The following is a 72089-nucleotide window of genomic DNA, read 5'->3' as shown; positions in this document are numbered from 1 at the left end:
TTACATATCAACATTTAAGGATTTAGTTGTGCTCATGTTTTTATTTAAATCACTGTACATACACTAGTTATGTGCTTTTTAAAAAAAGAAAAATTCATGCTAGGCTAAGCTAAATACTTTCTGGTTGTAGCTCTATATTTAACAAACAAATATTAAAATTTAATTATGTCAGAAAAACTAATAAATGTTTCCAAGTGCAGTAAGGTGCAAACATCTTAAGCTGCCCCTCATTTCTGTATGTTTTGCTAGGAAAATAGATACAGGCAAGGTGATTTACTAAAACGTGCTAGCATAAAGGTAAAACATACTTTTTTTTAAGTGTACATTTCTAACAAGCTTAAAGGCAAATATTTTCCAAGGCAGTGTTTAATTTTCAAGGTTGCCATTCACAACCTGAACTGTTAGGCAAGCTTTCTTTCTTTAAGTAGTCTTCAGGAATAGTTCTCCAGACTTCTTCAAGGACATTCAAAGCTCTTCTTTGTGTGTTGGCTGCCTTTTTTTTCTAGTCTCTATTGTGATGATTTCACACTGCTTCAATATTGTTGCGGTATGGGCTCTGGAGAAACCAATCCAATCTATGACTGATAGAGTTGCACTGAGTTTTTATATCCAGGTATTATTTTAATGCATTGGCAGTGTGTTTGGGATCATTGTCAGACTTTGAAATGCTTTCCAGTTGGTATTGCATGGTGGTTCAGCCAACTGCATTCATAATTCATCAATTTTGACAAGATCTGCAACAGTACTGGCTAAAATGTAGCACCAAAGTACGAAAGATGCTCCACTGTATTTTACGCATGACTGTAAACACTCACCTCTCCACCTTTATCATGATCTCTGCCATATATATATATATATATATATATATATATATACACACACACACACACACACACACACACACACACACACATCAGTTTTTTTTTTCTCCCTGGTTCCCTCCTTAAGAATGACTTCTCATCAGCCACCCTTCCATTGTACACAAACCCAAGATATACCAGGTTTTCAGTTAATACCTCTTTTGGAATTACCTTGTTGGTGTAAAAATACTGTTTTATGCCTTCAAACTGTTTTAATTTTTCATAGATCGTTATATTTAGACACCACACTGGTTGATCGCTCGAGTTTGGTGCTTTGTTTAACCTTGACTGATTCATAAATCTGTTCCTCTGACAATGGTCAGGTACAAGGACTGGACTGAAAAGTGAAAACGCAGCCATGGTCCAAAGAACAACTTTAAGAGTCTGGACAACTACTGCCCAAGACCTATTTAAAACACTACAACAACACCTGGCTCTTTGGAAGCAAATTATGAAGAAATGAAATATTGAATGCTCTATTTGTCTAGATCATTTAAAAATATATATTTTTAAAACAAAAACAAAAAATATTCTAAACAGTCATGTAGAGTGTAGTGTTAAGATGTTTAGAAACAAGGGTGAATACCACAGTCACTCACCTGACCAGGCATGGCAGGAGGGGGAGGCCAAAAATAAGGGTTGTTAAAGCGGGGTTCAGCCATCCTGAAATAAATACATAGGGGTTATAAAAAAGGTGAACGGTGCTCTAAATGCTCAGGACTGAGGAAACATCTGTAGTCAAGCTTACAAGACAGGGATATCCACATTTACGTGTGATACCTTATCCCTGGTTCCACAGGTGAGTGATTGTTTTTAAGTTTTAAATAACAATGCAGGAAGTTATTTTGAGCACCCTTCACTGATTACCAGTTTGCGGCTCCTCAGATTGATCTTGTTTGAACCCACTGTTGTGAGAATCCTGGTAAAACGATGTCCTATATATATTTATGTGTGGATCTGTTGTTCATGTAGCACACAGCGGTTAAAACATGTGTCAGTAGCTCTCCACCCGTGCAGCAGCTGACTGTTAGATGTGATAATTTGAGATAATCTTTTCCAGTCTTGTGACAGCATTTTCAAAGAAACCCTGTATGAGTCCTCCTGCTTCCCGAAAAGTGTGTGAGAAAATGCTGTTTTCTCACACTTCATCTTCATCACTGATAGCAGGGAGGATGCTTCCAAGTTGCATTCGGTGAGTTTTTTCTTTTTTTTTTGGGGGGGGGGGAGTGATGTCAGGCTTTTCCTTAAGATCTCCAACCACAAGTCAGCATGATGGGCATGCTGCCCGAGAGAGAGGCTCACGCAAGATTACGACAGCCAGCTAGAGGAACAGTTATCAGAGAAAACAGAAATGTTAGAAGCAAAGTGGCTCAGATCGTAATCACCCGCTTTTTCTGTCTCCACCTTGACACATGGGGCCCCGACTGGTTAAGAGTCTGATGGGCAACAGAGCAAAGTTTGCACAGAGTACAGCAAGACCCAAAAGACAGCCAGTGCCTAAACCAGAAGGTCAGTAATCCAATTATAAACACAGACTACAAGTATTGCTTCACAGACACAACATGCTACACTCATTTGTAAATGACTCAGCTGTTAACCTTAATTGTTTTCTTCCCTGGTTGACTACGATGGCACAATGCGAGCACAAACCTAGCAGTGCTTTATCGAGAAGCTGGTTTGACCAGGTGGGCAGAAACGCTCCTATTTTTCAGGCAGAGAACGTTACTAACTGCTCAAGTCCTGACCCGAAGGCCTTTCTTTCCATAACTTCTCTTTTCAACCCTGTATGAAGTTCTTTTTAAAACATTTCGCATTGCATGCTTTGGCACACATCCCCATTCCTAAGTCTGTTTGGCTTAGCAGAGGCAGAACAGAGTCCACATGAGTGAGCCAAGAGAAACAAAACTGATATGTTCAGGGGTACGAGCGTACAGTGCACCCCACAAAATATTTCTCTAATGATGCCAGCGGGGATACGTTTCAGTTCCCGGACCATTTCTGTCTTAAGGCAGCAGGCACAGTTTAGCAGTCCGTCTGGCAGCGGACAGCTTTGTGTCACTTTCAGACGCGACATCCTGACACACTGAAAACGCATGCAACAGCAGCGAAATGCTCAAGTCGTCAGCAGTCAATCCGCAGGTTAATTTTTACGTCCTATACAGTCAGGACTGCATTGCTTTGCTCATTTAAGGACTGATTGTGCCAATTTTGGCCAGATTAGTTTCATTTTTTGTAGTACTGCATCTGACCTTGAGTATGGCAAGTTAAAGGTGTAATTATTTCCAGTCTGTGGTTACTCTTGCTACAAAAGAAAAGTTAATCCAGGTGTTCAAGTTTAAAATAAAAAAATAAAAAAAATCACACGATGCAACAGCATGAAACGTCACTTAATAATGCTGTTTAAAACTCTGAGGTTACTGTGACACTTTTAAAATGTTACTGGTTTTATTCAGAAGAAATAAACTCCTGCAGGTGATGAATTAATTAAATCATATGATGCACTTGGACACATCACACTTCTAGGCTAATGTGGCAGCTTTAGGCTTTTACCGTGACAAGGTCTGACCTGTCACCTTCTGAAATGTAGGTTTTAAACATGTTCATGTTTACAGCTGCAGACATGGCAGATTAAAGTTCCCTATTTTGGGTTCGTTAATATTTATACCGTGATACTTTGTGGTTATTATGACTATTTATTAATAGATTAGCAATGTTAATAAGAGAAAGGGGTGTGAATATACACCCAGAAAATAGAAATCATGAAGCGGTCTTTTGTAGCTTAAATAATTGGGTTAAATAACATTTTCCTTCGACTTTTAAAGCTTTAATAAGGCTTCAAAAACAATCACGGTAAACATGCTTCATGCTGTTAATTTTGCATGAACTGTTATTGAATAAGTAGACTAATATATCTGCACATTTTTAGAGTCTAACGATCACACAGTTGGTTAGTCAGTCTCGGTCTGCTGGCAGCACATTTTAAATCCAGAACATCCTCTTTAAACCTCAATATTTCAGCTTTAAAAATAGATCAGACTTCGAGATTGCCTCTAAAAATTGAAATCCAACTTTCCCTGAAACAAAAGTTGGCGTTAACTTTCCCCATTTCTGTACCCGCTCTGCTTTTTTAACTCTCCGTTAAAAACAAAAAAGGGATCCGCTGTGCAAATCTTAACCCGAGCAGCTTTAAACACGAGCCGTTCCCTCCGGAGAGACACGATCCTCCGCTCTCCCCGGCCTGTCCGCCGCCTCTCCCACATTCTCAGACAGTTTATTAAAAAATTTCAGACAAAAGGAAAACAAAAATGGCAGCCCAGTCTTATTTTTATAAGCACTGGACGCCATATTCTGCAGATCCGAATATTATAAGCAGATAATTCTCCGGATGTGATTAAACGCTGCTGCGACGCATCTGCTAGCGGCATGTTTGCATTAAGCGTACGAATGATTGTTTACTTTGATTTGCAGGTTTGAATAGCCCGGCTCGGGGAGGAGGAAAAAAAAAAAGCCCTGACACTTCCTACAACAATCATCATGCCTTTGCTGAATGCTCTGCAGCTGCTGAGCCATAAATCCAAACGTCGATGATAATCCTGACGCGCCGTGGAAGCTTTAAGTGGCACTGCGGCCGAAAAACGAAGTGATTATTCGCCATTAATGCGCTGCAAATGCGCTTTTTTGTAATTCCAACTTTTGCATGACTTAAATAAAAACGGTGACGAAGCGACACGGAGCAGCTGCGTGTGTGTGTGTGAGCGAGAGAGAGAGGGGGTAAGGAGGGTAAAAAAAGCAAAAAGAGGCAGAGAAATTGCATCGAGTGGCCAACGTACCTGAACCAGCGAGCAAGGAAACAATTTTTAAAAAAGGATTAGAGTCTTCTTTCTGCTCGCTCTCAGTCGGACTTCAAATCTTCCGGGTCGCCTGCTGTTCACTTCTGGGTGCTGCAGGCGAGGAATTGTTCAATGTAAAAACACTGCGCTCAAACAGATTTTTTAACCCATTTTCTGGCTTCTGGTTTCCTCGCAGATGTTGTGCGCATTTGCGCTGTAGCGTTAGATACACAATGGAAAAGTTCACATTTATCTGTGCACTGATTGTTTTGGCAGTAAGACATTTTATCTTATTTTATTTTATTTAATGTTATATTATATATTTGCATATGAAAGGGTGTCTCTTTCTTGTGTCATCGCTGAGAACAAGTGTGCACACAAATAATAAAACACAAGTCCAGCTGAGGTTTTTTTTATATTTGCTTTTGGTTTTGTTCGGTTTTTTTCCTCCATCAGAGAGAGAGAGAGAGAGAGAGAGAGGTGGGGTAACAAGTGCGCAGCCTAACAGTGGGATTTGCCCTATGCAGGTGTAATCTGTTACACGGTCTGTAAAAAGCTGGCGCCCGTGTGTAGGAGATCACGATGGTCATGCACACATATGAAGTGTAATCCTCTCAGCAGCAGCAGCATGACAGGCTGCTAATATGCTCTGTGCTTAGCTCAGCAGGAGATGGCACTGCTGCCACAGAGAGGGCTTCAGCTGATGGTGAAGGTTTTGCCTCAATGATGAAAACAGGAGATATTTAGCATAGTCCCTTTACATTAGGGAATGGGACATCTCTAAACTACCACTGGTCATTTATTACTGGAGGTAATGCCTGTGGTGGTTTATTGTACAATCCATTATTTAAGGGGACGATTGAGGCAGTATAAAACTGTCAGTGTGGTTCTCCAAAAGTTGATTCTGTCCATCTGGAACTACATCCAGATGAACAGAATCAACTTTTGGAGATTTATTTACCTGGATGATTGAGCGTGCATCAAGATGTCAGTGTGGTTCTTTAGTGATTGAAGAAAGGGGCTCATTAGTACGAAGTGAATCTTCTAAAAATTGTAATTTAATTATTTAATGTTTTTAGGTTTTTACATGCCCTCTCACTCTTCTTTGAGGTAATACATGTATTGAAGTAATCTCAGACTTTTATGTTTTTAGCAGCAGACATGCTGAACTGAAAATGGGGCTGTCGGTTTTTACAAACAAAGGTTTTGTTTAAATAAGAATAGGATTTGTGTTTTTTTTCATAGCGTTCATGGTCCATCCTGTGAAGTGCAAAAACACTGTACTGTTTCTTTGTCACTGGGCAGAAATGAGTTTGAAGGAGACAAGTTCAAAGGTGGTGAGTTTGGATTTTGCTTCAAAACAATTAATGTGTTAATGTGATGTTTTAGTAAGGTGGGTCATTTTTAATCCATTTGGTTGCTAGGATACTCGAGGAAGTAATAATATAGGATGTAGATAAGAACCTTCAATGGTCTATGATGTACCTGTGAGACAGGTTTTGTGTCCTGAGTGACTAGGAGGATGTATGTGGACAGATGGAGGTTTGGAAGAGTCTAATGAAGAATTACTGCTGGTCTGTTTTTTATTTTGTTTTGTTTTGTTTTTCCCTTGGTGATGACATACTGCATGGCTACATTTGCACCACATATAGTAGTAATTAGCACTTTTTCTTGGATTTTGTTCCTTGTGTGAAACGTCTGTTTGATCAGATGTGAGAGCCACGGAGTGCTTTCTTTCTTTCTTTTTTGTAAAATTAAATTTTTGAACTGTATTTGCACATGAATGTGAATATTTTCTTTAGTGATTTATCTTTTACCGCATACAGAAATTTGTCCGTGTTGCTTTAACTTTTTTTCCAGCCCGTCACACTGCACAATGTCACAGCCATCAGTGTTAGCTTTAGTCCTGTGGCAGGGTGGAGCAAACCAACTTGCTTATAACAGTTAAAGCGCTTAGATTGATGCCTGTTCTTCAGTGTGATGTTTTACTGCAGGTGTAACATATACTTTATGCTATAAAATGCTGAATTGTAAGCTTGGCTTTGACACAAAAATCTCTCTAAAAAAAGAATTTCAAGGGACAATCCCAACATTTTTAAACAGCATGGCACATTTATGGATTATATTTGACAAACATTGTTTGAAAGCACACATGCTCGTGATTTAATTGCTGTAAACTGTTTTATGCCAATATCACACCGGCGGTCGTTCTTTACTTTCTGATAAGACTGTTTACACAGCTGAGTGTGCTTCTTACCTTTTCTGTTGACTGTAGGGGTCCATTTTTGTTTGACGCGCTGAGCTGCACTTGATGCTTCAAGCTTTTTGTCTTTGCTTGTACAAGTAGGCTGAATATTTGGTGTTAATCTAATAATATCCAGCAACATACAACGGAGCCTTAATAAGATCAGATGATTTAGTCCAGGACTGCTGCATTCTTGGGGTTTTTAACCTGCCAACAAGCAGCCTTAATGAATGATTTTCTTTAATGTGTCATTTACTAACATGCTGCAGCTCTCTTTACTCTCTGCATCCTCTTAACTATATTTGCTGTTAGCATAAGCGTAAGCGCTCACACACACAAACATTCAAATCTATGTAAAATGCATATCTCAGTGGGACTTCACCTCTTCCATCTTTGAAATGAGTCAGACAGAGAAAACAAAATGCATTCAAATGCCACTAAATACAAAGCAGGTGCACATAGAGAGCAGTGGGCTCTGATTTAATTGGCAGATCTCTGACTCCACATTTGTGGCTCTTACTTGGGCTGAAAGTAAATGTGGTCAGCTCATATTTGCCAAGGAATAACACTATAACATAGGTAATGGCTGCATTTTTCCTTTTTTGTTTGTTGCCTCAAAGTTTAATTCCAACATACATACAAATTTATCTTAACTAACACATCCAGCTGTTTTTCATGGTGGCTGCAGCCAAAGCAGAGGTGCCCATGCCACCGCTTTCCCCCTTCCACCTCCTCCTGGTCTTCTGGGAGGCACCAAGGATTCTCTCACCTAGTCAGATGCAAACTAAAGTGTTCCTTTCACCCTGTTTTGATTTAAACTAAGCAAAATGTTTGGAAATGAGTTGCTGATTTATTATGGGAAATAATTCAATTTGCAAATGTCATCATTATTGTTACATAAGATGTTGAAAATGCATTTGTATTTCATCATCTATTTAAAATCACATTTAACACCCCAGTCTAACAGCTAGCTAATTGTGACGCCAGCGTTCTTTTCTCCTGTATGATCAAAGTTTTTGGGAGTACTCTATTACAAATAAATGATAAACAAACACACACACACACACACACACACACACACACACACACACACACACACACACACACACACACACACACTTCACTGTGTATTTATCACATTTCACTTTCTGCTTTAGCTTCTCTATAGTTATCTGTCCTGTCTGTCTTGTGTTCACTTTTACTTCCTCTTGTTTCCCTGATTGTTTGCACCTGTGTTGTTCCCCAGCTATATTCACTTCCCGTGGGGAGCCACATGTATTTAAGTAGCCAGTTTTCTACTTATCGTTTGTCAGTGTATTTGTTATTCCACCCCGAGATGTTTCTAACATGTTTTGTATTTGTTTCCTGGATTAATTTTTTCTTTGGACCATTTCCTACTATGCTTGAAGTTTTAGTTCTGTCTGCCTGAGTTTAAGTCTGCATTTGGGGTCCTCTGACACACACACATCATGACACTATTATGCCATAGAAATCGGTGTTGGGGTCTCTCATGAATAGGCTCAGTTTTTAGGAACGCTTTTGTAAGTTTAGATGGTTCCTTCACTGTATTTTTCAGGATATCTGGGCTCTCACTTAGAGATAGAAGGAAAAGCTCAATCTTTCAGAGGGACTCTGAATAAAGCCATTGCTCCTCCGGATCAAAAGCAGCCAGTTCAGGTGGTAACCAGGCATCCTAGTCAGGTGACTGCTGGACGCCTCATAGGTGAGGTGTTACAGGTATTTCCTATTAGCAGAATGGCCACGGGGGAAACCCAGGACTCGCTAAAGATATTACATCTTTCAGCTGACTTGTAAATGACTTAGGTTCCCACCTGATGAGCTGATAGAGATAGTCATAGTGAGGGAACTTGGGGCTTCTCTGCTCAGACTGCTGCCCCCCAAAACACAAACCCGGATAAGTGGTAGAAAATACATGATTGGCTTTTCAGGCAGCCACTAAAATGGATGTCAAAATTTCAAGCCTAGACTGCCCTTGGAGGACATCACAAGATTATTTTCCTTTTGTTCCATTATATATATATATGTATATATATATATGTATGTATGTATGTATGTATGTATGTATGTATGTGTATATATATATATATATATATATATATATACATATATACACACACACACACCGATATATATATATATGCCTCCAAACGCAGCTGGATAGCGTAGTGGTTAGACTACACGCCTTGGGAACAGAGGATCGCAAGTTCGATTCCTGCCTGGGGCGTCTGTATCCAGTAGGGGTCCTAAGGCTAGACCCCCTATGCTAAGCGAGCCTACCGCAGACATGAGCGAGACAAATAAATATGAAGGCATGCCGGCTCGGACGTCGCCCGGATCAACAAGGTCCGCGTCAGGTGTTGAGGAACCAGGGCACCCTGACGAAAAGTGGGCTACTGGAACAAGAAGGCATCGGTGGGCAAGAGACGAAAACAGGGCGTTGTTGGAATGCTACTACGCAAGTAACCCCGGCGGAAGGGGCTACATGAATAGGATGAGGGACCTATGGATTCTTCGATACCCAACATCCACAATGACGGCGAAACAACTAGTAGCTCAGTGTTCCAACATTCGAAAGAAGGGACTGCTCTCACCGCTAGAGATTGACGAGGTACAACACAAATGCTACGGCAAGGAGGAGTCAGGACGCCAGGTCAGGGGGGCGATATCATCACCCCCACCCGAGATTGGGTACATAGCCCCAAGTGCGATAGGAGAAGGATCGTTGAGTGCGAGAGGAACTGACCTGAAAAATAGGATCATGGCCAAGCTTGAAACCTGGATCCCCCGTAGCCGGTTACCAAGATTACGTGAAGTACCCTCAGAAGGTCTGCTAGATGATGTTAATGCAGCACTACGGGCAATACCTACAACCACGATTACCGACACTAACAAGCTGATCTACAATACGGCAGCAGTGATCAGTGAGATGCTTGGCTACAAGTTGAACAGCGACAAGGGGCAGTACCCTCCATGGAGAAGGAGGCTAGAGGGCAAGATCAAAGTAGCACGGAGGGAGGTTAGCCAACTAACGGAGTTGCAGCAAGGTGTGACAAATAAGGTGCCTAAGAAATACAGCAAGCTGTCCATACCTGAGGCCTTGGAAACTGCCAAGCAAAGACTCACAGCCTTGGCCAGCCGCTTGAGGAGGTACACCAGAGAGATAGAAGGCAGGAGAATAAACCAGCTGTTCTCCACAGAACCAGCAAAGGTGTACTCTCAGTGGCAGGGGAACAATAAGAGAACAGCACCACCAAGGCTGGAGACGGAGCAATACTGGAAGAGCATATGGGAGAAGGATGCAACCCATAACGGCAATGCTCAGTGGCTAGAGGATCTGAGGGCAGAGTAGTAATACGATGGCACCTGTCCAAGATGGTGGCCAACCAAACCGGTTTGACAACCGGTTTGACCGGTTTCGTGCGTGTGCGCATGCGCGTTCAGTAATACGATGGCACTAGTCCAAGATGGCGGCCAACCAAACCGATTTGACCAGTTTCGTGTGTGTGCGCATGCGCGTTCAGGTGTGGAAATACCACAGGGGATCAGAGGGGTTATATGAGTTTGTGTTTTTAACGGGGTTTTAATTTAATCAAACCATAGGGTTTTTAATTAAACTATTTTTATCACTTAGGTGTATCGCAACATTCAGTTATGCATGTGTTCTTAAAAGCAATTCTTTGTTTCTTGTTTCATTCTTGGCGGAGTGGAAGCTGTTTTGGTTCACAGTGCGCCTTAACAAAGAGGGTGTGCTCTAGTCAAAAGTGTTGGTAATAGTGTTTTAATCACACTAATTTTCTAAATCTGACAATGTCTCAGCTTGCAGTGAGGCATGCATTTTATTTTATAAATGGCACAAATGGGAATTTCTTCTGAATGGGTGATGTCAGCATGTTCACAAGCGTTTCATTTAATCAAACCCCTAGTTTTAATTTAACTAGTTTTTACACATCTACTGGGGTTTCTTTCCAGGGTTGATGCGATCATTTTATTTAAAAATCGGGATTTCGGAATGTTGAACTAAGAGTGAGACAAAGCCAGCCAGCTAGTTTTTAACACAGTAAATGTTACAAATAGCATTCAGTCCTTTAGAAAATAAATGCTATAAGCAGCCAGTATCGCTCTTTTCAAACTAATCTTCTTTTAAATACACTCATTTTGTGATTCCGGTGTCACACCTTGCACCGATGCAAGCATTTTATTTATTTAAAAACGGATCAAACGGGCCATTTCTTCTGTAAGGGGTTTCATGGTTTCAGAGTAGTTTTTAACACAACAGATAGTCACAAATAACATTCAGCCCTTTAGAAAATAAACGCTACAGTGATACTTCTAAAACCAGTCGCCCAGACCCGCTCCAACTTTTCAACAGCTGGCTAATTGTTTGAATTTGTTCAGGATTGTAAAAGCCCACCGTGGGTATCACTAGTTGAGAGTACCATGCGAACAAGGGCCCAGCCTATTGTTTAAAGTGGCCGGTATTGGCTCTTTTTGTAATTCCTCGACAAGGTAAATGGGGCAGGTGTACCAGTCGGGTGGCGACCCCGCCTATTGTCTGAAGTATCGGCTCCTTTGTAATTCCTTGAGAAGACAAAAGCCTTGAAGGGTCTCATTTAAATTGATTGGAGACATACCTTTTCTTTTTGGAAACACCCACCCTATATAAAAAAAACACGCTCAGAGCCCGAAACCCTGAGCCATTTACGCCTCAAGATTCGCTGCAGAGCACACCATTTTCTTTGCGATCATCAACACTAACATCGTTCTTTATAACATGGCCATCGTAAACGGTAAGTAAAACAAAACCTATTATTGGATTTTTAAAAAGTGTTATGTTAACATATTATAGGATATTCAAACTATTTTTTTTCCCTAAAACAAAAGCTTAATTTTTAGGAGTTCGGGAGAACGGCCCAGGGCCCTTTTCTTTAGAAACGGGCGCTTTTACAGCTGGAACTAGTCCTCTAACAGGCACAAGGTGTGTACAGCATTACTGGATTTTAAAACGTATGTATGTTTTAAACTAGCGATTGTTTTAAATTATGTAATAACGTTTTTGTTTGTTCCAGGGTTAACAAACTGAGCAGGAAAACATTCAGACACCGCGACCACAGAGCCCAACCTTACATCAGGTGTGTATACAACGGGATGTATAGTTGTGTATTATTTTTTCAAAAGAAAAAAAAATTAAAAAGAGGTTTAAACAATTACAAATGTTCTAAACTGACCGTTTTACACCTACAGAGCCACGCCAGAGAACCGGGTGTGTGGAGAAGCAGGACCATCCCGAATAACGCACACTACAAGGTAAGCATAGGCATATATAAATTAGATAAAAAGAGATAGAGAGGGAGACACGCTTATTCAGTTTGAAATGGGTACATGTATAAAATGTTTTAACACATGTCTATCTATCTTCACAGACTGCAGAACAGCACCCCTCCTCATAATGATCAGGACACCGTACGATTCCAGACGTTTTTGGAATGTTTAAGCAGTATCGACCTCCCAGAACAACAAAAACCTGGAGCTTTGTGCAACAGTGGAGAGTCAGAACAGATCTTCATCAGCGAACCTGCAACACCCCCGAGTGAGTGGCTACCTCGCGATTTCTCTGATGTTTTTGAGTACAGTATATCAGATTTTGATCTAGTTCATATACCCACCACCCCAGAATGTGACAGAAATAGCATTGATTCACACATAGATTTCGAAGAAGGCGGCATAACAGACTCTCAAATATCACCGGCGTATGATGCTTACATGAAGCTTCCAGACGCTCAGCCTGCTGAACAGAGTCATATAGCTTCAATAGCTGATAAATTATGTTTGATTGAAGCTAGACTCAATCAATACCACCAAGAAGCACAGGTACAAAGGCAACAGTTTACCAAATTCATAAACAAAGTGTGTAGTACATTAGACAACATCTGCTATGTTCTATTTAAACCCAGATTCCTTTTACAGTTTGCAGTGAAATTTCTTAAACCATTGTTTAATGGGACAGAAGTACAAGTCACTCTTTACTAACACACTGTAGATAAGTTTATTGCTGAACGACACAGCTAGCAGTCCCACACACTCTTTAGATTTTTGAAGTTTTGTGTGTGATGGTTTTGCCTCTCACACCTTACCCCTTTCTCCCAGTATCACAACAGTATGACTCCCAAAGTACGACTCAGTAAACAAACAAGGACTCTAAACTCAGAACAGAAAGATACAGTTGAAAGATTAGTGATATCTTTTATGATGCGTAATAAACTACACCCTCTTCTTCTCTGTATTTATGTTGTTTGTGTGCGTGCGTGCGTGCGTGCGTGCGTGTGTGTGAATGCCTTAGAAGTCAAAGTATACATTAGCCATACTTACAAAAACATTTTTAATTTCATTTAGAACTGAGATTCTAAGTTGTAAGCAGAAATCGTATGCTCAACCAGGAGTATGTTTACTAGGTTGACTAGGTGATACACAGCTGTTTTCACGGTATCGATAAATAAAGAAGATGCCCGACCGTCAAGCTCGACGGCTTGCTGCTGCTGCTTCTCCAAGGGGCTATAGTAACCGGGCGTGTCAGGTACTAATGAGCCCTCGTCCGAGGAACTGTCCTCCTCCTCAGTGTGACGCAGGGGTGCAGAGTCCATCCTTCTCGCTGTTTTGAGATTAAAAAAAAAAAGGTTTTGGAGGAATGAGACGGCGGTCTTGTTTTAAAATAACAGAAGGTGGGGCGTGATCCTGAAGTGGGATGATCTTAAAGGGCGGGTAGGATATGTAGCGTTTGAAATGCAAAACGTCTCCTTATCAGCTGGAAATATTAAAGCCAGAACTTGCAACATGATACTTTTTACTTCATGTACGGGGTTTCAAAAATAAATTTTATTTCAAGTAAACAAACTAATACATTTGATTCAGGTAAAACAGATCATCACATTTATTCTTGTAAAGGGTTTTCTAAAAAGTTTTATTTCATGTAAAGCGTTTCCAAGGCTGTTAGCCGCGTTGCCCTGTATTGAACTTATTTACAGTTTGTCAGTAAAGGGTGACATGCACTTCTGGCCCCTGTGTTGTATGAGCCCATGTTGGGTTTGTGAATTTGACACCTTAAGGTTTTGAAGTTGGGGATACATGCTCCTGGTGAGCACAAGATGTCTGATATCAGCTTGACATCACAGTTATAAATGGAATTCAAAATGTTTTTGGAAGTATGACTAACGTATAATCTGACTTCTAAGGTACGCACGCCAAGGCCTAGAAGACAAGGGGACAGTTTACTTTGTGCTATAAAAACACAAACCTTAATCTTTGATCTTCCAATTTTATCTTTCTGTTCTGGTTTTAGCACGCACGCACGCACACAAACAACATAAATACAGAGAAGAAGAGGGTGTAGTTTATTACGCACCATAAAAGATATCACTAATCTTTCAACTGTATCTTTCTGTTCTGAGTTTAGAGTCCTTGTTTGTTTACTGAGTCGTACTTTGGGAGTCATACTGTTGTGATACTGGGAGAAAGGGGTAAGGTGTGAGAGGCAAAACCATCACACACAAAACTTCAAAAATCTAAAGAGTGTGTGGGACTGCTAGCTGTGTCGTTCAGCAATAAACTTATCTACAGTGTGTTAGTAAAGAGTGACTTGTACTTCTGTCCCATTAAACAATGGTTTAAGAAATTTCACTGCAAACTATAAAAGGAATCTGGGTTTAAATAGAACATAGCAGATGTTGTCTAATGTACTACACACTTTGTTTATGAATTTGGTAAACTGTTGCCTTTGTACCTGTGCTTCTTGGTGGTATTGATTGAGTCTAGCTTCAATCAAACATAATTTATCAGCTATTGAAGCTATATGACTCTGTTCAGCAGGCTGAGCGTCTGGAAGCTTCATGTAAGCATCATACGCCGGTGATATTTGAGAGTCTGTTATGCCGCCTTCTTCGAAATCTATGTGTGAATCAATGCTATTTCTGTCACATTCTGGGGTGGTGGGTATATGAACTAGATCAAAATCTGATATACTGTACTCAAAAACATCAGAGAAATCGCGAGGTAGCCACTCACTCGGGGGTGTTGCAGGTTCGCTGATGAAGATCTGTTCTGACTCTCCACTGTTGCACAAAGCTCCAGGTTTTTGTTGTTCTGGGAGGTCGATACTGCTTAAACATTCCAAAAACGTCTGGAATCGTACGGTGTCCTGATCATTATGAGGAGGGGTGCTGTTCTGCAGTCTGTGAAGATAGATAGACATGTGTTAAAACATTTTATACATGTACCCATTTCAAACTGAATAAGCGTGTCTCCCTCTCTATCTCTTTTTATCTAATTTATATATGCCTATGCTTACCTTGTAGTGTGCGTTATTCGGGATGGTCCTGCTTCTCCACACACCCGGTTCTCTGGCGTGGCTCTGTAGGTGTAAAACGGTCAGTTTAGAACATTTGTAATTGTTTAAACCTCTTTTTAATTTTTTTTTCTTTTGAAAAAATAATACACAACTATACATCCCGTTGTATACACACCTGATGTAAGGTTGGGCTCTGTGGTCGCGGTGTCTGAATGTTTTCCTGCTCAGTTTGTTAACCCTGGAACAAACAAAAACGTTATTACATAATTTAAAACAATCGCTAGTTTAAAACATACATACGTTTTAAAATCCAGTAATGCTGTACACACCTTGTGCCTGTTAGAGGACTAGTTCCAGCTGTAAAAGCGCCCGTTTCTAAAGAAAAGGGCCCTGGGCCGTTCTCCCGAACTCCTAAAAATTAAGCTTTTGTTTTAGGGAAAAAAAATAGTTTGAATATCCTATAATATGTTAACATAACACTTTTTAAAAATCCAATAATAGGTTTTGTTTTACTTACCGTTTACGATGGCCATGTTATAAAGAACGATGTTAGTGTTGATGATCGCAAAGAAAATGGTGTGCTCTGCAGCGAATCTTGAGGCGTAAATGGCTCAGGGTTTCGGGCTCTGAGCGTGTTTTTTTTATATAGGGTGGGTGTTTCCAAAAAGAAAAGGTATGTCTCCAATCAATTTAAATGAGACCCTTCAGGGCTTTTGTCTTCTCAAGGAATTACAAAGGAGCCGATACTTCAGACAATAGGCGGGGTCGCCACCCGACTGGTACACCTGCCCCATTTACCTTGTCAAGGAATTACAAAAAGAGCCAATACCGGCCACTTTAAACAATAGGCTGGGCCCTTGTTCGCATGGTACTCTCAACTAGTGATACCCACGGTGGGCTTTTACAATCCTGAACAAATTCAAACAATTAGCCAGCTGTTGAAAAGTTGGAGCGGGTCTGGGCGACTGGTTTTAGAAGTATCACTGTAGCGTTTATTTTCTAAAGGGCTGAATGTTATTTGTGACTATCTGTTGTGTTAAAAACTACTCTGAAACCATGAAACCCCTTACAGAAGAAATGGCCCGTTTGATCCGTTTTTAAATAAATAAAATGCTTGCATCGGTGCAAGGTGTGACACCGGAATCACAAAATGAGTGTATTTAAAAGAAGATTAGTTTGAAAAGAGTGATACTGGTTGCTTATAGCATTTATTTTCTAAAGGACTGAATGCTATTTGTAACATTTACTGTGTTAAAAACTAGCTGGCTGGCTTTGTCAACAAAATGAGTGTATTTAAAGACGATTAGTTTGAAAAGAGCTATACTGGCTGCTTTGGGTGAAAAGACGACATTGTGTGCAGCGTTTTAGAAGTATCACTGTAGCGTTTGCTGAATGTTATTTGCGACTATCTGTTGTGTTAAAAACTACTCTGAAACCATGAAACCCCTTACAGAAGAAATGGCCCGTTTGATCCGTTTTTAATTAAATAAAATACTTGCATGGTGCAAGGTGTGACACCAGAATCACAAAATGAGTGTATTTAAAAGACGATTAGTTTGAAAAGAGCGATACTGGCTGCTTATAGCATTTATTTTCTAAAGGACTGAATGCTATTTGTAACATTTACTGTGTTAAAAACTAGCTGTCTACCAGCTACTGGTAGACAGAACAATCAGCCGAGACTGCAAGACCAGACTGACCAACCTGTGCACTGCCTGGATTGATTACAAGAAGGCCTATGACTCAATGCCCCACAGCTGGATACTGGAATGCCTAGAATTGTACAAGATCAATGGGACCCTAAGAGCCTTCATCAGGAACTCAATGGGGATGTGGCGTACAACACTAGAGGCCAACTCCAAGCCCATAGCACAAGTCACCATCAAGTGCGGGATCTACCAAGGAGATGCTCTGTCCCCACTGCTGTTCTGCATAGGCCTGAACCCCCTCAGTGAGATCATTAACAAGACTGGCTACGGATACCGACTACGGAACGGAGCAGTTGTCAGCCACCTCCTGTACATGGATGACATCAAGCTGTATGCCAAGAGTGAACGAGACATCGATTCACTGATCCACACTACCAGGCTATACAGCAATGACATTGGAATGTCGTTCGGACTGGAGAAGTGTAGTCGGATGGTATCAAAGAGAGAGAAGGTAGTCAGAACTGAGGGGATTGAACTACCAGAAGGCAACATTGCAGACATAGAGGACAGTTACAAGTACCTGGGGATCCAGCAGGCAAATGGGAACCATGAAGAGGCCGCTAGAAAGGCTGCAACCACCAAGTACCTGCAGAGGTACTTCAGCTGACTCCTCAGGCAAGTCCTGAGGAGTCAGCTGAATGGTAAGAACAAGATCTGGGCCATCAACACGTACGCCCTGCCCGTGATCAGGTACCCTGCTGGGGTAATAGGCTGGCCAAAGGAGGAGATAGAAGCCACTGACATAAAGACAAGAAAGCTCCTTACCATGCATGGAGGGTTTCACCCCAAGTCCAGCACCCTGAGGCTGTACGCTAAGCGGAAGGAAGGGGGCCGGGGACTGGTGAGTGTCAGCACCACAGTCCAGGATGAGACAAGGAACATCCAAGAATACATTGGGAAGATGGCCCCAACTGACCGAGTGCTCAGTGAATACCTCAGGCAGCAGAAACCCAAGAAAGAGGAGGGAAACGAGGAACCATCATGGAAGGACAGGCCCCTGCACGGTATGTACCACCGGCAGATAGAGGAGGTGGCTGATATCCAGAAATCCTACCAGTGGCTGGACAAAGCTGGACTGAAAGACAGCACAGAGGCACTAATCATGGCAGCACAAGAACAAGCTCTGAGTACAAGATCCATAGAGGCTGGGGTCTATCACACCAGGCAAGACCCCAGGTGCAGGCTGTGTAAAGATGCCCCAGAGACAATCCAGCACATAACAGCAGGGTGCAAGATGCTAGCAGGCAAGGCATACATGGAACGCCATAACCAAGTGGCCGGCATAGTGTACAGGAACATCTGTGCCGAGTATAACCTGGAAGTCCCGAGGTCAAAATGGGAGATGCCCCCAAGGGTGGTGGAGAATGACCGAGCTAAGATCCTGTGGGACTTCCAGATACAGACGGACAAAATGGTGGTGGCTAACCAACCGGACATAGTGGTGGTAGACAAACAGAAGAAGACGGCCGTAGTGATCGATGTAGCGGTTCCGAATGACAGCAATATCAGGAAGAAGGAACACGAGAAGCTGGAGAAATACCAAGGGCTCAGAGAAGAGCTCGAGAGGATGTGGAGGGTGAAGGTAACGGTGGTCCCCGTGGTAATCGGAGCACTAGGTGCGGTGACTCCCAAGCTAGGCGAGTGGCTCCAGCAGATCCCGGGAATAACATCGGAGATCTCTGTCCAGAAGAGAGCAGTCCTGGGAACAGCTAAGATACTGCGCAGGACCCTCAAGCTCCCAGGCCTCTGGTAGAGGACCCGAGCTTGAAGGATAAACCGCCCGCAGGGGCGTGCTGGGTGTTTATATATTTATATATATATATATATATATGAATGAGTCCTCATCTGATTAAGGGTTAAATTCAAACCCAGCACGTTCAAAGTTAACCTGATCTTTCATCCCCATTCTTCAGTCGGTTTAAATGCATAGAGTTGCTGCCATTTGACTGATTGACTGGGGGGGAAAAAATTAGTCTGCACATGCTTTCAACTGTCTGGGAGCTTGCTCTGTTCCTTAAGGGGCTGAAATGCAGGAGGATCATGCAAAAGCACAGCTTCTGTGGGGAAAAATCCACTCTCAACCTGAGCATTTGAAGCTTATCTGCTCAGAACAAAGTTGCACAAATCTTTTTGGTGGTGCAGCATTTTTAAAGACAAGATGAACATCTGAGCACAAGATGACCTTCTGAAAAGTAAATGTTCTTTTTTTGCTAAGGATATCACAGTGACGTTGCTGTGTTAGGGATTCCTGTCAAGAACATTTGCTTGTTTATAAAATGACCTCATTGGTTTTAAAGATAAAGATGCAGTAGCTGATGAGAAATTATCAACACACTGCCTGCTTCAGTGAGTTGCTTTCTATATAATTAAAGATAACTGTGCTGTGTTTTAATTTATTACTCTTGATGTGCTTTAAAAGCTAAGCGTAGGGCATAAAATCCTATGAAGATGCACTTTATTTACACTTCATTTCTCAATATAAAAGAGCAGAAGTAATCAGGCAGTTTTCACCACAAGTATTTTATAGACCCTGCATACCACATTATTTATCTATCTATTGGATACAGAGGACCAATATATCTCTACAAACAGAGCATTACTGGAAACCAGTATAATAACTAATCACTTGTGATGCCTAAATAGGATCAAGTGATTAAAATATAGCATTGAGAAGGTAATAAATAACAAATTGTATTTCTATTTTCAGTGACCTATAGTTTAATCCAGCTTTATAAGACTGCATGCATCATGTATGCATTTAAAGTACCCTTTGAACTACCAAAAGTGCAGTATGTACAGGCTCAAGACACAGAAATGTTTTCTTTACAAGCAAACATACACCCACTTTGCATCACACCCTGCTGGTTCCGTACTCGTTCGACAGGTTTTCTCGTCAGCACAAACAACGCCACACCCTCGCAGTTCTCTCACCTCCACTGTCCAGGTGCAGGGATCACAGAGAGGGGTGGGGGAGGCAAAGGGGAGGAAGGAGGAGGGTCATTATCCCCTTTGAGGGTGGAGCAAAAGGGGAGGCGAAGAAAGCGGATGAAGCATTTGAAGCTCATATTGACATGTGGCTCTGTAGGCTCCTGTGTGCACAGGTAAGAACGAATGAACTTTGTGGTAGATTGATACTATCTGGTGCTTGTAGATTTCCACCTGTAGCCGTGTGGTAGAGGTGGCGGGAGTGTTTACACAGGTTAAACCAGTTTCATTGCCAGGAAGTGGACATGCTGGCAGTCAGGTCACAGCAAAGTTTACTGTACATTTGCACCTGTTCACATTACTGAATGTGAACTGCATTTATTACTATTTATTTCTTATCTTGCCTTTGAAAGACATAATTTTGGAAAAAATGTAAATAGAATTGATATTTACCCGACATGACATGAACCTATTCCTAGAATTTTCTTTTCAGTCATTTGCAAACAGCCTTCAGTTCCAGGGTTCAGTGTTAATGTAAACAACTAAATATTGACTGTGAAGCATGTTGGCAGTTGAATGACCATGTAAAACATAGATTTGACTTTGCAAGATGTTCCAGAAATGTTTGTATTTGTCATCCCTGAATTCTTCCACCCTGAGACAAGAAGCCATTTTAATATGTCAACCCTGTTTTTTTCAGCCATGGATGGTGTGTTGGAAGGCGCGGCTGTGTTGTGTGCATGTAAACTGGCCTGCAGTCTACTCTTCCTGCCCTCATTGGCCGACTCCTACAGTGCTGTCAGTTTCTGCTGCTGCTGCCTCCTCGTCTTCACAGACTTCCTGGTCACAGGTGAGGGCTTGATTAGGACACTGCAGGATTCTAACCAGTTTCCAGTTCCCCCACAGCCCTCTTATACAAACTGAATCACTTGAATTAGTTTAAAATATCAGAAGGTGTTTCCAACAACCTGTATGTTCAAGTTTCCAAATAATTTTTATTTTTTAAGATTAACCTTACCTCACAGCAGAATCTTGGTTTTACTGACCTCCAGTGGCTTAAGCACTCACCATGCAATGGTGATTTGCAGGCGTTACCCAAGGCCTGTGACATCATTGCTGGGCGTGGCTATAGGTGCAGCAAATAATGAATCAAATAGAATAATGATGCCTCGATGGCCTTACAGAAATAGTGAATTTGTTGATCCAGTTCACTCTCTGTAATAAATGCACTGCAGACACAACAGAAAGGAGATGCTGTGAAACGTCACACGTTTTATTTATTGCCAGTGGCTGAGATGTGGCAGTATGTAGCCACAGGCTTTGATCACAGCTGCAGCTGCTCTGCCTGGGATCTGCTGGCTGAGGATGGGATTAATGCTCAGGCTTCAGCAGCATTTGCTGTTGAATCTGCGGACTGTGGATGGGTGCCTCTGTCGATGGAGGAAAACATTTCTGTGAGGTTTCTGATTAAACTGTTAGAGTGTGAGGACTGAAGGAGCATTTTGAAGCAAAGCATGTTTTGCCCTCCCTACGCTTCAAAATGCTGGAGTCAGCAGGAGCCATGAGAAGTTACTGTTTTTCTACATCACAAAAAATTAAACAAAAGTTGGAAAGGTTTGCTTTAAACTTACTTTCAATACATTTGTTTACTGTTGAACTTTTTAAATCTTAAAGTCATGTAACACTTGACAAAGTCAATGAGTATATATCCTCCTAAATGTTTCAGCGGGGTCTCAATTCATAGATTAACAGCACTTCATAAATACTGTGTTTTCCCATATTTCAAAAATATTTCAAAATCCATGGTCCAATCAAATCTGAAAACCTGCCTTATATCCTTCTGCAAGAGGTCTAAACTCTGACAGGTGATGACTTTTGTACTTTTATTGTCTATAATTTGCTTTTATTGAACATGGAAAAAAGAAACTCTGTATCTATTAAGAAATGCAGCTGGTGTTTCTTAACAGAGACATGTTACAACTCATTCTTTTTAATACAAAGAGATCTCGGGTAAATACGAGCAGTGGTTTCACAACTCCGACCTGAGTCAGTCTAATCAGCTTTAAGAACCAAAATGCCTGGTAAATTAATTGGGAGCCTGTTTAATCTAATTTATAATAACCTCATCTATAATAAATGTTTATATTAATAAGGTGAATAGACATCAAAGCAGCAATATCCACCAAACAAACTTGAGAAGAATAAAGAAGTATGAATTTAAAAAAGATATAAAAGTGTTTTTCATGTTCACTGTAAGTAAAATGGAAAAGGAAATGAACTTGTATCTTCATCTGAGAGCTACAGATTAAATAATTATTGTAATCTTTGAGTTTGGGTTGTTGTTGTTACTTTACTTTTGGAACTTCGGATGAACATTTTCACAATTTTCTGATAGAACAAGAAAACAAATGACAGATTCTAGAATAATAAATATGTACAAGTTGCTGTTATGTGAGATGTAGTGATCCTGGAACTAGTTCCACTCGCTGCCAGACGCCTTTTTATTTACATGATAAGAGATGCAAATGCTATTGTTTGCTAAAATAAAGATAAATAAAACAGACCTTATGTAAATTTCACCAGTCCTTTTGGTTTTGGCTGGGGCAGTGGTTTAGGAGGCAAGACACATGAACTCCTACACAGTTACCCGAGTTATTCATACTTCAATCGGTCAAACTGTGTTTGTATGGAGGGGTGTGTTCGGATAAAAAATGATTTGCGGGCTGAGTTACCTTACACCTATATTAGGATGAAGTGTTTTTCAGAGCTTTGTCTTTAATAAAATGGCAGAATATTTATTTTAAGTTACTTTATTAAACCAACCCTTTCTCTTCTTTGTGATATCTAATTACCTGGTCTTATCCAGTCATCTAACCCACTGACTCTGACACTTTTTCTTTGTGTTTTGTGTTTCTGCAGCTTTTCTGAGTTGCCTTTGGATCTTTGACTCTTGGCTGACTGACTTGACTCCATCAGGGGATTTTATTGCCCTGCGCTTCCTGCTCTTTCTCAGCCAAACCTATGGAGGGGTGCTGCTGCTGACCGCACCTCTGATCGCTGTGGAGACTGTGATCAGACTCCTGTGGCCTTGTGTTGTCGTCCCTCTCAGGACAGCGAGGCGGACAGCAGGCTCTGATGGACAGTGTTGTGATGGGAAAGAGGAGGAAGAGGAAGACAGCAGCGGCTCAGATGAAGACATACGGTCTCATGTTGTCGGCTACCTCTGCTGCCTGTCAGTGTGGGTCATTGTCGCCCTCAATGTCAGGGGGCAATGGAAGCTGGAGGAAGTGTGGGCTGCTGCCTGTCTCCACACAAATAGCTCCCTTGTCAGATGTCTGCCCAGCCTCTTCAGCCCCATTCCTAGCGGCATAAATCTCTGCTGGTCCATGGGCTTCTTCCTCCTTCTGCTCCTGCTGACCACGAGCAGCACAGGCCTTCAAAGGAGACGCCAAGGCCATTCGCTGATGTTCAGAGTCTTCAATAAAGGCGACTGTCACTGCCAAGAACTCATTCCAGAGTCGTCCGCACCCCTCAAGCCTGTAAAACCAGGGATGTTGGTGTCTGAGCCAGCACAGCATGTTGACCCAGAGAAAACAGAGAGCAGCTGTACTGTTCATACAGCCTGGAACAGCTGGCAGATGTTGACATGCAACCATGGAGACTTTGTCCTTATTTCCCCAATGTGTTTGTCTGGAAAGAAGGGAAGTCAGGAGCAAGAAATGGCAAGGAGAGATGTATCTGTGGCATTTACCACAGAGGAAAACGTGGACTCACAGTGCAGGAGCTGGTGTGGGTGGCGACAGTGGGGTTTTCCCAGCCTCGGGGTGAATGTAATGATAGGGTTGGTATGTGTGCTCTCCATATTTGCGCTGCCTCTCAACCTAAGCGTGAATGTTGTTCTCGTCAGGACTATTGAGACTCTGCTGGAGCTGTGTATCAAATCTGTACTTTCATCAAACATAGCGGCAAACACAAGAGACACGTCTACCTCTGGTGATGAAACACTCATTTAACGCCAAACAAATGGGGAGAGAAAGTGGAACCTGATTGGTCGCCGTTTGCAACACAGTCATCAGATTACAGCTGGCTTGGCTGTTAACACTGGCTTGAATAGAGCACAAATGCACATTTGCGTGCAGCTATTCACATGTGAGGAGTAATATGTGGAAACTGCTGATAGCTGTTGAGGAGGCAGGTTGAGGCGTGCTTGGTAGAAAGACTCTAAAAACCTCGACTGGAACAGATGGCTGGAAGGCCTCTCCTTACTATTCAGAGCTTTGGGATCTGCCACTATTTGTCATTACATAGTGGGTTACAAAACAAGCCACTCCAGTATAAATAAGACTAATACAGGCGCAAACACTGTTTTGAAAGTTATGAACGGGATGAATTAATATGAGTCTGCTGATGCTCCATCACATAATGCTTGTTTAAAGCTGCATATAAATAAATGCTGAGTGACTGCAGGGCACACCGGGAATTCTTTTGGTTTTCTTTGTAGGTTTGTTCCAAAGGATTCAACTGAAGCTGAAGTATGTGAACTTGAATACTTATTATTCAAGTTATTCGGAAGTTAACAATCACAATTGCGCATTGAAATAGAACAAATGATCACTTTATAAAAGCAGCGTGAAGCATTAAATCTGTGATTTCTGTTTCTTTGCCATGTTTCTGCTTTCTGTGACCTGTTAGCTGCTTACTTACTATCCACTTCACTAGGGACACCTGTTCAACTGCTCATTAACACCAATCACCAGTCAACTGGCAGCAACTCTATGCATTTAGGCTTGTGGACATGGTCTTAACAACCAACTGAAGAATGGGGAAGAAAGATCTGGGTGAACATGCTGGCGTTGTTGATGCCAGACAGGCTGGTCTGACAATTTCAGAAGCTGCAGATAAGTATTTCTCCATAAAAGAGAAAATATAGAAAATGGTCCGAGGAGAATGGCCAGACTGCTTCAGCCTCTTGGGAACACTCAAAGAACATTACAACCAAGGTGTGCAGAAGAACATCTTCTTGAACCTTAAAGCAGATGGGCTACAATAGCAGAAGACCACACGTGGTTCCAATCCTGTCAGCTAAGAACAGGAAACTGAGGCTATCATCACACAGGTTCCCCAAAATTGGACAATAAATGATTGGTAAAATGTTGCCTGATCTGATCAGATGGTAGGGTCAGAATTTGGTGTTAATAACATGAAAGGTTGCATCCATCCTGCCTGGTATCAGTGGCTCAGGCTGGTGGTGAAGGTAAGTGTGAGGGATATCTTTTGGCACATTTTGGGTCACTTTGCATCATCTGAGTATCATTTAAACACCAAAGCGTACCTGAGTATTGTTTCTGACACACTGTACCCATCTTCTGATGGCTGCTTCAAGCAGGATAAAGCATCATGTCACAAGCTCAAATCATCTCAAACTGCTTTGTTGAACGTGACAATGAGTTCACTGTACTCAAATGGCCTCCACTGTCAACAGATCTCAATCCATCTCTGGGATTTTGTGGAACAACAGATTCACATCATGGATGTGCCGAAAGCAAATCCGCAGCACCCGTGTGATGCTATGATATCAATACGGACCAAAACCTCAGAGGAATGTTTCCACCACCTTGTTCAATTAAAAATTTCAAAAGCATTGAACCCTGTAGTAGCAAGGTGTTTTTAATAAAATGTCCAATGAGTGTCTTCTTGTAATACTTATTTATGAGTAATAAGACCTCTTTTTATAGTAAATGCTTTTACTTTATATATTTTTACTGACTACATTTTCAATGCAGGAATTTTGAAAATAATCAAATTTTATTCTGTTTAAATTTGTGCTTTTACTTAAAAACAGGCACAGAAATTATTTCCACTCTCGTTTCTGTCCTTTAAGTTGAACATTAACTTTGCACAGACTGGAATAGGTACCTTTGCTCTTTCAAAAAGTACCAAAGAAGTACCATTCAGCCCCACTAAATCTCTCTGACAGCTGAAGTTGTTCCCGTGTTACCTGTTTCTGTTGTTGGTGACTTGTTTGACTTTCATCTGGTTGTCTGGCAACAAGTCCCTGCAAAAACTAAAACCTGGCTCTTAAAGTCTGTGATTCTACAGAAGAATCTTCTTTTGTACGCATTGGCTAAACAAACAAAATGTAAGGTGTTATTAGTGAGGCTTAGAGATAACTGACGATAGGTTCTAGTTTCTTTCATATTAGTGGTGTCAAAGTCATTCATGTTCATGCCCCCCCCCTCCGCTGGTTCTGGCCTGCAGGCTGTACACTTGACACCTCTGCTTTAGAAACATAACTGACTTGGTCCTCTGGCAATATCTTCATATTTAAAAGGCATGTATCCTGCTCAGAAAAGGTTATCGGGTTTTCCTGTCCAGACACATGAGACAGCACATTTCTCAAACCTTTAAAAAAAAAGAAAAAGGAAACCCAAAACAACTTTGGACCAGTTTCGCAAATGGTAGAGCCGCTTTAGACCAATAGGTCTCAAATTGTTCTGGCATGCTCTCTTTAGTTAGTTTTGGCGTTTCAGTGATTAAAAAAAATTCAAATGAAAGTTTTAGAGGAATAACTTTCAAATTAATCTTAATTTACTCCAATTTTGTGTGTCTTCTCTTGTCTCTGCACTTTATTGAGACATCTACAGTTCAGTTCATACGTTTGAGGACAGTGAGGCCTTTTTTTTTTGCCTTTGTACACGACTACAGACTATTTAAATCAAACAATCATCATGTGATTTAAGTGCAGACTTTAAGCTTTAATTCAAGTGACTGAGCAAAAGTTTTCCATCAACTGTTTAGGTGTTACAGACATTTTCAGTGGCTCAGAAATAATTGGATAATTAACTGACAGGCCATTTCGTGTTCAGGTTCCCTGGTTGTTTCATAACAAATGAAGCAGATAAATGAGCTGAAGTTAAATCCAAGTGTTGATCTTGTCAGTGAAAAGTGAAGAATGACATTTTCTGGCTGAAAAAAATGTGGAAAAACTTTAAGAGTTGCTAAATCATCAATCACATTCCTGAAAAGAAGGAATGCACCGGCCAGCTCAGCAATATCAAAAGATCTGAAAGACCACAGTAGACTGCTAAAGTGGATGATGACAGAATTATTTCCGTCTTTAAGAAGAACACCTTCATAACGTCCATCCAAGTCAAGGTGTATCATTTTTTTTTTTTAGATCTACAATCAAGAGACGCCTTCATGTATGGAAATATAGACGGTTTACAACAAGGTGCAAACCACTGGTTACACTCAAGAACAAGGAGGACAGATTACAGGGTGGGCCATTTATATGGATACACTGTAATAAAATGGGAATGGTTGGTTTCATGAGTTATTTACAAGTTTCTCTTTGTTCACAGATGGGTGAACTCGTAGGGTGTCTTGCATTGAAATCTGCTGCAATGACCCGGTTACTGCGTTCACCAGATATCAACACAATTTCGATCCGCTCCTCACGTGTTAACCTCTTCAACATGTCAATGGCTGCGAACAAAGAGAAACGTGTAAATAACTCATGAAAGAATAAAGTTACGTTGAAACCGAGCACACCATTGCTTTTCTTGTGACATTACCAATAAGTTTGATGTATCACATGGCCGTCTTCCTATTGAAAAAACAAAAGTTGTATCCAAGATGGCCGACTTCTAAATGGCCACCATGGTCACCACCCATCTTGAGGTGTTTGCCCCCTCACATATACTAATGTGCCACAAACAGGACTTTAATATCACCAACCATTCCCATTTTATTACGGTGTATCCATATAAATTGCCCACCCTGTAGATTAGACTTTGACAAAAAATATCTGCAAGAACCTGCACGGTTCTGTTCTTCAGAGCGATGAAACTAAGATAAACGTGTACCAGAATGATGAGAAAAGAAATAGATGGAGGAGGGAAACGGCTCATCTGAAGCCAGAGATCTGTCAAACATGATCGACATAGCGTTGTGGCATCGGCATGCATGGCTGCAGGGAACCAGGCTACTAGCGTTTATTTGATGATGATGATGATATATAGCAGCAGTCACATCATCACATCTGAAGTCTACAGATTCAGACTAATGCTGAGTGACCCAAAGCATACTGCTAAAGAAAAGTAAAGAAGTTGGGCATATTCTTGAATGGCCAAGTCAGATAGCTGATCACAATCCAGCAGTGTAGCTTTTTTCAATAAATGCAAAACTGGAGGCAGAGAGACTCACAAACAAGCAGCACCTTCAGCAGAACATCATTAACTGCAAAGGATTTTCATCCACGTAATAAAAACAATTAAAATTCTGCTAGTTTGTTCAATTAATTCTGAACATTTTGAGAAAATGGGGGACTATTTATAAAAAATACATTTAAAAAAGACTATAATTCCTGAACAATTAATGCTTTACTTTTGTCAAATACCTTAAATTAAAGCTGGAAGCCTGTGCTTCACATACTGATTCTTTGATTTAAAATCCCCTGCAGTGGTGTGCATAGACAAAATTAAAAACAAACAAACAAAAAAACCAAATCTGTGTCACTATCCAAAAACTTAGGGACCAAACTATAGTTTATCTTCTGCTTTATCTTCTGACTTCTCTAGAGGAGACATGGAAACGATTTTTTCCCCCTTTTAATACTGCTTCAGGTTTCTACTTCAACTATTTGCATAAAAAATGTCTGTGTTCTTCTTTTAATGATGAACAATTCAGATAAAAATTGACATGATGTTGCAGCCAAAACTTAGGGAAACGTGCCAACACCAGAGGGCACTCTGCTACAACAACAAACCCTGACTTCGCTGTGTTCAGTGCTTCAGCATGTAACAGGAGAAGCATGAGGAGGACTCAGGAAACAGGATGAAGGTGAATTAGGCTGTCTCCTCTCTGATTGAGCTAAACACCTTCGCACTGCTTCTTTTACGGTGTAGAGACTTGTGCTGACAAATACACTGACTCATGCAAGATTATACAAGAAGGTCAATTTCTCTGTGTGTCCGCTGTGGACAAAAGTTTGAGGAGTGCAGTGGAGAGGGTGTGAATGTGTGTGAAAGCGAGAGGGAGGATTTTTTTTATTTTACATAAGTAGATGATGACATTTAATTGGAAAAGTTGCTTCAAATTTCCTCATTTCTGAAGTTCTTACTATTCAGTGCTGGAACTGTGATCTATGAGGAGGGTGGAAAGAACAACAGACTGTATTTTTATACAAGATTTGAGATAATTTTCTTCCTAATGGCGTAACATTTTATTGCCTTAACAAGACACCCACAAGTGTTTTATCTTCTCCCAGCTAGATGAGTAATCCTCTGCTTCACCTACACAACTTTTTTTTTCTTTTCTGTTTTTAATTTCTGAGACAGGATGAAGGCAAGATTTTGTCATTTCTTTAATGAGCCCTGGAGTGTGTTTATCAACCAAAAGGGGGATACACAACTATCTAAAGTTCATCTGTTCCTTTATGAAGCTCCAAATGACAACAACAGATGGCTCATGGCACTGAAGAAAACCCCTACAATTAAACAACGCCCTATGAGAAAGCACTTGGTCATGGTGGGAAGGAAAAACTCCCTTTTAACAGGAAAATATCCGCAAAAGCAGGCTCAGGGAGGGACAGCCATCTGATCCAGCTCTAAGGAAGGTTTTAAGCCTACTCTTAAAAGCAGAGAGGGTGTCTTGTCTCTTGAATCCAAACTGGGAGCTGGATCCTGCCTTTTACTTTTAGAAATTCAAGGAATCACAAGTAAGCGAGCAGTCTGAGAGCGAAGTGCTCTGTTAGAATAATAATGTACTATGAGGTCTTTAAGATATAATAGAGGCTAATTATTCACGACTTTGTATCAATTCAACATTGAGCCAATGAAGAGAAGCCAGTAATGGAGAATTGTGTCCAAAAATGCATAACTAATGGAAAATTACACCCCTATACGAGAGAAAAAGAAGTCCACACATGGGAGAAACAGGAAGCAGACAATGTTTGGCATTCTGGCTTGATAAATGACCTCAGTGTTCAATCAATTAACAAAATAGATGTCGGACTAATCCCTTCAGCAGTGAGATGGTGTAAAATCCTGTGGCACAGTCATGATCCTCAAGTCCCATTTAATCTAATACAGTGCATAATCCTTGAACATAAACTGCATAATAACATGGATGATGGATCTGTTCATGCTACCAGCATTACGGCTGAAGCTCGTTCTTCAGCAGGAAGGGAAAAAATGATGACAAAAGTGAGCCTCTATTTCTGCTTTCCCCATCACTTAGAAGATTAAAAACCCTACACTCCCGCCTCAGGAGGGCCACATCAGACTGGAATCAGATACGAGTCTCTCAAAGGAGAGCTCAGTGACTTTTTAATGGACACTTTCCCCTCTGGGAAAAATGTCTATTACGGGTTGGACACCTTCTCCTCGGATAAAAATGTCTTTAATCACAGGAGAAAAGTACGCAGAGTCAAAGCTGAGAATATGAAGCCTCTTGTCCTGAGGGCGTGCTCTGGATCAATGGCACTGCTTCAAACTGCACTGTTTGTTCATGAAACAACGCTCAATTGCTTTGGAGTGTGAAAGAAGAAAGAATGAAGGCGCAAAGTCAGAAACAAAAACAACATTTTTTTTTCTTCCTGGCGTTTTTAACACAGAACGTGACTCAGACGTTAATCGTTTTTGTCGAGATTAAAAAAAAGTTAAATAAAGGGGCTGCACGACAGTTTCTTCTTTGCCGTTTCACTGAGCTTCATTCAGATGCATCACAGATGGCAGACGAACAGGATGCATTGAAAACGGTGGCTCATCCGCAGTGAGGGAACACTGAACTCCAGCAGACATCTTTTTTTATTCATCATGTCACACGCCCGAGCCTCAGTCTCAGCCAAAATAGGGAACAGTAATGAAAAAGAGTGCACAGCCTCCCACATCCCTGCTGGATACCTTAGCAGAGCTGCGAGTTTGGCACAGCCCAATAAAATGTGTGGCATGAAAACTCTCTCTGATCTGGAGCAGGTATTGACAAGCTCAGACAAAGCTTTCCTACATTTAAAGCAGGACTCATCTGCCTACCAGATGTTTCATTTTAGGGGTTTTGGTTTCAGCTGCCGCATGGTGTTCATTATGATGATGGTTTAACAAAAATGTGACAGATCGTCACAGATGGAGGAATAGATGACCGCTACCCTTCAATGTCCAAAGGAAACAGCACAAATAAAAGGTGAAGTTAAACGCCAGGTGGTGCTGCATAAAAAGAGCACTAAGGCTGGGTTTGGGTGAAGACTAAATGTTTTGATTTTACACCCTGAGATAAAGCTGTGCTCTATTTTTCTAGAAAATGTGAGAAGGGGGAACAAGGAAAGAAAAGAAGAAATAATAAAGTTAAGAAGTAGATTTAAGATTGATGACCTCTCCTCCAAAATGAAAACTAGTCATGCGTGATGACATGTTGGCACTCAAAAGATAAATAGAGTCCATTTATGTATTGCTTTTTTAGACTTACTGATCATTTAATGTGCTTTAAACTACAACATACATTCACCCACTCCTTCGCTTTCTAAGAAGTATTTACAGCAGCTTCTTAGAGCATCTTTTCCAAGGACACTATGTTTTGCGGACTGGAGAAGCCGGGGATCAATTCTCTGATCCACTGATTTCTTGAGCTGCAGTTGCTATATAAGTTCTCTATTAAACACTCTGTTCTGTGGCACACTGAGGTGTGCAGATGAGCAGCCTTCAGTTTTCCGAATTGGTATTATGAGAAAAATGAACCGGACTGCTCTGTGGAGTTGCTGCTGATGCACCAGCAAAACAAAGTTAATGAGACAGTGGGGTTTTTCACAGTCATTTATTGTACATTAAAACATTTCCCACAAACCTCCAGTGGCAAAAGCTCACTAGAATATATTCACACAATGACGCAAGGGGGCCCCTCATCAAAAGACACAATCATCATAATTATCATTAAAAGTGTCATAGATACTATCGTCATTTTAACCATTTGCATCACTGTCACCAGTAACATCACCTCACAATAATCTCCTTCTTAATATTTAACATAAAGTCTTAATGAAGCAGACAGCACAAGGGTCTGCAACAAACTGGGGTCAAGTTTTGTTTTAACCTGGGGGGGTTACTCCAAGGAGGTTTTCCCTAATAACAGATCGAAGAGAGAAAAATAACCCACCGTGTTATCTGGGGGCATTTTTGTTGGGTATTTGAGGCGTGTCAGGTGTTACTCAGCCACATCAGATGACTGGTGAATAACTCGCAGGCCCCTGCAGATCTGTGCAAGCTAAGACAAGCGCATAGAGTCATCTGCAGAGTCACAAAATTTGACCCTAGTTTGCGTCATACTGCACATACTGCAATCACATCCTACAAAAACAGGGGCACTGCCCCGATTTTTCTTTTACACGGACAAAACAAGAGGACACACATACAAATGCAAATGTGTACAGAGGCAATGGAAGGTCAAACTGATCCTTTTTTTTGTTCATTTGTAGATTTCCCGCAGAAGAAAAATCTATTAAGCTCTGCTTGATAGCAGGGTATTTTGCAATAAACATTTTGGCCGCTCCGTGGGTATGCCTGGATGGCCAGATGGGTGTTTATCAACCACAACCAAAGCTGGATTTAAAATTATAGCTGCAGCAGGCTGCACAAACACACCCGTGAACATCCCCTCCGAGCGCCTCACGCGTCTCTCAGTGTGCCGGAACTGGCCGAGGGACAAGAGCCTCTTAGAGCAGATTCTGCTCGACTTGTGTTTAACTAATGATAAACAAGAGCACTTGAGGCACGTGTCAAAAACACAAGTGAGCCTCTGAGGACTTCTCAGTGATTCTAATCACAGCGACGGCGGCGGCAGCAGCTTTGGGAATGCAAGTCACAGGAAATATCGTATTACTGCTCGCGTTCATCCATCCATCACCTTTTATTTGATAATTAAAAGTTCCTAAAATGTACAGTTTACACAAATGATAGGATTTAGAATAACAAAGCGAACAACTGGTCTCAGAACTGATCTATAATGGTCAGATTTTCACATCTGAGAATTTATGCATTTGTCTCTGTTCAGTTCAGTATGATTTACAAATGTTTTTGACATCAAGACAAATGATCAAACGTCAGGCGTTGTGTAACTTAAACATGATCCAGCATGATGAGTTTTTTAAACTACTGATACTTTATACATACACACACACACACACACACGTATTCATTTCCACCAATGAGCAGCATATGTCTGCACAACCTCATCACCTCAGCGGCCTATGGACTTCTATAATCATTCATTTAGGTGCTGGTGCACACAGAACTGGAGCTTTCTACACAATGATAAAACCTGTACAGACACATGGATGTAGAAGGAACTACCATGGTCTCAGAGACAAGTCAAAAAAAAAAAGTGCCAGCAGACTTGACGAGCAGATCGCTGTCCAATCAAAAGCCAAAATAGGCGCCAAATGCTGTCAATCACATTCCACAGACAAAGCTAAGCCAACTGTACAGCGCAGAGAAGACAAGTGACTGGTATCCACTGTCCACTTGTTTGGACAGGGAGAGGGAGGGAAAGAGAGAAGGACGTCAAGTCTGAAAAGCCTGAAGCTTGATACAGAGAGCAGAGCCCCCTGGGAGTGTGCAAGGCGGGCCTTAGACAGTTACTTTAAAACTGAGGATAACTTCTGCTGCCACAGACCTCAAAATAAGCCCAGGGGTCCCCACTATCTCCATTTAATGCCATCTTTTTCATGAAAGATGCAGAATGAGGCTCAACAGCAGGTTGTACCTGTACAGTCACTTCAAGTCAAAAAGAGAAGAAGAAGGAGAAGAAAAAAAAAAATGAAGTTTTTAGTTTTAAGAGCAACATCGAGCACAATTCCAACACCGAACTGAAGGAAATAAGTATTTCAAACACCCTATTTAACATTTTGAAAGTGACTTCTTAAACATCTTTTGAAACACGTGAAACCCGTGGATTCATCAATGACAGATTCATCTGTCAGGACAACTGCGATCACAGAGGCGAGCAGCTCTTAAAGGCGTACTGTGTTGATTCGCAGTGGCTGCACATTCTTGCCATTAGCGTGACTCTGGCCAGGGCTGAAGTAGGGGAAGACCTTGGGGGGGAATTTCTCTCGGTAGGTGTAGAGCCAAGACATGTCGTCTGCGTTGTAGAAGATGAGGAGGCCTTTGGGGTAGTCCAGGAACACCCCCACCTTCTCCAGCTTGCTCTTGACATTGAGACGGGTCCAGGGCTCGGTGCAGGCGCTGTACTGGTTCCCGTCGTGCATAACGATGCAGTAGAAGCCGCGGCTCGGCTGGATCTGGATGCTGCCTTTGCGACTGACTGTCTCGCTGGCCACGCCGATCATCCACTGCGTCTTCTCCGACACCATCACCTCCCAGTAATGAACGCCAGACGAAAAGCCCTCTGCACCCAGAACGGACACCTCGACATCAAAGCGCCGAGGGGAGTCCTGCAGAGGCTGTGGATGGAGATTCCCGTAGGCCACGATGGTGCAGTCGTCTGAGAGAATCAGTCTTTGGTGGGCTGTGATGGGGTCGAGGGTCAAAGCTGCTGGCACTGAAGAAAGAAATGAACAAGAGCGAACATTTAATTTAGTTTTAGATTTAACCCTGAAAAGAGACTGAACAATGACAAATAAAACAAAAAGTAAAAAAAAAGAAAGAAAACAAACACATTAATATGTTATGACTCAGCTTAGCCAGACAGAAAAGCAAGGACAGCAGTGTTATTCTCAGCAAGTCCGTTTGCTCCATCATGCTGCCGCTGCGGGAACAGTTTTGTGCTGAGGCAGTGAGTGAAAACTCGAAGACTGCTGGTCACTTTGTAGGAGAGGTGGGGTCAGGGTGATGAAACAGAAAAGTTACCATCGATTTCATCATTTCGATCACAAACTGAAAGTTGGAACAAAAGTTTCGGCTTCATGCTCCGATTCTGATTTGCAGTACTTTGCAAAAAGTTTTGAAAAAGCTTAAAACTTCAGATCCTTCTTATCCATCAGGGAGGCTTCTGATCAGTCCCAAATTTATTCTGCTGCATGACAACAAGCTCAAACCTCCAGGCAGAGTTATGAAGAACTGTCTTCAGAATTTGTGGTTGCTGCTGTTTTTTAAAGGCACAAGATGGTGACAGCAGATATTGTAATTAGGGGCATGATTTTGGAGGGTAACTGATACTGCAACAACGTGGCCATATGTTGTCCATGGTAACAATGACAACCAGCCAATCTGGGATAAATCACAATTTCTCTGTTTGCCTTTATTTGGCGAATTGAACCTCTAGTGTTTGCATTATTATCATCATCATGATCATTATTATTATCATTATTGAGTTTCTTATAAGTTAGTTTCTAAAAATGATTCGGGGGCTTAATTTTTGTGGAATCTTTCTAACATCTGAGTGAAAGCCCAGAGATACCAGTTTCATAAACTTTATCAATCCACACTCACCAAGCTGTGGAATTAAAATTTAATGAACCAGTTAGTTAGAAATGCAGCAGCTGTGAATGTGGCTGACAACCAAAATCATTTGGTTTGCTCAGATGCTAATCGCTGTTAATTCAACAAAGCTGGTCAATGCCGATGTTTGACCAATAATGTCCCACTAAAGAAAACTTTTGTGACCATGTGCAGTGACCCTGGGATCTCGCTGCCTTTGATATGAATGCTTTACAGACCACTTTCAAAGAGTTGCAATCAGTCTGCTAACAGTTTGTGACTGAATAGGGCCAAAACGTCAATTCTAAGTAATCATGTCACAGACAGGTTGCGCTGATCAGTGTGGTTTTACTCAGATTGCTAACATGTTGCCTCCAATCTATCTGGATTTGTAAATTAGACGTCAATTAATTTCAAACCTTCATCAATCTGTCTGAGACTGCAGTGAGTCCAAGTTGGGGTGTGACTGTTTGCACAGGTCACATGATGGGAAGCAACCTGTCTCCAATTGCCTTATAACTGTAAGTCTTTAATGCAGCTACATTTGATTGGCCACCAAAGGAGGGCTGAATGCAATCACCAAGTCTGAGAAACCAGATTTTTCCTAGTGCTAGAAGCCATTTTCACTAGGAGGCGCTTTAGTGTGCCTGAACCATGAAACGTAACTTTCTTGTTGTACATTTCTTTTTTGCAAAGCAGACTCTGGTCAAGGTTGGCTCTTTCAATAGCCATACAGAAGAGAAGCGAAACGGACAAATAAATCCTAAAATGTCTGCACTCCAAGCTACTACTGAGTTAAAGTAAGAGGCATTGTGTTATCTTTTGGGAAAACCAAGCATTTAACCCAAACAACATTACAGTATGTATGTATAATTGCTGCCAGAATTGGAGAAGGTGACCAGAGCCCTGGCCTGTGGTAGAGGACGAGTAATGGGTTGTCATTATATGGCACACCCCACTGCAGCTCAACTCCTATTTCAGGAACATGACCCGTGTGCATGTGAGTGTGCGTACACTGTGATGTCGTCTTCATAATGTGTTTTTACATTCTTGTATACATCATATACTTCAAAAATGAAGTGTTCTCATGAGTCTGCACAGGATGCGACCATGTAAAGAGAAGAAGCAGTAATTACAGGGATGGGAGGAGCAGCTTCAGCTCACAGCCCTGCTCGTCTGTAGGAGGCGGGTCTGCAAACGTTTAGTTATAAGGGAAGCACTTCAGGCCAAACAATAACATCTTGTTCTCTTTGCCCTCTTTTATATGAAGCAAATTCAGGAAAGAGAGGGAAGGGCAACTTTCCAGTTCTCCCGTATTTATATCAGCTGGGATAAATGGAGGTGAAATGTCTGGCAGTCTGCCAGTGGACAGCACAATAGCTTCTTCACACAATGACATCTGCAGTGTTTGTTACAATCGAGTCATTAAAATTTCATAAGCGGAGTGCCTCTGTGTGTCATATGAAGAAACATGAAGGCAGACACACACGAGGAGACTCCATTTCCCCGCTGCTGAACATGAGGAAAAAAAAAAAAATAGGAAAAGAGAAAGGAGGGGAAAAAAAAAATGGCACAGGGTCTGGTAGTTATTTCTGCTAACCCATCAGTGACAACAAGGGATGATGGGAAGAATGTCTTTGTTGCATCTCTGGCAACTGCTGGTGATGGATCGTAACCAATTGTTCCATTTGGCAGGCAGTCAAGGGAGGCCAAGAAAGTGCCCGGCCTCCACTCAGCCAGCAACAGGCTGAAATGAGAGAATTGATTGAGTAAAAAAAAAAAAAAAATCCTCAGCACATTATTTTAAATAATCTCCTCTGAGTGAGTGATGACTGTAGGGCAGAGATGGTAGAGCTCCTCTCAGGACCGCAAACACAGAAGGACATTACCAACCTGCAGGTTCGATTACAGACGAGAAAGAAGCTCAAAAGCTTCCCAGAAATATTAATGCTGGATCTTCCAACACTATATTTGTGAAGAAAATTAGATTATCAACCTATTCTAGGCTCCATCTTCTATGGAAGATGTGGTTACTTGTTTTCTATCCAGGTTAGTTGAGATGATTAATTCCTTTCTAATATCCTTGGGTAAAATATAAACACAACAGCTAGAAACCGGGTGAAAAGAGTAAGTATGGCTGTGTCCAAACACCACCAAAGCCAGAAGCCAGCTCTTTTAATTTCTCTGATTAACATGTAAAGTCTTGTCTGTTTAATATGGACAAATAAAGTATAACCGGCAATTTGTGGTTTTAAAGTCTTAGCACAAAGTCAAACAGGCCAAAAAAGCTTTAAAACAGGAACAGACAGCCACACAGAAAACAAAGTGCTGCTTTTAAACTGATTTAACAAACATGCAATGTAAATGAGAGCTTTAGAGGGGCTGCTAGATGGATTTTTTTCAGTTATGCACAAAGCAAGACAAGCTGTTTACTTCCACTGTATCTGAGAAGCTAAGCTAGCCACTGTCTAGACTCATTTAGTGGTAGGATGTGGGAGCGGCACTAAAAGCAAGCAACATCAAAAGTGAGTATTCACTCCTTTAACACCTGTATATTTACTAACATGGCTGGGTACATCTACATATAAGCAAGGCTCATTTAAAACTTTGAGATCTTTTTACTTTACATAAAATTTAAGATCATACTTGAGTTTGAAATGCACATCAAATGTCAAAATATACAAAAAAAACCCCAAAATCCCACTCTTATTGTGTACAATCTCGTTATAATTCTAAGCTACGTTGCATTGGCTCAGTTTTGAAACACCTTGGACACACAGCACAGTTTGCTTCAGGCTTTTAGTGCTTTTAGCACAGGAGTAATAGTTATTCTTATGCCATTAATTGTTCAGCTTGTATCTTCCCATGTCCAGAGACTAACGAGCAGGTTGGCTAGTAAAGCTCTTCTTCATCACCATCTGGCCTAAACTGTCCACCTCCTTTGGGTCAGTCACACTAGATTAAAAATAGGATGCCAACGTCCTTGTAACTAGGAAAATAATTTCTGGTTACCTGGTATTTGCATTCAGTGACTAACTGCAAGTACCTGCAGGGATGCAATTGCACAGATCGTCTTCAAACAATGAAGACTTAAAAAGCACAGCTGAAAATCAGAGTTGTGATTTCTGTTGACAGACAATCATCATAATATAATATAATATAATATAATATAATATAATAATGCCAACTTGGCCCAAATCAATAACAGACATTACATTTTTTGCTGCCTTGATACCAAAGTTGCTTTGAAGATGCAGACCTGGTTCCCATCTTTCAAGCAACAACTTTTAAAGGCAATAGGTCAACCTTTTCCAAGTTCATTGCACACAGTTGCAATCATTTTTGTCAGGTTGCATTTCCCTGGTGTAGATATAGCATAAGGTGGGATCGACAACAGTTAAGTTATTTAAAGTACCTTCAGCCTACTTAAATCATTTCTACACATTTTTACATATATAAACCTGAATGAGTTAGCGAAACAGTAAAATGTGTTCAAACAGTGAAAACAGCAGCATTTTGTTTTTGGAAATTCCCACATAATGACAATAAGAACAGACTCATTCAAACTGAAATTAAGACAAGACTAAGGATTTGAAGGCACCCATCGTACCTGGTGAAATGTCCTGGAAGAGTGATTTCCATATTGTATACTGTAACGGACCCATGTACTTTGATGTCGGGAAGTCCTCATACGTTAGGTTGGTCTCATGAATCTTCCCCTTGATCCTGAGTCAGAAAGAGAGATCAATAACAGTCCAAATCCAATTTGCTGCTTTCCCCCCGCCCTTAATAACACTGCCTGTGGTGTTCAGACCACAACATTGACCCCTCGAGTAATAAATCTACTTTGTGTGTTTTAAATATGCCATTAAGCAACTGACAAACTACTTCATGAATCTCAAGGCACAGGGATAAAAAATAAATAAATAAAAATAATAATCATAGTACACAGTCAATACGGACCTCTACACGAATCACTCAGAGCACTTACATGAAGTTCAGAGATCAGGCAAGCAATCGAGTGAGTTGGTTAACAGTGTGAAATCTTCATGGGACTTTCCTACGCTTTTGAGCTCTTCTATTCAAATGCTATTTTTTTAAGGCAACCTATGTCAATGTGCTAATTCTTCTTCCTCCTGTGTCAAAACAAGATTTTACATGTGTTTTCGACATCTAAGATCTTGAGTTCCTCTTTCTTTATCCCACAGAAATATTTCTGTGACTCATCTTGAAATTGAGAGCGCAAACTTTTTTCTTCTGTTATCTGATGACAAGGTGATTTGGGTCAAGTAGCTACTGTAAGCCATAAAAGAAATGACTGTAAGCTTGCAGAGAGATGGTACGGGTCACAGAAGTGCTGCTGGATCTGCATTTACAAGAACAGCATGTTTCAATTCATCTCCAGATCAATGCAGATGGGGGCTTTTTTTAAACCATGACCACATCTTATATTTTAAGAACACTTTTGCACTTTAATCTGAAGAAAATATTTCTAGCGAATGCCAAGTGAAGTGTGCACAAACAAACAGCCTTTTACATACACAACTACATGTATGGACAAAGTGACAATTTCTTTACGTAGAGCCCATTGTACACCTCTGAATTTTGCACACTTCACACTTAGTCAAACCAGAGGAAAGGGTGTTTAGGGAGACTTCAAGTACCACAAAACGATACCATGATATTATTACAAAAGAGACTGAGATGGATCAGTGCAAGTATCTTAAGAAATCTCCTTTATAAATTATTTACAGGCTCAATGTTTCTGATAATGAAATTATTGTCGGTCTAACAAATATAAACTTGTTAACTCAAGTATGAACAAACTGATACAGTTTGTCTTTCTGTATTAAAATGATGATTTTCTTGTTTGGACCATTTGAGTCTATAATAAAGATGGATTGACTGACAATTTGCCCGCTTACACTGATTTAGTCTAAAGTACAGGACAAAATGTTAGGACAGAAGTATTACGTGACTCTCCTTTTAATCTTTCAGTTCAGGTGTTTTCATTCCTGTTGTTAAAGGTGTATAAACCTAACCACGTAGCACTGAAACACTGAAAGAATGGGTCGCTCTAACAAGCTCATTGAATTCCACAGTAGTACTGTAATAGAACGCCACTGTTACAACAAGTCAGTTCATGAAATTTCTAGATGTCTAGATATTTGATGATCATCTGTAAGTGGTGCTATTGTAAAGTGGAAGGTTTTAGGAAATACAGCAAAACTCAGCCACGAAAAGGCAGACCACAAAGTTACAGGGGAAAGGCGCACAGTGCAGAGCTCCAATCCTCCTCTGGCATTAACAGGAGAACAAAAACTGTGCGCTGGGAGCTTCATGACATGGCTTTCCATGGTTGAGCTTCTGCTGTTGTAATGTGTTGGTGGTCTAGTACGTTCTTTATTGAAGCCACATGTAGCTCATGTAACAAAACTACATGACAGAAAAAAACAAAGACCTTTGTAAGGTGCCAGGCCATCATGAGCCTCATGGCTATACTCCTACTGGGGAGACCAACATCATTTCTGTTCTTCGTTTCTCTTTTTGTTAGTATTTTTGTTCCTTCATCTTCTGTGTCCACATTAACGCTTCATTTCATGCCCTCTTCAGTTCCCGGGACTGTTTCCAGCTCATAAAAATCTAAACAAAACAGTATTGGCCAGCTCTCATTTGACACCACATTTGTACCAAACTCTAAATTTAAGGCATCCTTGAGTTAATTAAAGCTTTGCCAACTCTATAGTCAACCTTATCAAGACAATTTAAAGATATTAAACTGTTCAATTAAATCATACTCAAGCGCCACTCCCAGATTAAACATTACAGCTGGTTTATTGCAGCGCTAATGCTCCATCTGCTCTGGGATTAGCCACTGCTGTTACTCAAATCTGTACTTTCTCCTGAACGTCAGCACAAGCAGAACACACATTTGGCATGTTCTGAGATACTACTTCCATATACCTGAATCCTCTCTCGTATTTTCTTACTGCACTACAATACATTTTGAGTGCGAGACAGAGGGGAAAAAAAAGGAAAAAAAAAGAAGCACCTCTCAGATGTGACTGCTACACCCTCCAGGAAGTCGTGTCGCCCTGTCTCATTCAGGCGCTCCTGCAATATCTGGATGCCCTCCTTGACATCTCTCAGCTGTTGACTGTAGCGCTGGATCTTGTGCTCAATGTCGGACAGTTTGCGGGCCGTGTCCATCTCCAGCTCCTCCAGCATGCTCTTCTGACGCTCGCGCAGGAATCGATGAAGGCGCTCAAATGCGTCACCGATAGTTGCCCGCAGACTCTTGGCCGAGGACTGAAAAGCAAAAGACGGTGGGAAAATTAAACCCCTCTTGGCTGGGCTATTTGAAAATGTCATTACAGGATTGTGAAGCAGACTTCATACTGTAGTTAGTGAGTGATTCAGTCACAACAGTCTAACTCTTAATTAGACATGGGTCAATAATTCAAGGGCTTACACAGTACTCTAAATTGTGTTAATATTGCATTAACAGCCATTCATTGATTCAGCTTGTACATGTATTGATTTTAAGTGGCTCTCTGAGAGCATGTGTACAACCTCACAGGGAGGAAACAAACAGGTCTGTTTTATATTACTGTGATGAGGAGAAACAGGAGCACACACTAATAGAAATAACCCCAACAGATGACCAGGAGGAGGTCACAAAGGACATCTTGTGGAGGAAGTCGACCGACCGCGAGATCGGTGGAGAGGCTACTGCAGACAGTCATTGAGTGAACCGAGCAGTTGACAGAGAATGGCAGATTGGAAGAACTGGAGAAAATGATTTGTAGCTTAACAGGAAGAATGAGAAGATGGACATCAAAGAGAATTAATCATCTGAGTGTTAGCAGCTGGAGTGTCAGAGAGGCAGAACAAAGGGATGTGACGTAAAACCCAGAAATTGCACTGAGACGAGGGGAGAGATTTCAGTTTGAAACTTCTGAGCATGATTTCATTAAAACTTTTATTTTTCAAATAGTCATCATTTTAATGGAAAAAAATTGAACTTGTGTTTGCACACTGACTGAAAAGAAATCCAAACATCTGCCCATCACAGAGCAATTCAGAATTAGAGAAAATTAATGACCTCAGAGCAATCCAAAAAAGAATTTCAGATGAAAGTCGTCTCTAAGAGGCTTCGATGAATATTTTGCCTGATCAGAATTTCCTCTGATCTTTACAGGACGAGCTGGGTTTTGGAACTATCATCTGGCTCTTTTTTTTTTTTTTTTGTAAATTACGCTCGCCTGAAAATTCAATCAATCCTCTTTAAACAGCAGGCATGTCTCTCTGGGGCTTTTCACAGGCGAGGGGCAGGTATTCTTAGTCTGCCTGTGAGAACCTGTTAACATGACTCTGAGTGCTGTGGCATTAAAGTGAGCTCCAGCACAGCCCTCCTACCTAGTTAAGAGTTGAAAACTGATGGTGAGGAGGAGGACTGCAGCAGCCCAGCTATCAGTCACACTGACGTGTTTGCTGTTTTGGCCCAGCAGGCTGCGATGTCTGTGATGGCTGTTTTGCAGCCCTTGGAGACAGCAGGCTGGATACCTTTCCTGGGAGCAAGTGATTATCAAGAGAATCCCCGGCGGGCGTGTGAATGAGAATGTCGGTCCTTCACGTGGAGACCCTCCGCAGCAAACGTGAGCCAAGGTATCAAAATTGGAGCCACATATAGGTAAAGGCCGACCTGCTGGAGGGATTGTTCCTCTGTGTTGGTACCAAGACTAAGATGGCAGAAAGGTTTAATGTTAATGCAACTGACATGTGAAGAAATGCAGTAACACAATGAGCTTACATTAATCCATGTGTATGCAGGACTCATGCACTGGACCACACCAATCCTTAAACTTGGCCTTCATTTAGACTTAAACTGCACAACTGTTAAGTTTCATGACTTTGCTCTGCATGGATTCTCTTTGCTGCGATGGAGACTACACCCACACGAGGTGAACGCTGCCAGCTACACTACTGCGGTTGCAACCTCTCTTTCAACAAAACAAATAAGCAATGCAAGGAGACATTTCATTGTCAGCTCCCTAAATGCATCAGAGATCGATATAGTCACAGTGCAGCCCTCTTCCAGGCAGAGCACTCTGTACAAATGGATGTAAATCTAATGAAATCAGCTCACTTCCAAAGAGAAGGCGGGGCAGATAAAAGGCCTGCACGTAGCAGTTAGAGCGATGAAATAGACAGGCCAGGCTCGCTCTGGCAGGTCTCGGACACTGAGGTGAGTTGTGTGGTGGCAGACAGTGCATACAAAAACGAGAGAGAAGACAAATGTACTCCCTGAATAACAAATAATGCTGACGGCGGCAACACAGTCAGAGCTCCTTACCTGGTCAATATCAGTTATAGGAGAGAGGAGCGGTGTGTGTGTGAGGTCAAAAGACTGACATATTGAGCAGAAGTTCACAGCTCCCTGATTAAAACATGGTGTCTAGATTAAACAGTCACTCAATAAACCAGTTTATGCATTGGAACTTAACTGTCAGTCGAAGCGGTAAGAAGGAAAGATGCATGATCAGTGGCTGAAAAAGTGCACATACTACCCAGAGCTTTCCCTTTCATTTCTTGTACTGCTTGTAATGAGGAAGTTTTACTGTGTCAATTTGGATGTCTAAAATGGAAACAAGATTTCTTGCTTCTCTAAGTATCTTTGAAGTCTTTTCAAACTGACATGTTTGGGGATTTGCTTCTTCAAGCTATTATCCTAATTAGTTACTTTTTCCGGATTAATTGTTTCGTCTTTGAAAATGCCAGAAAACAATAAACAAGCCTAAAATCTCATTCTTAGCAAGCCATTTATTGACCCTAATTGAAAACTGATTTTTTTAAGCAAACATGCCAAAATGCTCCTACTTCTCAACTGTAAGTAGTTGCTCAGACATTTCCTCTGATCTAGCTGTATATGTATGATTTTAACTAAAGGGTAACTGAGTGGGGGAAAAAAAGCTAATAAAAAAGTGTGAGTTGCATTTTCACTGAACATATTTTGTTTACTATTCTGAAAGGGAAAAAGGCAGCAAAGGCACTTTGTCTTAAAAAAAAAAAAATGATAATAATTCCAACACCTTAAAAAAAATGCAGATATTCTTATCTTCTAACAGATAAACCTACGTGCTTCAGCAGGTGGAGTGATATTTAGTGCTACAACAATTACTTTATCTTAGTAATTTCCTTTTTTTAAATCCAGAAAAACCATGATTCGTGGTTCAAGGTGCATTTCTTGTTAATATCATTGCAAACTGAATTTCTTTTTGGAATTTTTGAATGCCAAATTATCACTATTTTAAAAAGGCTTTATGAATGATATGGATCATGGAAATTACCTGTAGTTGAAACTCTTGTTTTTTGTTTTTATAAAGGAGAACCGTCACAGTACCTTGGTCTCGGTGAGTTGTCTCTGCAAAAGCTGCAGGGCCTCAGTGTGTCCCCTCTCACTGTCCTGCAGGGTGGCCAGCTGCTCCTTCATCTCCCTCTGCAACACAGACAACAAAACACAGATCAGCGACTAGTAATTGGACTTCAATATGAAAGAACTGTTGAGCTTAACTCAATTGTGAAACGTATTTGAAAGATTTCCCTTTCCATTTAAACCAATCAGCTTCTGCTTGCTTCCGGTAAAGTCTCAAAAACACGGAGAGTGAGATATAAAAGAAATAAACTGAAATCTCTGGAGACACTGGGCTCTGTCAGACAAAAACTGGGTCTCATCTCTAGTCAGACACATGCTGGCAGAACCTGCACTGCTCAGCCACCTCCAAGTCTCCCTAAGGCAATTGGCTCTGCGGGAAATGGCTGGGATGTCCATTGTCACGAACGGTGCAGAGTTTTTAAGCAGGTTTCACTTGCCAACAACACCGGTGTTTCAGGTTTTTGGATAAAGGCATTTTAGCTGATGCAATCCCTTAAGCACAGACATCAGTAGACAAATCACCTGCATCAAAAACAATGATCTGACCGATGAACTGAGATAAAAGCCGTCCAAAAACAAGCCCAGAAATGTCTCATGCAGACACATTTCCACAAAAATTGAATAAGCAATGATCCCCATGCAAGCAGGGAAAGGACTAACCTGTGTTGCTAGTGTGAGCAACAATATCTATATATTAAAAAAAGCAGACATTTTTCTTTAAAAGAATTAGGGCACAATGGACCTGGAAAAATCACACATTCTTTGCAGGATGTTAAAACAGGGATAAAACAACACCAGACACTAAACAAATCCAAAATAACAAGGAGGAATTATCTTGAGACGCTTAACACCTCTTAACATGAGAAGATGAAGAAGGGTCACAGTTTTGAAAAATTAATTGAATTACGATATTGGGCAAGCTGGACATATATTGGTAATAACACTGACCTTGTTGACTGAAAGAACATATTTGGTGCCATTCTGTTGCCAAAGACAGGCTTTAAAAATGTTCAGTTATTTTTTTTTTATAATATAATTGCTTTTAATTCCCTGGCAAATAAGGGTAAACAAACAACAAAAAACAACAAAAAAGAGCATGCATCTGCATTGGTTAACAGTTATTTAAGCATCAGCATTAGTATCTGCCCAGAACTGCACCATCAGTGCATCACTAGCACCAACTGCTTTGATTCAGGGGAAATTAAAACTAAACTGAATCAAAGGACACAACCAAAAGCCTCATTTATTTCAAGGCCCCCAAGTTAAGCTTTCCCGCTGCCTGGTGTATCTGCTTGAGTAACCTGTGTGCCCCCTTCTCTGTGATCCACTAAGTGTCACTTCCTTTGAACACCAACTGCAGCAAAAATCCAGCAAATGGAACTGTCAGCTTAGAGAGGCTAATAAAACAACCGTCACTCCTCACTACCATCCAAGCCTGTCTGACAGGGAAAAAAATAAATAAAAAATTACTGATTCAAGTATTTTTTCCTACGACGGGACAGGAAAAATGAATAAGAATCCATTTAGCAGAAAATTTCTGACCTTTGTTATGAGTTGCAACTAAAAGAAGCAAATGTGGGCTGGGGAAATGAAGCATGTTTCTTACCAAGGACAGGAACAGAAAACAATGGATGGTGCAGAGGGGGAGTGTGACTCTCCATGTTAATGATCGGAGTGCGGCAGGCTCAGCAGGCTCTCTGCCTCATCGCTACGCGTTTGTCTGCAGCGGGTCAAAGGCCACTCCCACACATTGAGATAGACCGGCACTGACAGAATAAAATAAATAAATAAATAAATGCTCCACCACTTATCTGCTGCACGCTGACTGACCGGTCAGGGAAGGGCAGCTTTAACTGTTGCTGCTGTCACAGCGTTTAGATGGATGTACAAACAGGAAACTCCACATCTGTTGAATCCTTCTAAATAAATATACAAAAAAACAAAACAAAAAAAAACAAAAAAAAACAAAACCCCACAACCTTGGTGAAAACATTTTAATTCAAGGCCTTGAATCAAATGTGCAATTACTTAATCCTTTTTGATCTTCCAAAAGCAGAAACTGTCCTTCAGATGAAGATTTTATGAGATGATATCAAATGGAAACCGGAAAGAGCTTGTACACGGGTACCTACAGAAAAAGATGGCCTGTGCAGGTGTGTGTGTGAGTATTTGTGTGTTCTCTGTGGAGGCGTCTCTTTCCTGTCCATCGAATCTGGCCAACACAAGTCTGACATGACATTTTCCCCAGGACGTCGAGCTGCAGGAAATGGGGGTCACAGCTTGGGGATTATAAATCTAAAACTCATTTCATCCTGCTGTCATTCCCTTCGTCCTCTTACTTTCCTGTCATATTAGCAGCTCCTGGGCAGATACATAGAAGTAAATCAAATAATATAGAATAGTCTATACCGCACAACAGTCTCTATACCGCACAACAGTCTAAACTATTTGCACGTTTTCCACAAAAAACAAAAAATGTAAACGAGCTTTAAAATTCCTCAAAATTTCCGTTCTGTAGCTCGGATTTACAGAGCATTATTGCTAGACTCGACAAAGAGGCGAACAAAACAACATGCAGTCGCGCAGTGTCGCAGCATGAATAATAAAAAGCTCACAGGATGAAGAACTTCCTCTCACACACAGACAAGAGGAGCTTCCAGTTATTTCATTCACACATAGTGACAAGGAAAAAAAAGAAATAATGAAAACTTGGAATTCATATTCTTCCTGGAAGATTCACAGAATGCAGAGCCAATATGCTTTTTGGGCTCTAATTACACTGGGATCCTTTTCATTTGTTTATTGCAAGGCAATGGGCACACACCCCAGCGCAGGCCTCGCTAACTGAAAGTGCTGCAAAGTGACTTTCAGGAGGGCGGTTTGGCATAACCTTCATCGAGCCCAGGGTGTAATTCTGTCAGGTAGCAGACAGTGTGGGTAAATAGGACGTCAGCCAATAACAGAGCGGTGAACAAACTGCAGTCATCACAGTCTGTCCGTGAGCTTTATGGGCCTGTGGCGATTTAGCTTTTAGAACAGGACTGAAATATCTTGTTCCTATACTCAATATATTAAAAGACCCAAAAGAAACAAAAAACATACTGTGTGATCAAAACTATCAGTCTGGATATTAAAAAAAAAAAAAAAAAGGAAGTCGTGCCTAAAATGTTTGGGCAGTAAGGTACGATTAAAAAGCACAAACAGGGTCCCTTGCTGGGGAACCTTGGGGTCCTGATACTTACTGCAGATGTAAATCTGAAACTAAACACAGCAGCACACCAGCACATGGGGGTAACAGCCTCCCCGAGCAGGAAGCACCACACCACCTGGGTTACTTAATCGTGGTCACTGTTAGGAAGCTGGTGTTAATGTTGTGGCTCATTGATATATGTGTGTCATCTAGAATATACAAGTCATTAAGGAATTTCAACTGGTAATGACCCATCTTTGAGACTCAAGAAGATGATTAACTAAATATATAAAAGTTTAGTATATTACTATATGACTTGTGTCTGTATGGTACTGGTGATGTAGGGTGACAAGACCAAAGCTGTCCAGCCACCTTTTTATTCTGTATAGATCTTGGTTTGATGGGAAAAAGCTACGTGGAACTGATCTGCAAGTTGTTCTGACGCTGACTCGCCCGTGCGCGGTCCTGGCTGTGCAATGTGAGGGCCCTTTACAGCGCTTGATGCCAAACTGAGGGCAGTCTGAAGACACTGACACAGGCTGCAGTGAAGGAGCTAACAGCAGAGCTCCACAAGCAAACTGCAACGGCTGATGTCACCGCTGCAGAAATACCTGCTATGATATGTACTGTGTGTTCTGGGGTGGAAAACTTTAAAAATATATATTTTGACATCTCTGATGCAGTTTTCTTCTCTAAAAGTGCCAGCCTGTGCAATTTAAAAATGCAAACCCATGACCTCTGGGAATGCGACACATTGTGTATGCTTAAATGTTTCCTTCTCCATTATGCAGGTCATCATTTCCTTGGATAAAAACTATAATGGTGCATTTACTGGAACTGTGTTCAAAGTCATGCTGAAACTGCTTGCCAAGGGATCTCAAATGTTTCACCTGCCCAGTGTGACAGCAGTCTGCAGCCTCCTCTGGCACAGATAGTAACCAAAAACAAAAACTTGTAAACTGATACAGAGAGCAGGACAACTAAAACGCTGTCTCAGGCTGCAAACTCTGACGTACTTCTTCCAAGACATCAAACTGAGCTCAAGCTGTGCCTTACATTCCAGTGCCTTGTTTCCTCTAGCATCAGCAGCGCCTACAGCCTCTCTGGGGGGGACGAGTACGTCCCTGCAGCCTGAGATCAGCCAGCAGAGCAGGCCGAGGCCAGCTGAGCTGACTGAGCAAGCCTGGCTCTGGAGGACAGACACACTATTCACTTGCAGCATCTGCTCTAGTGAGACAGAGGCGCCCTGAGATGAGAACGGCCTGCACAGTACATGTGCAACTCTCTCATAGGACTAAACATAAACATGTTTACAGCAAGTAAATTCATTGCCTTAATTAGATAAATATAGCATTACAATTTTAGAAGTTAACTATAGAAACATCCGCATGATGGGAGCTGTTCTCGTCTGCGGTCACCCTGGGTTTGTCAAGAATGACCCCACCACCACCATTTTTTTTTCCTACCGGCAACATATAGCAAAAGCAATGAACTCTGGGAAAGCACTGATGCTGGCGGCTTCCGCCAGTCCTCTGAATATAGGGCACGTCATGTAAATGATGAATGCTCAGAGGCTGCTGTTCCACTTCCTCGAGCGAGGAAGGGCACAGAGCATGCAAATGTATTAGTCTAAACACGAAATGCTAAGAAAGAAAGAAAAAAAAAACAACTATTCTGCCAGTCAGTTCTAACAGATTAATCCTTCAAATGAAAAAGATTAATGACGTCTGAAGTGTTGACAAAGGTCTACAAAGGAGGTGCATGGCTTTATCGGGGCTGTAAAGTAGGTCGATGTCTCAGGGTTTTAAGAGAGGCAAACAGATCTCAGAGTCATCAGTGTTATGCCTGATAATGTACACATTTCAGGACAAGCCATTAAAGAGGAACAGGGGGATTCTCTTGGCCTTAAAGTGGAAATCGGAGAGGTGTTGACCGATAAGAGAGAGCCTGCTGCTTGTATAAAGTCACTCAGCAGCTCAGAGCTCCTCGCTGCTTCACCTTCAGCCCTGAGGCTTTTACAGCGTGTCCTCTCCTGAGTGCCAAACAGGAGTTCAAGACATACACCTTTTTTTTTTCTTCTTTTTCTTTTTTAATACAACTGGAGTTGGAAATGTATTTGACAGACAGCCAAGTTTAAAGACTTATAAGCCTAATGTGAGACTTCAGAATAATTTCCAGTGCAGCAACCAGTTAGTCTCTCTCTGAAGCACTATCAATCAATGCTGTCAAGAGCAAGATGCTAATCTTTGAGAGAGCTATACATCATCTCCGCAGGCAGCGGATAAAAAAAACAACAACAAAAAAAATGAAATAAAGTCCAAAACAAACTCCTAGCTTCTCACATGAGCCTTCTAAAATTATTTCCAAAGAAGGGGATCATTTTTAATGCCGATTTATTTTGCAGTGTTGTTTGGAAGCTGGATCTAGTAGTGAAGAGATCTTTACACTTTTGAAAGTACAAGCTGCTACAACAGCTGACTAGCATTTGTGCTAATGTAAATAACGTTTTACAACTAACTTCTCCAATTATCTTGTTTATTTTTAAGTAACAGGATTTTCATTTACTGCCACCTTTTTTTTTTTTCTTCTTTTTTTTTTTTAAACCACACATCATAAAACCACTGATTGGAGTGCCAAGGCCATACTGCACTGGACCCCTAGAGCTCTTCCCTGACAACATAGCTTCAAGGACTACGCCACATAAATTGCTATATGATGAAAAAGTGGTGATTTGAAACGAGCTAGCTGAAGTGATTACAACATCTCACTAGGATGTCTCCCACGTGTGACCTAAGCGGGGTGTTCTGGATGCCCTGGGGCAGACCCAGGACATGTTGAAAATAGATCCCTTGATTGGCTTGGGAATGCCTTGGTGTCTGCCTGGAAGAGCTGGAGGAGGTGGCCGGGGAGAGGGAGGTCTGGTCAATTTAGACCACAAAATTATTAGCAATGTTTTCACTGAGCTTAGATCAAAGGATCAATAAGGTTGAATATGTGTTGATCTACAACCATGACACAATCACGTCTACGACAAGCTAACCAGTAACCCTTATGACTTACTGGTTAACCCGTCTAGGATGCAGCCCAATTTTTGCTGCCCACACATCAAGTGGGCCTGTCATGACCTACTCTAAATACAGCTAAAAGACGCATGTCATTACAATTGTACAGCAGTTTTGTTTTTTTCTTTTTCTTAAATACAATCTACTCAGGGAGTGATTCTTGATAAACCTACTCATCTCATATTTTGACTTGAACTACAACTTGTGCAGGTTTATCAACACTGCACTGACTTTCTGCATTCCCTTCTAACACCATCATCTCTCTTCTGCCGCAGAACGACTTCACCCTTTGGTTACACTTCGTAAACAAACCCTGAAAATAACCCTTGGATCTGCACGACTGCCAGCAGATTTCCACCACAACCGCATACAGGCTTGTGTCATCTTTTAGAAAAAGCTTCTTAGGATTAGTCAGACCTCTAACAGTCCGCATGTTGTTAATATAAAACCCATGTAGTATGTGTCAGTCGCACAAATCACCTTGTGAAAAAACATGATGTGGTTATATGCCAGCCAGTGCCACACGGCAGGGATAACAAACAGATTTGTTTGCCTCTAGTTCATCTTTACGGCATGACTGCAGCTGGAAGCTATTCTGCTGTAGCTGGTGCATATGCACTACGCAGGCTACAGCTCATAAACAGCTCTGACCAAATAAAGTATGCGCCTGCTTCTCTTTCAGTCAGTTCCTTGACATCAAATAAATATTTGGGATACACACCTCTTTTGTCAAGTCACACAGTAAAGCAACACACTGGTTTTGGGTTAGAGAGGCAGTACTGTTGTTTAAATTATAAGTATAGCCTCAAGTGGGTTTTGTATGGTTTTAAATCTCCTGATAACATATGCCTGAATCATCATTTTAAAAAACTAATTTCAGGAGACTGCTCATGCACAGAGTGGGATTAAAAAAAAGCTGTTTACAGTTAATGCATGCCACGTTGGGCAGTAATGACCAGTTTCAACCCACACAGGTCTTCAGACAAAACGCTATCAGCAGGAATATAAACAGGATGAGAAAGAACACGCTTACCTCTGGAAAGAAATGGAGGCCACACAAAGTATGCTGTTCAAACTGTTAACAAGAAAGACTAACAACAACATTTAAAAATTAGTACACTTATGGCTCAGTCAGGTGGTTGCCTGGCGAACACATTTAATTTCTTCGCATTCTGCAACTGTTGCAAGTAGTTGTAGCAACCAAATAGTTGCACAGAGGTTGAGAATACGACACCCTCAACTTCTGAGCGACTACTTTTGAAATGATTGCACATGTAGTCTATATGAATTTATGCTTATGTAGACAGCAACTGATTTGCGATTGTTGCTCATTTGTCACTGATAATTGGAACATTATTGCAAAGAGATTGTGTGTAATTTCCAACAAAGCCTGTTCAACTGCAAAGCAAAAGCTGACAGTTGCAGACTTGGTCCCCATCTTTGAAGCAAGCATTTAAAATGCTATAAGATTAGAATAATTAGAACAGAATAATTCTGAGAGCTCGGGTGCTTCTACAAAAAAAATGCACCCTTCCAGAGGTTCAAACTGCCGTGTTTTAGCGTCTAAAGTTTTACTGAAGTGTTACTGTAAATAAGCCAAAAGGAAAAAAAAAAAAAAAAAAAGAAAAGGATACTTCTCCACTTAGTTTACTGTGGGCACACACTAAGATTACAATGAATTAAGCAATATTTCCAAACACTACTACCTCTAATGCTTTTTTGGATGAGCTTTTGATTGTAAAAATTGTGGATTTCAAAGGGGAACTTTTGTAATAGATGATACTGCAGATTAGAAGTATGTTCTTCTTTGATTTTTTTCTGATTAAATTTGTAACACTTTTCACACTTTTAAACTGTCTCACAGCATGTGCCTTTATGAAGACTGCTCACTTGTGTTTACAGCTGGCATTATTATAAGGTCAAGGTCAAGGTCAGATTTATTTATATAGCACATTTCCAACAGCCGATGCTGCACAAAGTGCTTAACAATAACAATAAAATTAAAAACTACAGTGTAATACAATAATAACAATAGAAACAATAAAATAGAAGAATTGAAACAATACTAACTAATTCAGATAAATCCAAAATGCTTGGGTCATAATGTGTTAAAAGCCAGAGCGTAAGACACTATGGATAAAAGCGTGGGCTAAATGGTTAAATTGTAAACAGCTGCTACGGGAGGAAGTGCCTGCTAACGGTGCAGACTAAGAGCGAGTACAGGGAATAGGGTGAGTGGGTACAATAGAACTGGCTTCTCCCCACTAATTAGCTTGAACCTTGTAATGCATTATAATAAATGAACAAAGTCTAAGAATTCGTGGCCACAGAAACCTGAACTGGCCATGTATCACTTTAGCAATGAGGGTGTTTAAGTTTCTAATTGAGGTATCAATTATTAAAGAGGCCAATTTCCGTTTCAATTGTGAGGTGAAGTTGCACATTAATTCTTTGTGCTATTGCTGGCCGTTGGCCGAACTGTCCAGCCAACACCATTTTGTGAACGGTTCCTACACCTACACCAAACTTTTGAAGACACCTGGAGTGTTAATTAAGACATTCTGAGTTGACTTACCTAGATAGAGTGCAATCTTTCCAAATCTGTAGACTGACTGATTCACACAACTACACAACAACATGACAGTAATTTGTCGCTTATGACTTTTACTTTACTATTCAGGTAAATTTGTTATCGTTATCTACTTGTAAAAAGTAGAAAAATCATAAAGTTGAGCCCTCTGATTGATCCAGTGTTAACCGATTGATCTACAGGGTGGGCCATTTATATGGATACACCGTAATAAAAATGGGAATGGTTGGTGATATTAAAGTCCTGTTTGTGGCACATTAGTATATGTGAGGGGGCAAACTTCTCAAGATGGGTGGTGACCATGGTGGCCATTTAGAAGTCGGCCATCTTGGATACAACTTTTGTTTTTTCAATAGGAAGAGGGCCATGTGACACATCAAACTTATTGGTAATGTCACAATAAAAACAATGGTGTGCTTGGTTTCAACGTAACTTTATTCTTTCATGAGTTCTTTACAAGTTTCTCTTTTTTTTCACAGCCATTGACATGTTGAAGAGGTTAACATGTGAGGAGCGGATCGAAATTGTGTTGATATCTGGTGAACGCAGTAACCGGGTCATTGCAGCAGATTTCAATGCCAGACACCCTACGAGACCACCCATCTCCCATGCTACAGTCAGCAAACTGCTTGCTAAGTGTCATGAAACTGGTTCAGTGTTGGATTTGCCAAAATGTGGATGCAAGAAAACTGTCACTAATGAAGAAACATCAGTGGCTGTCCTAGCTTCATTCAGCAACAGCTCACAGCGTAGCACTCGCTGCATGTCATTGGAGAGTGGCATTAGTCGAACATCCCTTCGGCGGATATTAGCTACTCACAAATGGCACCCTTACAAACTCCAGCTACTGCAGCATCTCAACAAGGATGACCAAGATCGGCGCACAGAATTTGCAGAATGGGCAAAACAAAAATTGGAACAGGACCCTCAGTTCACGCAGAAGATTTTGTTCAGTGATGAGGCAAACTTTTATGTGAATGGTGACGTTAACAAACAAAACCACCGCTATTGGTCTGACACTAACCCACATTGGATGGATCCCTTCAAGACTGTTGGAACAACAAAAGTGATGGTTTGGTGTGGTATATGGGGAACAACGATAGTTCTTCATCAATGGAAACCTCAAGGCCACTGGATATTTGAAATTGCTACATGATGATGTGTTTCAATCTTTATGCACTGAAGCTGGCACGTTCTCTGAGTTTTTCCAGCAAGATGGTGCACCACCACATTATGGGTGCCAGGTCCGAGCATTCCTAGATAAACAGTTTCCTGGAAAGTGGATTGGTCGTCGTGGGCCAGTTGAATGGCCGCCAAGGTCTCCCGATCTGACCCCCTTAGACTTTTATCTTTGGGGTCATCTGAAGGCAATTGTCTATGGGGTGAAGATACGAGATGTGCAGCACCTGAAACTACGGATACGGGATGCCTGTGCTGGCATTTCTCCTGCAGTGTTGCTATCAGTGTGTGAAGAGTGGGAGAAGAGGGTTGCATTGACAATCCAACATAATGGGTAGAACATTGAACACATTTTTATAAGTGGTCAGAAACTTGTAAATAACTCATGAAAGAATAAAGTTACGTTGAAACCAAGCACACCATTGTTTTTCTTGTGACATTACCAATAAGTTTTGATGTGTCACATGGCCCTCTTCCTATTGAAAAAACAAAAGTTGTATCCAAGATGGCCGACTTCTAAATGGCCACCATGGTCACCACCCATCTTGAGGAGTTTGCCCCCTCACATATACTAATGTGCCACAAGCAGGAATTTAATATCACCAGCCATTCCCATTTTATTACGGCATATCCATATAAATGGCCCACCCTGTAGATCAATCGGTTACTTCAACCCATGACTTCCTACACTACTAAAGGCAAAACAAAAGGTGCCATCCCTCTGTTTTTGGTTGCACAATAAGTTCTTAATGACACAAGTTGGAAATCATATTTACAGTAAATGTGAGGGTAATAGGAAACCAATATAAATGCTGACTGTGTCATTATTCTGTTGCGGTTACATTTCATAATGATAATTAAAGGAAGACATTTGTTTTTGAATATTTGTCTCACAACTAAAACTTACACTAATGTTTAGCAGCGAACCGTTGCTTCAGTTAACAACATTAACTAATCCCACAGTTAGCACGAGACTGGTCATGTGAAAGCTTTCCCAGCACTTGCCTTGCTGTCAGTCATGCCCTGCCCCTATGCACCTGGTCTGTAGTGAGAACCAAGGGTTTTTAGGTAAACACCAACACAGCTCGACTCTCTCGTTTAGACAAAGGAGGCATTTAAAAGGTGAACATCTACAAGTTCCTTCTCTCTTCTTCCCAGCAACTGGTAAGCTCAAGGGAGGAGTCTGAGTGCCTGAGAGCTGAAAATGAGGACTCCTATCAGCAGCAAGTCAAATTAAATCATCGGCAGCAAATCACGAACACAGGGAATTACAAGAGATTACTGCCCCCGTCCAGCCCTACCCAGACCCCAGAGAACAATGGCCTGTAATCTGTCTTAATTCCCAAGCTAATCAACTCAGGGCTCAGAGTCTCATGGCAGCAGTGACAGGGAACAGCAGTTCACATCCACCCAAATGCCAAACTGACAGACAAAACTAAATGCAGCAAAGCCACAGTATAACTCCTCAGATCGCTCACCACTCATGCATTTTTAACATCTACCAAAATCTGTAATTGTCTATGCCCAAAACCATTTTCTTCAATGTGTTTTAAAGCCTATTCCATTTCTAAGGGAGTTCATACAACACCCTCCACTGTCAGGGCTTTTATTTTTAATGTAATCTTCATTGCAGTGCTACTGGTGTGCAGGCTGCTCTCCCTGGTGATCTGCCTTGCGTTAAGGAGGCTGGGGGCTCAGCATTAAGCCTCACTTAAAGCTGCAAAACTTTAAGAACAGCGTTTCTCCTTTCATTCACCAAGATGACACATAAACCACATGTCTTTGGTCATCCTCCGTCTTACTCTCTGGCCTGTCAGGCCAGTTCCAGCACTCTCAAGCCCTCGTGATCTTCAGGTTTCACTAGCTGACAGGTAGACGTGCAACTACAGATGTCATGCATTCAGCTCCAATGAATCATCTGACTAGAGTTAACATGTGGGAGTTTGTGCATCTCTGATGAAACCCACTTCTACAGAACACATCTTCTCAGAAGAAGTGATTTGAGGCTATATAATTTACGATGTTGCTAAGCAAACATATGGACTCAGATGGCAGTTTTTCCCCAGCAGCTTTCTAAGTTTAGCACAGTTCTGCAACACAACACACCTTTACGAGAGTGATGTTTGTTACCATAGCATTACTGTGACTTTATAGTCATACTGAAGGCTATGCAACACTGATATCTGTTTTTTTATATACAGTATTAGTACCACCCTTTTGTCCCCACTGTCCTTTACGTTGCTTTAGTTCATTTAGGTTTGAGGGTATTCATTATGCACAGTTCTCTTAGAGAGGGTCTGTTGGGATGTCCACTGTGAGGAAGATTAGAAACTCTCTTGAATGCTTTCCACTTATGAATAATGTCTCACTGTAGAGTGATGCACTTGGCAACCTTTCCTGGACTGATGGGCATCCACAATTACTTATCTAAGATCACTGCTGATGTCTTTTTCACTTTTCCAAGGTGCTTTTTCCACCTTGACACTTTGTTAGGAAACAGCCGAATGCTTCAGACCAGCAAACTGCAAAAACTTCTGCTTTTATAGGGGGAGCCCACACTTGTAGCATCTGGTCGCTACTTACCTTTTTAATTCCTGTGGAAGCATGAAAGGTATACTTTGTTTTTCACAGGACGGTGAAAACTCTTTGACATGACAGCAACTGCAAAATTACATAGAAACTGAATACATGACATCAGGATAGTGGCATGTCAGTTACAAGATCATGAAGGCTGATGAGACAAACTGTCATAAACAAGCCTTTGTTTTTATGTATGCAAGTCTAGTTTTCTTAGATTAATTTTCCCCATGTTTTGAAATGAAACATCACCTGTTTTTCCTTTAACAGAAAGCACTGGCAGTCATGTTTGCAAATACCCTTAAAACCTAACCAAAAACATTTCATCTAATAGATATCTTTATGGTTCAGGGGCTTCCTAAGATGTCCTCAGCTTTCTGCGACGAGGCAGGGTGTACTTGGTAATATGAAGTCATTTGAAAGGTTGTAACTGTAACAACGGTTGTTTAGGAGACACCTGTTAAGCCTGATGCATTTTAAATCATGTTAGCCTAAAAACACGGTTCAGAACAGTCTTTAACAGCTACATATTGCAGCTAGGCAAACAGCTTTTACCTGTATGCGTCCTGCCCTCTACTGAAAGGAGAAATGACTAGTAAACATATGGCAAGTCACAAAATCAACTCTTTGCAGAAGGCATGCATAAACATTTTAAAAGAACAACAGATGCAGAGACATCTGACTCACTTGGCGCAGGCCAAAGTAATGATCTAAACAATACAAAATGTTTTGTGTGATGGAGGCTGCACCAGCTCGCTTTCTTCCAATCAATGCAGATGTTTATCCGCTAATCTACCAACAGCTTGGGCTGAAGTAAACATGCTGCCTGGCTCTGTTCTGCCTCAAGCATCATCAGTGCTATCAGTAATGAGGACAGGATGAGCTACCACCTCTCCCAGTTCCCTAACAGAACATGACTGTTCTCTCTTTCCCTGTGGCTCCATTTCTGCACGAATGAAGCCCCTCTGCCACAATACCACGACCAACCGCTAAGATGGACAAACTAATTTGTCTGGGGTGGATGTTTGAAAAACAGAAGGGTGGAGAGCTGGGAACTGGTTTTCTCAGAAGAACCAGCTATGAGGTACTCAATAAAGCCCATATTTTAGAAATGAGAAGATTACCGAGAAACACAACTAAGTAAATGAAAAAAAAAATTCACAGAGAGACAGAAGGAAAGATGGAGCTGCTGGAGGAAAAGAGAGCAGACTGAGGCAAGCCACAGGGGAGATGGCAGCCGTGGGTGCCCTTGAAATTGCCTGACTCATTACTGCAGCAGCACGGCCATGCATGGTGATGGCAGGCTCAGAGAGAGAGCTCTCGGCCAGGCACTGACAGTCAGAGAGTGAAAGACAGCCCTGTTTTTAAACCACCAGAGGAACACTTCAAAGGCTGGCGTGCTCATTCTCCATTTTCAAACGCCACCCTGCACTAGAGCGAGGCAGACGGGAAAATGCTAATGGGTTTCTGTGATTAACCCCCGTGTTTGTGTCCTGATAAGCATATAATGCCTTGCTATAAGAATGGTGTTAATAGATAGCAGCACACAGGTACATCTGGACACCCTGAGTGACAGGTCTGTGTGGGTGACTCAAGACTACAGTAATCATTTAATTCTTCTGCAGCGTGGGCTTCAGTCAAACTGAGATTAGCATTACTGCACAGCTGCCTGCTGTATACTCCTCACACATATACTGTACAGCATCTATAGTGTCTGGGAAAAACAAAACAAAACTTAAAGTTCCAAATGTATGGTTAAGCAGTGGCTGCAATCTATTTTCCTCTTTATCTGGTCCAATACAACTAGAATGTAGAGTGATAACGCATCCCTCGAGCAAGTAGACTGCAGGAAGAGTGTCAATCTCTGCGATGCTGTGGTTGCATACAACCCACTGACAATCTTCATCATCACAATTAAGGCAAAGTGGCTGCTGTGTCTTCCATTTTGTCCTCCACAGGAATTGACTTCCAACATTAAGGGCCACAGCAGTGTGGTAATAAGTATACAACTCTGTCCAGCACCAATCAGGGTGCAGTAATCCAGCCAACCTCTTTTTAAAATCGCTCCATTAGCATGACTGATGTATGACTGAATTATTTCACACAAAATAAAGCTCTTGCTCAACCTGGTTAAGGAATGAAGCTCTGTGGATAATGATATGCGGCCTTTTGGATAAACCCTTATTTGATGAATTAACCATAAAACCGACAGGGGGAAATTTTATATACATGCCATAATGGGTTGTCTGGAGTGTATTTAAATGTGGATATTTATGAGACCATCTACGGCTCTGTTTAATGTTTTAGATTACAAGACGTTTGGAAGAATGTTATATTAAGAGTGCTTTTTGCTCTTGTACATTTTAAATGGGTGTCCCAAATCATCCAATATGACTGCTGGAATAAAATCCTACCTAATCAGAAAGCATTAGTTCCCTGTCAAATCTCTGCTCCCTGAAGCAAATGGCAGAGCTGCAGACAAATCCTCCCAGATCCTACCTTAATGTCCTTTATGTTGAGGGAAAAAAAAAAAGTGTACGAGCAAGCACTTATGTGCTGAGTAAATGCCTGCCAGATGTGTACACATCACCATGCAAAAGTCAGGTGTCATATGTGTTTGTGCATTACAGATTTGGCCACAGCAGCATTTACCGGTTAAAGGATGCAAATCAGCAGGAGGCAAAGCTCTCAACGTGGCATCAAGACTCAGGGCCTGAGGTCAGCAGAGTGACATGCCAGGCTAAGGAGATTACATTCTGCTACAGACTAACGAAAGGCTGCTCTTGTGAGTAGACACTGACCAACCAAAAACATCAGAGTTAAAGCAGTAGTGGCATGACATAACAGAAGGGTGTTCCATCTAAACCTAGCTTGAGAATAAGAAACAAAAAGGTATCTCATGTGGAAATGTGTTGAGAAGAGCCTAAATAAAAATATAAGCCATGACTGACTTGACTTTACATAGTAAAATGAGCTATTTAAGGGTCAACTGCTCAGAAATTAGGCATTAGTTATTCTGCAAGTTTCTCCAAAATGAAAAGCTTTTTCCAAAGAAGGTCTTCTGGCAGACACACAAGAGTTAAAAAAAAATGTTTGTGCTGAATGTCTTTGTATTTCGTCGTGAAGGTCTATTCTATGATCTGGTCTCAGTCTGGGTATGCTTCCTTCAAATGTAAAAAACTTGATTTCTTCCATCCTTAGAATGCCGATTGTGTAACACACAAATCATCAGCCTTCTGCTTTCTGGAAAGCTGTGATAAAGATGAAAAAAATATATATATTACTGAGGAAAAAGAGGCGGCATCTACTTGCGGGGTGATGAAGATGTTGACTTAACCTAAATTCAACCACTGCTGGGAAACTGGACAGTAATGCTGAACTATTACGACTGACAGTAAGTTTGACTTTCATTTTCCCCCAAGAACAAAATCATAACCAAACTAGGGAAACTCTCCTTGCACTCTCTCCAGAAGATTTCTGTAAGAATTCAAAACTACTTCGGCAAAGACCTTGCTAGCCTCTCCAACATTTCAACATAATGAGGCAAAGCTTTGGCACTCGGCCTACCAAATCCTTTCCCCATATCTAAACAGTTCCCCACTCTACAAAAACTCTAACATTTATTTTAAATACACCATCATACTGGCAGGGCATGTGCCCCTTTGGTCATGACTGTCAAAACACTGGATGTGATCTCTGCTGCATTTTAACACATCCTCGCCATGTTGTTTTGGCATTTAGTGAAACACTGCTGAGCCTCACGCTAAAAGTGACGTTTAAGCCTGCAGGCATAGCTCTCGCATTTGTTTCTGTTTGACACTCAGCTCCTATCTGCTCACTGCAAAACAAATAAATAACATGGAAAATGTGCAAGTTGTTCATCTGATATAGATGAGGCATGATGTAACGAGCTCTACAAATACGAGTTTGCCAAGATCATCATGGGACATGCTTGTGTCTGATGGGGCCACTGTGTGCGCACACTCCGTTTCAGTATTGTGGATCTGGGAAGCCTCCAAGTCTCCTGCCAGAATACAAAATGCCAGATCGCCACCATGAAAAGAACTCCAAGCAGAGGGACAAGCCGGTGTCCAAGAAAAGAGAAACATCTTGTGTTGGGCCTAATTACTTCTGCTCCAAGATTACACAGTTTTGACCTTTCTCAAGCTTACAGCACACAGCCTGATTGGAAACTGATGAGGACAGCATTAATACACACAGCACTGTTAATTATATTTAATGCAGAACAAGGGAGGGGAAATGTAGCTATTTACTATGCACAAACTGCCTAATTATGTTTCCTTGTAACCCTCAAACACCTAGATCATACAATTTGGTTTTAATCCAATTAAGTATTTTTTTCCCCAATTAAAGAAGTCTCCACAGATTTTACAAGCCAAAGTCTGTTTAAAGCTCTTGGGGAATAAGTGAAAAAGTTCCATGAAGACATTTGGAGAAGTAGCTGCACAAAGTCAAGTGATGACACTTGAGTCAGAGTCTGTTATTGTTGAAATCTGGAAATGTGAAGACAGAAAGAAGTGAACTTACCTGACAAGACTTCCTCATCTCTGCTGCTACAAGTACAACATATCCAACTGAACTGATGGTCAAGTGCAGTGCCAAATTATTGTAAATGGACAAATGAGTTGGGGTGTGTTATCTGAAAATCCGCTACTGTGGATTATGTACAACAGTAGATACAGAATGGTTGACATTTTAAGAATTATAAGAAGTGAAATGGGAAAGCATAAAGCCAATCACATCGTTTTATCCATCCATGGCAAAAGCTGAGGTTTATGAAGGCTTCAAGTGTGGTGGAAAACATATCTCCTGATGTAAGAATGTGAATGATAAACCAAGAAAATGGTAAATGCACAATGTGAAAGTGGAGAGCAATTCTTTAAGTGCACTAATGTTGATGAAACCATAAATTTGTAAATTGTAAACCATAAAACGCCACTCTCCCCATTCTTTATTCCCTTTATTCGTAAGGGGTTGTCTGACTGGTGGGATTTTCTCTGTATTATTGCATCATCTTTTACAGTACAAAATACCTAAAATGTAATATGTTTAATTAGCGTGGCAAAATTACCAAATGTACTTAGTTTTTGTTTTAAATCAGATTTGACTTCTGAATTTGCATGTTTTGGTGATCAATGCAATATAGATTATGCCCTGGTTTTACTTTCACTGAAAATAACTGCCTTACCTATATGGCTGCCAAGTGGCAAGACTGGCTACTAGAAAGACTTTGACCCAATGCAGCTTGGAGGTGTGGAGACATGCCTATGAGCCCTCTGCAACTGGGAGGCAAGTGGTTGCTGGCTAAGTGAAACTGATCACAAGAAAATATGTGGTGCTGGTTGGGACAAACTTGTTTCCCTAGAATCCAGTGGTTGAAGTAGCAGCAGAGATGTGAATCACCACTTCCACTGAAAACTTTCAAAAGGAAGTCATCAAACATGTGATGCAGATGCAGAATTGGGCATTTATTTGCTAGTTAAACTGACAGTCTCGATGTTCAGTCAACTATATGCATAGTTAGTAATATAATCACAGCTAAATCTGTGGACAGAGTTGTGGGCAGGCAGACTGGAAACTAATAACATAAGGAAGTTTTGAATATTCAAGGTGGAAGTCAAAAATAAAAGACACATTGTGTTATTTGGGATTTCTTAATTCACTTGCAGTCTGCATATAACCCTTCTCACTCATTAACAGTACCACACCACAAAAGGAGAGTGTCTGAGGTCATGAATAGTCAAAGGCTGAGACCATCTCGCTGATAGACTTTCCCTGATGGGATTAATAGTTTTTCTGCTCCTGACTGAAATTCCAATTATAAAAAGAAGAACAGTAAGCCCCAGCATAAAAAAATAAAGTATATAACAAAAGCGGCATCACGAAGTTAGAGCCAGACACTGAAACCGAAAACTCAGACTTCATTAGTGATATATCCAAAAGAGACTTGAGGTTTTGGTTTGAGATGCACTGAAAGACAGTGAAACCTCAAAACCCCCACCGAGTAACTATAAATCTCTTTTATCAGAAACATCACTGTGCTCACTATCAAGAAAACAAAGTGTTTTATGTTACATACAGCAGATATGAACATCTACACTGGCAACAGCAGGCATGAAAACGGAAAGGAACTCCATAACATTAGACTGGAATGTGTTGCTCTGTATACTGGAGCAGAGAAGGAAAAGGATTAGGAGCTTTGTTTCACAGTTATTGGATTTTGGCTCCGTGGGAATGGAAATACCCAAATGGTGAAGGGAACGCAAACACTGAACTATTCTCGTTAATGTGGAAAACATGACTCGGGGTAAACGCAAATGACACATTAAACACACGCTTTATTGAGAAGTTCATTTCTTCACAGTTACAGTCAATTAGTTCCTAATATTCTAGATTTAAATGAATCACTGAGGAAGGTTTTTTTTCCCCTCTCCTGTTTTCAAGCATCTGTTAGTTGCCGATGTCAAGATCTCTAAAATCAAATTTCCCCTTTAAATTGTAAATTATTTGGGGCTAAGCTGAAAGCAAAGAGATGACAAGAGATGGGGAGAAAGAGAAATGATGTTGATGTGCAACAAGGGCCCCCTGCCAGATCTGAAATGTGGATGTATATGTCTAACTAATCTAAATGCTTTTTTCCTGGAATATTTCCAGGACTTTAATTAGTAATGTGAAAAGAAAAAAAAAGCCATGCGTTTCTGCGTAGAGAAGCACTTTACCTAAGCAGGAAAGGTCCCCAACTGATTCGAGATCACCCTGGCGATATGAACTTTATTTGCAAGTTTGTTTGTTTCTTTTAAAGGAGAAACTGCCAAACCAGAGGCATAACAATGAAGAAGCAGACAAAGACACTGACAACACAAAACTAAACTTAATTAAATAAAAAGGTGTTACATAACTAACACCTACTTGTATTAAAAAAAAAAAAAACAAACAACCCCCACCCCCACCCCCCCCCAAAAAAACAGGAAGTCCAAAAAAGTAAAGAAGTTTAAAAAAAAAAAAATCTAAATGAATCAGATTTGTCTTATTCTCTTAACTTCCTTGAACACACCTAAAGAGTGACTGCTTCTTTCAATTTCTTTGTGATTCATTCCAGGCAGCAGGAGCTGCATTCCTAACCATCATTTCAGTTCAGTTTGAACCAAGAAATGAAACTATTAACCTCTGATCATAACGGGACTTACAAACTGGAATCTCATTATGATTTCAGGTCAGTGGACTTGTGGGCATCAGGGAGAAGCAAATTAGATGTGCCTCATTCATCAGCACCTGCTGTACCTGAAACACTCAAAAGCAAAAAGCACCAAATCCCCAAACTGCTTCAGTGCAGCTTCTCTGGGCAGGAGTGGACTTAATGCTGAACTGTCTGGGCAGCTCCCACGGGTGAAAGAGTCTGAACGTGGAGCAGAGTGCTGATGGGTTTTAAGAAAATGTCAGCCTCGCTCTTGCTAATGAGCTGTCAGAGTGTGTGCGCTATGACTGACCTGTATTTCCTCGTAAGCCTCGTCGATAGTGGTTACTTGGTGCTGCTCATGTAGCGCCGGCTCGTCGCAGAAGAAACACACGAGGCTTTTGTCGGTGAGGCAGAAGAGCTTGACCTTCTCGTGGTCCTTGCAGGGGTAGGAGCTCCTCTGTGCGTTAAGGATGGCGTCCAGTGGGAAGGCTGAATAGCGCTCCACAATGTTGGACAGCTTGAGACTTGGCGAAAGTAGTGGATCGGCGAAGGTCCTCCGGCACTCGGGACAGTCCCGCGCTCCGTGAGGCTCCTGTCTGCTCCAGTGCTCGGTGATGCACTTTCTGCAGAAGTAGTGCTCGCAGCCGAAGCTGACGGGGTCCTGGTAGATGCTGAGGCAGATGGAACACAGAAGCTCGTCCTTCAGAGAGCAAGCCATTTGCAAAAACTGACACTGAAAGGCATCTAAGAGGGCAACGTCGTGGAGCAGAGTATACTTGGTTCAGTTTGTAAGGACGTGGTTCACTGCCATGTGGGAGTTGACTTCAGGAATCCTGAAATTATCGTCTCTGTTGGGGTGTAAAAACAATAAACAAAAAGACAATAAGGCACCTCAAACCTTTAATCAGCCAAACCCTAAATAAGTTATGTGAAGACATTCTTTTGGTTACACATTAACAAAATCAACTTCAACAACAACCCTTTAATATTTAATCTACAACACAAGAGCTTCTAGTAAGCTGTACTAGCTCTGTACAAACTGATTACACAGTCTAAATATGGGTTTTTAGATTAGACCTGTAATTAGTATTTAAAAAATGACAAAGAAATCACACTTTCCAGTTTCTCAGATTGGATATTTGCTCGTGATTTTAGTATTTTATTGCAGTGTACCAAGTATCCTTTTATCCAGCAGCATTTAGCACATCAATTAATTTGAAATCAACCGCACATTCATGGATAGTGAATACAATTATCCTGACTTTATTTTAAAGCACTTCAAAGTCTCATGCCCTAATGAAGGCGGTGGACATAACTTTAAACAAATCCCTTTAATAATTTGGCAGTAGCGTGTACCACCTTTTTTAAAGCAGTCCCTTTTGTTCTCATAATATAATGCCTGCTCTTTGCTTTCACTTTGTGAGCTTCCTCTTTACCTGGGGAAACACCTGACGTACATTAGCGTTTCTACCAAACTAGTTCTGTACTTTGCTGCACCCATTTCCTCGCTCTTTGAAATGGATTTGCTCATTTCTAATGGATTTGCCTGTTGGTTTGGTTGACTGCAGCAGTCCACCAAACCAACAGACAAACACCTGCAGCAGTCAGTATTATCTCCGTTGCCTGTCCACCTCCTTCCCCGGTGTTAAGAAGCTGCCTTTTAAATACCCTCCCGTAAAGGGCTTCAAGATCCCGTGCTGCTCTTTTATTTAATTCGCACCATCTATCACAAACTATCGGACCAACATATGAGCTGTTGCTTAGGATAAATACACATTATATAACATATTTCATCCACCTTGCTCGCTGGCAGGGACTGTAAACATAAGCGACCAGGTCCACGACACCGCCAACCACAGCGGGAGGAGATAGGGGACACAAAAGAGGCATAACACTGATTTAATTAGCCGTATAATTAGAAAAGTGTATGTAGGAATCTATACGGGAGGTTGAGGCTTCCCAAAAAATGCCCATAATTAATAGAAGAAACGAATTAAAACAGCAAAAAGAGCCTAAACTCACCAGCCTTCGCTCAACGACATCAGCGGCTCCAACGCAAGTGTCTTTCAGGAAGGGAGCAACACACAGCGGCAACGGATGCAACCAACTGTACCGAAAAATTAGGGGGGCCGGGGACTCGACCACACACAATGTTCGGAAGAAAGATACTTGTCATCTATGACTAACATTTGGAAGATAACGAGAGTAATTTATATGTAGCGTGGTAATTTAAATGATTATCAAGTTGAGTACGAGACAAGGAATAAAACTGTGTAAAGTTTTATCCCCCTCTCCTAATGAATTGACTCGTACTGCCTTTCTTTTCGTTCACAAGCTGCTGCTGCTGCTCAGCTAATTACAAGAAAGAAATATACAGAAATCAACCGTTAGCAACTTTTTTTTGTAGAGCAAATTGCCTGACTTTAAAAAAAAGTTCAGCAGCTGCCATGAAAAGTAACTGCCACTTCTAACTGAAAACAATTTTATTAGTCAGAGAGATGTTGTAGTGTCCAACTTCGACCAGCAGGTGTCAGAAGCGTCCGCAAAAAAACTACCCTAATCTTCAGGTTTAGGTATCGTGACAGAGGATAAGCGTTTGTTTTATCAAAAGTAAACGGTTTCTTCAAGAGCTAGAGAAGAACCGCGGGTTTGGCATATTAAAGCAAAATGCAACAGTTTCGTTTATTAATACTATAAAGAAGAGTGGTTCTGCTGAGACACTGATTAGAGTAAGCATATCCTTCCAAACTGGGACTAAAGTTAATAATGCTGAGAGGTTTGTGTAACACAAGCGAACTATACTTCTTAAAGTTTAAGGATAAATGTGCTGTATGTCATTTCAGTCCCAACTTATTCTAATCATAAATGTCTTTTTTGATGTCTTTGTAAACTTGTGCACTTCATTTTCTATTGTGATGCAATTCAGAGCAGCTCTTTCCTTTCTTGGCTCTGTTTGTTTTATTTTATTTATTTTATTTTATTTTTTTTGTTGTTGGCATGTTCACTTTTGTAAGCTAGAGCCAAACAAAATCTTGAAAGGGACCTACATGTAAAAGTGGGTCACTTGGTAGCTGATGTATCATGAATATGTATAATATGTGTAATAGTGTGTCCAATCATGTTTTCATGTATTACTGGAGAAAAAAGGGACTTAATTGCAATTAAACAGCAAAAATTAACATTTTGTTACACATAAAAAAAAAGATATGAACAAAAATGTGTATTTTAATGGAGAGAAAAAAGTTAGGACACCCTACCCCCTAATAACTAGTGTTGCCCCCTTTGGCTGATATAACTTCAGTGAGACACTTTTTGTAGCCTTTTACCAGTCTCTGACATTGATTAGAAGAAAGTTTGCCCCACTCCACAATGCAGAATTCTTTCAGCTGGGGGTTTCTTGCATGTACAGCCCGTTTCAAGTCACCACACAGCATTTCAATGGGATTAAGATCAGGGCTTTGACTTGGCCATTCCAGGACTCTCCACTTCTTAGTTTTTAGCCAGTCCTTGGTGGATTTGCTGGTATGCTTTGGGTCATTGTCATGTTGCTGTCTCCAGTTCCGCTTCAGCTTTAATTGTTTGTTTGTTTTTTGTTTTACAGATGATTTCACATATTCTTCAAGCACCCTCTGATACACAGTCGAATTCATGATGGATTCTATGATGGTGAGCTGGCCAGGTCCTGCTGCAGCAAAGCATCCCCAAACTATGATACTGCCACATCCATGCTTCACAGTTGGTATGAGGTTCTTTTCTTGGAAGGCTGTATTTGGTTCATGCCAAACATGTCTACTGTTCTGGTGTCCAAATAATTCAATTTTAGACTCATCAGTCCAAAGAACATTATTCCAGAAGTCATTGTCTTTGTCTATGTTCACTCTGGCAAACTTCAGTCTGGCCTTAATGTTTCTCTTAGAGAGTGAAGTTTTCATCCTTGAACACCTCCCATAAAAGTCAAACTTGTGTAGTCTTGTTCTGATAGTAGAGTCACGCACTTTCACATCGACAGTAGCCAGAGCCAGCTGTAGTTCCCTGCTACTCTACACCAACCCCACTACACGAAGATGCCACACCAATAAAACCACTGTAGAGGAAGTAAACAACAGTGATTATCTTATTAGAACGCAGTGTTCTTCAGAGAAACATTGGTTCCTGGCATTCGTGTGGATGTTTCTTTGACACATAACACGTGCCCAAACATTGTTGCGAACCAAGCAAACAATGAACTGTGACCCCCCCCCCCCCCCAAAAAAAAAACAATGCTCAGGAAGGGCTTAAAGGAAGAGCTTTTGATTTAGCCTCCAAATTTCCCAGATTCCAAGGACTGCATCCGCATGATACGTGAGGTCTTGAGGAACCAGAGGTGTGAAGGGTCAGAGGTGATTTAGCCGCAGGTAGGGGACTTACACAATGTTAGGAAGGTGGTTTTAATGCTGTGGCTTGGTGGTGTATTTCACATGAAAATATGCTGCTTCTTTTACTCCACTACCCAAAAGTATAAAACCTTTAAAACTAGCTAGGGTACTCTTTCCATTTTTGAAAATAGAAATACTATTATAGTTTTAAATAGTTTCAGAGGCGAGTGAAATGAGCTCAAAGAAAAAGTCAAGCTTTGGTTTTTTGCGCAGTTTTGTCAAATCAGCAAAATCTTCTGTCTTTCACATTTGTTTAAAATGTTAAAGAATAAAACAAGAAATGGAAGACTTCTGACCGAGAACATGAGGTACCAGGCAGAGAAAGCGCAGCAGCAGATTGGACTGAATAATTGTGAGCAACATCAAGCAGAGCAGGTGTGAAACAGCAGCAGGGATCACTTCTAGGATAAATGAGACTTACCAAATGCAAGTCTGTTTACAGAACATTTAAAGTAGAATCAAGGAATTTGGATAAAAAGGGTGTGTGATGTTTAAAACTCAGAAATTATGGCTATGATTTTCAAACAGACATGTACTGTTGTTTGTTTTTGTAAATATTTGGATGCAAACTTAAATCAGCCAAATACATAAATAAAAATACACCTTTTATTTACATTGTAACTGCATACCCCTCTGAAATCCTTTGCTATAACCTGATATACACCCCCTAGAAATGTAACTACACGTCGACTCTCACCGACATCTTGGTTAGGTACACCTCTTCAACTCCTGATTAGCCGATTACATGGCTTGATCTCAGTGCATTTGGTCGTTATGGTCAAGATGACTTGCAGAAGTTCAAGCCAGACATCCAGAGGTGTGGACTCGAGTCACATGACTTGGACTCGAGTCAGACTCGAGTCATTAATTTTATGACTTTAGACTTGACTTGAAAAAATGTTCTAAGACTTGTGACTTGACTTGGACTTTTACACCAATGACTTGGGACTTGAATTGGACTTGAACCGGTTTACTTGAAAAGACTTGATATTTTACCCCAAATATAAAATTTAACATGCATATTATATGGAGATTGAAAATGTGACGTCATTCACGGGTAGAACCGCAAAGGATTCTGGGAACTCGTGGCAAGCGGTACTAGCGCACGCAGGCTTTCAATTAAAATCAGTCACACAGCGATAAAAAGAAACACAAAAATGTCAAGAAGCTGTTGTATTATTAACTGCAATAGCCGGTCGCATGACAGCCACGGGAAGCCGACGGGTAAAGAGATCGGTTGTTATCGGATTACGTCGTTGAAGAGAAATTGTTCGAGCCATGTTTCCGAAGTAACAAAGAGGCGACGGGTGTCCTGGATTGCAGCCATTCAAAGATCAAATATAACGTCCCAGAACCCTCCAGCTCACAGGTTAGTCTGCTCCAAGCATTTACACAAAGGTCAGTCTGCTGTTGTAGTTAATGCGTCATTTTTCATAACATAATTGGTGATATAGGTTACAAGCAAGTCTGGCGCTGAACAGAAATTGTCGCGCTATGCTCCTTTATTTATTGTGCATAAATAGTAAATTATCCTGACACAATATTGCGTTTCGCTTCTGTTATTATGGTACACTGACAGAAACACATACTTTTATTCACAGGATAAAACAGGTTTTTTGTATCACTAATTGTCCAGTACGATTACAGCATACAATATTATTGTCACTGCTACATTTCTGTGATGCTACCAGAAATTCTTTCCACTACTAATTAATTACCGTTGAGCTCAAAGGTTATATTAATAAACGGTTAACGAATGTGTATTTATGAAGACGATTTGTGAGACTGGTAAACTTATGATACGTACGATGGTCTTTCGTTCTACACGGTGCATTTCAAGGTCCTGTACCCATCCGTCGGTAAACTGTACCTGGACTTGTTGCAGTGACCGGAAGTTACTAAACTTCATGAGTGTATGCACTCACTCCAAGAACCGTATAATTATAAATATGCATATAAATATGCTAAGATGAGATAGCTGACTTCTAGTGATGGGATTTCCGGCTCTTTTTAGAGATCCGGCTCTTTCGGTTCGGCTCACTAAAAAGAGCCGGCTCGGCTCACTAAAAAGAGCCGGCTCTTTCGGCTCCGAACCGGCTCTTCAGGTTGTTTTGTTGCTTTAATTAATTTATTATTAACAATAATATAAAATTATGCACAAAAGGAATTACTAACGTAAAAACAAGTGGTTTTATTTATATATGTTTATATATAAATATATGCAGTGGCCCCTAGAGACAAAACACGTACAAACTCCAAAACACATTTCTAGCATGAACTGAACTTCCAAAGCAGAGCTACTAGATCACTTAAATTACACAATTGAAAGCATGTGTGTATTGTTTGTGTATTTATACACAGGCACTCATATATATATTCAAATAATTTAAAAAAAAGTTCATTTACCTGTTATTACCACACACCAAATCCGGTCGTTGGTACTTGCTGGCTTGTGTAGCCACAAGATAACAAAGGCTCAACACTGCGCCCAGCATCCTGGAGCACTTCTGTTGTCTTTTGTACGTGTTTTGAGTTTTTATGTGCTTCTGAGTTTTTATATGCTTCTGAGTTTTTACGTGCTTCGGAGTTTGTACGTGTTTTTACGTGTTTTTGGAGTTTTTACGTGTTTTGGAGTTTGTACGTGTTTTTACGTGTTTTGGAGTTTGTACATGCTTCAGAGTTCGTACGTGATTTGAAGTTTGTATGTGCTTTGTCTCTAGGGGCCACCGTAAATATACTTTTATTTATTCACTCCACATAAAATGTAATAAATAAATCATATAATACAAAAATCAACTATTCACATTTCAAGTTTTAACTATTTAAATTTTCAGCTTTTTCCTTTCACAAATTTAAAGTGAAAAGAACACAAAACACTGCAAACCACAACACAATTAAATATAAATTATAATATGAAAACTAAAAGAACATGCATATTCTCTGTCATATGGACCTGCATGAATAAACTTTCTCAATCCTTTATCATCTGCAACCGAAAATAGTTGTGGATGATTACTATACCTTTCTAATGTTGTTGTCCCTGCCTCTCTTTCTCTCTCTCTGGCTCTGTTCCTGTGCTACTGAGT

General features: G+C 40.9%; 3 protein-coding genes and 2 long non-coding RNA genes across 12 annotated transcripts in view; 2 read left to right on the top strand and 3 right to left on the bottom strand.

Moving 5' to 3' along the window:
* The window catches only part of znf362a (zinc finger protein 362a), a 13522-nt gene extending 8622 nt beyond the window's left edge, over nt 1-4900 (bottom strand). For 2 of the 6 annotated variants that reach the window (XM_085274339.1, XM_085274340.1), the window contains exons 1-2: nt 2003-2139; nt 1460-1523 (exon numbers count right to left, since the gene is read on the bottom strand). In XM_085274339.1, coding sequence (XP_085130465.1) covers nt 1460-1523; nt 2003-2049 — 111 coding nt within the window. In that variant the 5' untranslated portion in view covers nt 2050-2139. Of the gene's footprint in view, nt 1-1459; nt 1524-1727; nt 2140-4690 lie in introns of those variants that run through there. The other 4 variants (XM_085274341.1, XM_085274343.1, XM_085274344.1 and 1 more) reach the window with 3 other exon arrangements.
* On the top strand, nt 2273-24399 carry LOC146574578 (uncharacterized). 2 transcript variants are annotated; one of them, XM_085274346.1, is made up of 3 exons: nt 2273-2369; nt 20629-20778; nt 22848-24399. In XM_085274346.1, exons 1-3 carry the CDS (start codon nt 2273-2275, stop codon nt 23939-23941), a joined length of 1341 nt encoding a protein of 446 aa, XP_085130472.1. In that variant the 3' UTR covers nt 23942-24399. The 2 variants fall into 2 exon arrangements, with proteins under 2 accessions (XP_085130472.1, XP_085130471.1); XM_085274345.1 differs by lacking the exon at nt 2273-2369 and adding an exon at nt 19979-20104.
* Nucleotides 11733-12619, top strand: LOC146574580 (uncharacterized). The gene is made up of 4 exons (XR_014892574.1): nt 11733-11931; nt 12023-12085; nt 12198-12260; nt 12377-12619. It is a non-coding gene; the product is annotated as an uncharacterized LOC146574580 (long non-coding RNA).
* Nucleotides 13439-15822, bottom strand: LOC146574579 (uncharacterized). The gene is made up of 5 exons (XR_014892573.1): nt 15624-15822; nt 15470-15532; nt 15295-15357; nt 15012-15178; nt 13439-13602 (listed from the first exon to the last, which is right to left on the bottom strand). It is a non-coding gene; the product is annotated as an uncharacterized LOC146574579 (long non-coding RNA).
* Nucleotides 24400-31720: 7321 nt separating the features above from the next.
* On the bottom strand, nt 31721-66716 carry trim62.1 (tripartite motif containing 62, tandem duplicate 1). Of its 2 annotated transcripts, none has more exons than XM_085274336.1 (6): nt 66611-66716; nt 64899-65436; nt 44760-44855; nt 41409-41665; nt 38967-39082; nt 31721-34478 (listed from the first exon to the last, which is right to left on the bottom strand). In XM_085274336.1, the coding sequence occupies exons 2-6, from the start codon at nt 65304-65306 to the stop codon at nt 33928-33930; spliced, it is 1428 nt and encodes a 475-aa protein (XP_085130462.1). In that variant the 5' UTR covers nt 65307-65436; nt 66611-66716; the 3' UTR covers nt 31721-33927. The 2 variants fall into 2 exon arrangements, with proteins under 2 accessions (XP_085130462.1, XP_085130463.1); XM_085274337.1 differs by lacking the exon at nt 66611-66716 and adding an exon at nt 66387-66546.
* Nucleotides 66717-72089: the final 5373 nt, after the last annotated feature.

Source organism: Mchenga conophoros, linkage group LG5, assembly GCF_057382185.1.
Source record: "Mchenga conophoros isolate Kocher_MC1m ecotype Shallow Benthic linkage group LG5, M_conophoros_male_GT1.1, whole genome shotgun sequence".
Taxonomy (NCBI): Eukaryota; Metazoa; Chordata; class Actinopteri; order Cichliformes; family Cichlidae; genus Mchenga; species Mchenga conophoros.
The sequence above is the reverse complement of the archived record's forward strand: the minus strand, read 5'-3'. Positions and strand labels throughout refer to the sequence as shown.

Excerpts from the sequence above, each read along its gene's own strand:
- LOC146574578 (XM_085274346.1), top strand. The coding sequence starts at position 2,273 with ATGGGGCCCCGACTGGTTAAGAGTCTGATGGGCAACAGAGCAAAGTTT. Across the intron at positions 2,370-20,628 it reads GCCAGTGCCTAAACCAGAAG|CCATGGATGGTGTGTTGGAA; the intron begins GTCAGTAATCCA and ends TGTTTTTTTCAG. Across the intron at positions 20,779-22,847 it reads CACAGACTTCCTGGTCACAG|CTTTTCTGAGTTGCCTTTGG; the intron begins GTGAGGGCTTGA and ends GTGTTTCTGCAG.
- trim62.1 (XM_085274336.1), bottom strand. The coding sequence starts at position 65,306 with ATGGCTTGCTCTCTGAAGGACGAGCTTCTGTGTTCCATCTGCCTCAGC. Across the intron at positions 39,083-41,408 it reads GTAGCAGTCACATCTGAGAG|GATCAAGGGGAAGATTCATG; the intron begins GTGCTTCTTTTT and ends TTTCTGACTCAG. Across the intron at positions 34,479-38,966 it reads CTTCCAGGACATTTCACCAG|TGCCAGCAGCTTTGACCCTC; the intron begins GTACGATGGGTG and ends TTCTTTCTTCAG.